At 41.7% G+C, this 72,089-nt stretch overlaps 1 protein-coding gene and 1 long non-coding RNA gene across 12 annotated transcripts; one reads left to right on the plus strand and one right to left on the minus strand.

Moving 5' to 3' along the window:
* The first annotated feature begins 10,209 nt into the window (after positions 1-10,209).
* On the plus strand, positions 10,210-50,239 carry LOC136677648 (uncharacterized). 11 transcript variants are annotated; one of them, XR_010796394.1, is made up of 8 exons: positions 10,210-10,473; positions 11,329-11,443; positions 22,789-22,866; positions 28,924-28,999; positions 29,645-29,801; positions 45,183-45,446; positions 46,004-46,184; positions 49,944-50,239. It is a non-coding gene; the product is annotated as an uncharacterized lncRNA (long non-coding RNA). The 11 variants fall into 11 exon arrangements; XR_010796392.1 differs by having other exon boundaries at positions 45,183-45,364; XR_010796393.1 differs by lacking the exon at positions 49,944-50,239 and adding an exon at positions 48,324-49,243 and having other exon boundaries at positions 45,183-45,364.
* Positions 50,240-62,946: 12,707 nt separating this feature from the next.
* On the minus strand, positions 62,947-66,297 carry LOC136677604 (probable E3 ubiquitin-protein ligase DTX3). The gene is given in 4 exon segments (XM_066655168.1): positions 62,947-63,084; positions 64,299-64,516; positions 65,715-65,865; positions 65,867-66,297. Coding segments are annotated over 4 exon segments (630 nt in total). The 5' UTR covers positions 66,058-66,297; the 3' UTR covers positions 62,947-63,014.
* Positions 66,298-72,089: the final 5,792 nt, after the last annotated feature.

The raw sequence follows: 72,089 nt of genomic DNA on the forward strand, positions 1-72,089 counted from the left end.
ACAGTGATTTCAAAGCTGTAATGTTAAGTTAAAAATATTATGTAATGTGCCTTTAAACGGTAGATTTGCTAAAATTACTGCAGAGTTTGGAATGGTTCACTTGTTCACTTGTACCCTATTCCCTGTATAGCATTAGATATACAGTGAACTGAGTAGGGGACGACTAAAAGTCTTTTCAGACACTGCGAACAGAATCACTGCTTCATAAAAAGTGAAGAACATGTTCATATTCTGTTGTAAACATTGCCACTCCACCCTGGAAATTCCAGCACACTTCGTCTGTACACTACATTATGGGTACGTGGTCGTGAACTCTACATGGAGTGAAATGTAGTGTTGATTTCGCACTTCAACACTACAAAACACATGATATAGTGCATAGAATGTACTTCCACAATTTGAAGTCCCCTGTTGCACCTTTGAGGGGACATTTACACTGTTTTCTAACTTCTAACTTTCTAACTTGTTTTCAGTGAGCAGAAACGGACCTGTGCTGGACCTTTGTTTCTGACCGCGTATAGAATAACATATTCGGAGAAGCCAGATGGTGGAATACTGGTGTGAGGATTTGATTGCATTTAGCCACAGGAACATTACAGATGTTGGATGATCTGTTCTAGATCCACTCCAACTCATCCCAAAGGTATTGGACGGTGCTCCATCGCCGTAGAGAATGCGGTTCCACGGCTCAGGCAGCTTTATACCCCTCTCGCTGACACTTGGCATTGAGCATGGTGACCTTAGGTGCATGCATGCTCATGTGCAGCTGCTGTTTCAGAGTGTCCCATTTCTGTGGAGGTTACACCATCTGCATGTGCCACCAACGAGGGCAGCTGATCTGACTCATGAGCAGAGGTGGACAGACACTTTTTTTTTTTTCCAGCAGCAGCCACTGTGTTTCCTGCTCTTTATTTATATCCAATATTCTCTCATTCTTTCTTTGATAATGTCGAAGCTCCTCTCGAGTAAAATTCAAGGGCAACTCAATTTGCTTATGAAAATGGAAAAAATACATAGCTGTTGAACTCCAATAAAAACCTCGCCTTCAGTTCCTGTATGGCACTTGACTACAGAACAATACACAATCAAGGGGATTATAATCATCTCCACAGAACTATATCTCCCACGGTCATGGGCTGGCTATAGAACAGAAAATGACACTTCAGGCATTTGCCAGAGAATGAAAATGATGGCAAATCTCGCTGATTTTTCCGTTCCACTCGCTGTAAATGGTAGATCTCGAGAGCTTGTTTAAGATTTAGGTGTGCGGTGTAGGATTAGGGCTGATTGAGTGAAGGGTACTGTCATTTTTTCACCCCATTCCGGATGAGAATGCTGGATTTAAGATTCCTCCCCATGCTGCCGTTTGGGCACTGTTCAGCCATAGGCTGTTTTTAAGGTCCATCGCTTTGTACTGGATCTGTACAAACAAATACAGGATGGTGCCAAAGGCAGAGGTCAGCCTTTATTGGTTTCACTCCCAGTTCATTTTCATCAGGATAAAAGCAGAAAACATCTCAACCTCTCATTATCGAAATAACCCTGAAAACCTGCCTCAGAACTTACACTGAAGCAGCTTGGTCTCAACTTTGTAATCGGTTCACACTTGATTACAATTCCATTAATTAAATAAATAAAAATATAATTTGAACTTGAGAATTATGATGAAATATCCTTGCACCTTCCGTCAACAAATAAAAACTAAAACCAGTGTGAAAGACTGACGAATGGCCTGTTATTACTGATTTGAAACGAAAAAAGTCACAAGGAAATAAAACAGGAAAAGCCTTCATCTGTTTGCTGTTGCCATGGCGATGGAGCAGAATAGCGTAGAGGAGTCGACTCCCAAAGAATCATTTATTTGAGCGTCTGGTCGTAAATCGTATCAACTGTTGGCCAATGAGTCATAGAGTTGAAATTATTGGAGTCGACTCTCAATGAATCATTTGTTTGAGCGTCAGGTAGTAACTCGAATCAACTGTTGGCCAATGAGACATAGAGTTGAAAATCCTGGAGTCGACTCAGACTCGGTTTGCAAGCGCCTTCTGAAGCACACTTTGAACTTACAATGTTAATGTGAATTAATAGGAAAATGTTTTAACATTACAGATAATGAATGAATGTTTTAACAAACTTAAATAGAGCTTATATAATGCTGTTAAAAATACCCTTATTGATATATAGCTATATATTGTATATCAATCTTCTTTTTAGTTTCTCTTTCTTATGAAGGTGAATGATCCCCTTTAGCTTCTTTGGAAACACATGAGAAAGAAGTGTGGAAGGCAGCTGAGGTGTGCTGTGGTAGTTCCTTGTGTGAATGGTAGTGTTTCGAAGACGGAGAACATAACATCAGTGATATTTTAGTGGTCCATGTTTGGTTCAGTGCACACAGCTGGAACTCACTCATTCTAAGTTTGAAAGGAGAGTTGAAAATACAAAAAGTGGCCAAATTAAACACATGTTGATTTGACGTGACACTCTATGGGAGCACCCATCCTTCTCCGCATCTACTCTCAGAAACATCACCTTAAAATAAACCCCTTTTGGCTGAAAACGAACCAAATGAAGAGCTGTCTGCACTGTTCTAAATGGTGTAAAAAGTCCGGATGTCTGATAACACATTCTGAATGCGTGGCGCGTGTTATGGCAGATGGGGAAATTAGACCCAAAACCTGAGCAAATATTCTAATGTGTCACAACAGCGCGTGTAATTTGCATGCATGCTATTGGTTAATCACCTCAGAATATTCAGCAATCATTCAGATCAATGGCTTGTCTATCAGCATCTGTTATCTGTGAGTCTGCATTTAAATAAATATGACATACTGTAGTCACCTTGCTGCTTCTGTTTTATTTTTTATTTCCTCTACAGCTGTCTGACATGTTGCATGCTTTGGAGGATGCGAGAAATATGACGGCATCAAATGGAAAGCAAATCTCCTTTCTTCATCAGATTAGCCGGGATTTGTGGGGACAGTAAATGGGGGGTTTGCTGTCCTCTGACGGACGGAGAGAAGCAGTGAAAGCTCAGCCGGCTGATGGATCAAGCTGAGGGAGTGCTATGTTTGTCTTCTGGCGCCAAGGGCTTCTCAAAGGCTTTCTGGGTTTGAGTGTCTGTCTAGGCAAAAGAGGAGGGGGGGAGAGAGAGAGAGAGAAAGAGTGTGTGTGTGTGTGTGTGTGTGTGTGTGTGTGTGTGTGTGTGTGTGAGAGAGAGAGAGAGAGATCCCTCCAGCAAGGTGATCGCTCTGTGTCATTTGTAAGACAATGAAGATAGCTCTCTCTCCCCCGACCAGGTGACTAGCTAATGCAGGCCCGGGACACCTTACATCATTCTTTATCACAGTTACGGATAATATGTTTATATGATGTGGGAATAATGAGTGTGTATGTTTTTACCTCTGAAACTACAAGGATCTGGATCATTCTGAGCGCTGCAGTGACACTGACGTGGTGGTGGTGTGTTAGTACGTGTTGTTCTAGTATTTGTGTGGATCAGACACAGCGGTGCTGCTGGAGTTTTAAACCTCTCAGTGTCTGGACTGAGAATAGTCCACAAAGCCAAGCGTCCCGTGTCCTCGGATGAAGGACTAGAGGACGAGCGACACACACTGTGCAGCAACAGATGAGCTACTGTCTCTGACTTTACATCTACAAGGTGGACCAACGACTTAGGAGTGTCGTAGTGAGTGGACACAGGGTTTAAAAACTCCAGCAGCACTGCTGTGTCTGATCCACTCTACACCAGCACAACACACACTAACACACCACCACCATGTTAGTGTCACTGCAGCGCTGAGAATCATCCACCACCACATCACACCTGCTCTGTGGGGGTTCCTGTGGTTACAGTCTGTAATTGAGGAGCTACAAAGTAAAGAGTAACAGGCCTGGAGTTAAAGGGGTTAGAATAACTTCATTACAGACTTTCAGGTAGAACGACTGTGTCTGAAAAGCCGTTTGTGTGTGTGTTACAAAAGGAAAGACCTGATTCTAATCAAGTAATTTGACACTACAGTGGTAATCACTGTTTGGGGACACAGTCATCAGGCCCAAGACTCCTGGGGTCCAATAACACAGTCTTCAAATTGTCTAAACCTGTACTCACACGTACTTCTGGGTACAACATTATCCCAAAAACACTGAACAAATGGATGCACAGCACTTTTTTCCTGATGGGCCTCAAAACTAATTCTTCTCACTTTCCAAATTCAAACTACTTCATTTCTAAGTCATTGTTTTTGAATAAAATGAAAACTGTCATTTTAAATACTACACAACTGTTACCATAAAATTACCCCACTACCATAGTTTTGTATGTATTGTACAGTCCATATCCTTTTGGTTGGATTATTGAACGTGGGAATCTCAAATTATTTAAAGAAAAGCATTTGCTGTGATGTTTAAAACCAGACTAGAAAATAAACTGAGACATTTATAGTGCTGTCTAGAGACTTTTCCAATATTTTTAATGATCCTGACCACCCTAAAATCCACTGAATTCCAAATACAATTTTAAGGCAAATTACAGAAGCTATTCATTGTGTGTATTTGTTTGAATCATGAGTTTTTTAGACCCTTTTTCTCATATAGAATCAGCAAGAAATGAATGACCCGCGTGCCACAGCTTCTGGAAATCTTTTATTAATAAGTGGAACCTCTACTTATGAACTTGATCCGTCCCGTGACCCGGTTCGTAAGTAGAAAAGTTCGTTCCTCGAGTCAGTTTTCCCCATTTAAAATAATGGAAAAGCAATTAATGCATTTTTTTCAGAAAGTCACCCTTTTTGCACTGAAATATGTTTACAACACTCTCAAATTAGTAAAAAAAATACATGTAGCGTTACTAAAAATAAAAGAGAAATACAGTGGTAACAGTAATAAAAAAGAAATAATAAAGTTTTAAGTGGTTACACATCGCTACCTTGAAGACGTGACGACTGGCTGGAGCAGTAACACAGGCACTGGCTGTATGACGGGAGGTGGGGGGGGGTGGAATAACGGAGAGTAGGCGGTGAATGTGGGGAGACGAAGCGTAGATACGGTTTAACTTAGCACAAATTTCGATGTCTGCTATTTACACTAATGCTAAATTGCTAAAACTACAATGTGCTAATCTTAAACGTTCACTCAAGTCTGGGCGCTGGGAGACTCGCCGATTGGGGTCAGTGGCCATTTCCAGATGCCGGCTCGGCGGAGGCTAGAGTTCGTTTCTAGAGTCGTGGTTTGTTGGTGAAAAATATTCGAATGCCCGGTTCGTATCTTGGAAAGTTTGTTAGTAGAGGTTCCACTGTATTTGCTTTTCTTATATATATATATATATATATATATATATATGTGTGTGTATGTGTGTGTGTGTGTGTGATATACCGACACCACACGTCTTGGCTGTGTTAGAGGATCTGTACCAAACTTTTAAACATGGCCGACCACGAGGGGCACCCACTCTATGAAGCATAAACTGATTCACTCAAGGACAACAAAGCAACATGATTCTTCATCCTCTGAGTTGCAGCATTGAAAATATAATAAATAATCACATGTGAACACAGCGAATACATCTTTTCTTGGTAGAGATGTCTGATTTCTCCTGATTTAAAATCCCACAGCTCAAATAAACTGTGCTTGAGGAGAAGCCTTGGAGAGTGTCGAGCTGTGCTCACTCAGAGAAAGTCTAATCAGATACACATCATAAACAAACACTGCCAGAGAGAGGATGGATCCAGAGAAGGAAGAATGAACGCAGTCTAATCTCAGTCACTGGCGGAATCCGCCCAACAAGCATCCAACACCATTTCGCACCTCCACGTCTAAGTGCTTCCAAGAGATTACTGTGCAATTCTCCACTGCGCCGGGGGTTATTTCTTCTCTTTCCCCCCGGAGTGTGAATGCCACTTTTTGAGAGGTCCTTGGAGAGATGGCAGCGAATTAGGCAGATTTTTGTGGAGTGCCTTATTTTTGGCTTTCATTCATTTCCCCACCTACCAAAGAGCCCAGAGCTGCAGGAGAACTGGAGGAACAGAGGAACAGTGGGCCGGCAGGGGACCCAGGAGAACCCTGGGTAGTCTGAGAAATGGAGTTTTTTTTTTATTTTTAAAGCTTTGTGACAGCCCCGAGCGATACACTGACACGGCAAGTCGCCTCATGTCAAGTGTCACAAGAAAGAAAAAAAGTCGCTCTCGCACCAGAGTCTTCATACAGGGAGGGAGACGCTGGAATGAGGGGAAAGATGGTTAAAGGGCAACCCCCTCCTCACCCACAACACACACACACAGCCTTCCCTCCCAGGGAACAAGAAGCCGCTTTCATGCTTCATGTAACTCCGGTGAAACTGACACCTTTTTTCCTCATAGTCGCCTCCCTGCCTCGGGGAGGAGCGGTGTCTTGTCGTCTTCTGCTTTGTTTCGGAGGCAACGGGAGGAAGCAGCCCGACAACATCAGACTTTAGAGCTCTGAAATGTTATATTTCAAGTTGCTTTTCAATTATTCTTTACTTCTGAGATGGAACCCCTAAGGCCACCGTACTCAGTGCATGTAGACCAGGGTAAAGCACTGCATACGGATCCTCTGAAGTGATGGAGCTCCACTGGACACTTCTGGGATGAGCTAGAGGGGTGTGATCCAGAACTAATCTCTCACCCTCAGCACCTGACCTCACTAATGTTCACATGGCTGGCATTAAATCCTCACAGAAAGGTTCCAACCTGAAGGTTAGGAGCTGGAACTGCAACAAAGAAGGATGTTGTTTGAGCTGGTAGAGGCCTTAGAACATATATACAGGTAGTTTCCCAGACCCGGCTTAAGCCTAGTCCTGGACTATATCCATCCTTTCAATGGAAAATCACAATTCTAATTTCTAGGTTTAAACCCTGTTTGGAAAACCAGCCCGTAGTGTAAGCCCATGGAAGTTCATTCATTCATTCATTCATTATCTGTAAGCGCTTATCCAGTTCAGGGTCACGGTCGGTCCAGAGCCTACCTGGAATCATTGGGCGCAAGGTGGGAATACACCCTGGAGGGGGCGCCAGTCTTGACTGGGCAACACACACACTCACACCTACGGACACTTTTGAGTCGCCAATCCACCTACCAACATGTGTTTTTGGACTGTGGGAGGAAACCGGAGCACCCGGAGGAAACCCACACAGACACAGGGAGAACACACCACACTCCTCACAGACAGTCACCCGGAGGAAACCCACGCAGACACAGGGAGAACACACTACACTTCTCACAGACAGTCACCCGGAGGAAACCCACGCAGACACAGGGAGAACACACCACACTCCTCACAGACCGTCACCCGGAGCGGGAATCGAACCCACAACCTCCAGGCTCCTGGAGCTGTGTGACTGCAACACTTCCTGCTGCACCACCATGCCGCCCTATGGAAGTTCAGTTCCACCTATTCATGCTGAAGTTATATGGAGTGTTTCAGCTTGTACCAAATGCTTCTCAGCCAATGGGAGTGAAGGCTATTTACATATATTTACTGAAAGGGACAGGAACAAATACAGCTAGGTATTTCTAAAGGATACAGGGGTTGGGAAATGGTCATGTGAAAAACATAAACCCATGCGAATATCAACTAATTAAATAAATAAAGCAATACAGGAAAAATACAGGATGATGGCCTATGTACATTTCATAAGAAATATCTTTTTATTGTGTTTGTTTAGAGTTTGCAAAGTTTTTAATGAATCAGAAAAGAACAATTCTATAACGAGTCTCATGTTACATGCAAAACACACGCCGAACAAGCCCTGCAACCCAATGGTTAGATTTGGACTCTCTCCCTGGCGTCAGCTAGCCCACAGCTCTTCACAAAAAAAGGCATAACTGGCATTCCTTCCTTGTCTTCACACTTAGTAAATGGATTGGAGACTACATTACCACAACACTGGCCCATTGTAACCAATGAGAGCCAACTCCTTGACAGACAATCCATGGGTGAAGTCAGCCTTGCGATGCCCAATTACCTTTCGTTTAAAAAAAAACCTCTCCACGATGCTGCTGCCGTAACCTCCGTCATGGTACAGTAGTGTTTTAAAGCTGAACCTCAGGGAAGATCCCAGCGTGTCGGAGATGACAGGAATATCGAGACAATCCTCCTCCTCCACGATCAGTCTATCTTTCCCTGAATGAAAGATGAGGCCAAAGATCAAGCAAAAGTGTTGGGAAGCTCAAAGCAATGAGACACATCCTCAGCTCCTTTAAAGAAAGGTGAACCTTAAAGGTATGTTGTTTATAAATGGAGCTAGTCTTAACCCTGATACCCTTCACTACAGCCGTGGCACCACTGCGCAACGTTCCATAAAGTATCAGAGACATTACTATTATTATTGTATTACTATTTCTCACGTGGATCTATTTCTAAGACATATTAGATATGTAATATAATTTAGTATATATCACATATAATAATTCGTAATATCTAATACATCAACCCTTTAATGGCATAGAAAGAAGTTACCCTTTAATGGGGAATTTAAAATGTAACAATATTTCGGCACATTTTCATCAATATGATATTGATTTTACCAAGTCATTCTTAATTTTTAAATCTGTAAAAGTTATGCTTCCTGACGTATCGTTGCTGTATCTCCAAAATAGTAACTTTAAAAAAAAACCTTTAGGAAGTCAACATAAAAAGGGTTTATTCCAAGTAATTTTGGAGCATTCCTATTGGTTCATTCATCATGAAATGTACACACAGTGTGAAGGACAGCTGCTGTGGTCAAAATCACGCAGTAAACTAAATATCCACATGTTTTTGTTTGGATAGTGACCAGTGTCAGCCATTGACAGACAGTTATTGGGTATTCTACTCAGGTCTGCTGCACTGAATCAGCAGTGTTGCCCAATACACTACGAAGCAGCTACAAAACCCATGGTTCTCAAGGCTGATGTTAGCTAAATACTTCATACTTAGTTTACTTTGATAAAATAATATCCAGTTTTATCTGATGGTTTATGTAAACCCCAGAGAAACAATCGAAGTGGCTAGTGGAGATAATGAAAGTCTACATATGAAAGTCTCAGTGCTGCTTGATAGCTATCGAATGTTATAGAATTATAAACAAAGTCATTTATAAAACTTTCAAGCGCCAGTGAAGTTGTTTATATACAAGAGTTTTACTCATTTCAGAAATGCTGCAAAACAATGGAAAAGAGAGAGTGTGTGAGAGAGAGACACATTTATTTCTGTTCTAAAGAGCGTGTTGAAATATGTCTCCTTTATGGCTTATTTATCTTCATACTGCTTTACTGCTTTTCTCAGATACTCACAGTGCACATGGTATAACTACGTACTACAGGCCGGAGTGGCTGTAGGTGTTCTTTTGAATCCAGCAGGAACTCACCAGGTTCTGCTTGTTTAATGTTAAAATTGGAGGATGAACAATGACATACATATGAATAAACAAATTCACAAATATATAAGGTACTGTGTAATAAATGAATAAATATCTTTTTGTCATTATAAAGTGCATAATTCTGCATAAAACAATTGTCTTTAATTGAGCCCTGTGTTTTTGTATTGTTTTTTTATTTTATTTTTTTTTATTATTCAGTTATGTATTTCTACATTTCTACCTTTAATTGTTTCTGTATTATTACATTTCTACAGTTAGATTTTTCTGTGTTTCCACATTAATAGAGTTCTGTGTGTATATGTTAAATGGGAGGGCGCTCCTGTCTTCCTCCTCATCATTAAACTGAATGAAACTAAAAAGTGTAACTGCATGATCTTAAGTGTGGCTACAGTTAATTAAATGTGAATCTTATTTTCAGAAACAGCCATGAAAAAAAAACCTGCAATATGTGTCATCAGTGGAGTGGAAATATTAAAAATAAATAAATATCAAAATGTGGAAATCATATAGAAATATGGAAATACAAAAATACATTCAAGACGTTTAAATAATTGTACATTTTTAATCACAAAAGAGCATTTATTTATTTATAAAATGTATTTTTATTTTACACAGCATCAATCTGCTTTAAAGTTATGAGTTAACTGAACATATAATAAACTGAAAAAGATTCTTCTTCTTTTATTTGTTAAATTTAGCCTTAATTGTCTCTTGCTTGCTGTGATTTAATTCTCTCTCTCGTTTAATATTTATATATATAAAACCTGTTTACAGTATTCCACTAGAGAATATTATTAGGTCGTTTAATATAAAAAAAACACTCTCCACACCCACACGCCCTCAGAGAGGACAATTCTGTCGTTTCTGTCGATAATAATTGTATATTAATATCTTGACAATGTTGTTGAATTTATTTATAAAATATTACGTGTATTAACTGAATAATAGTAGTATAAGCTTTTGGCTCAGATTCAATGAATTTCCTGTCAGTTTAGTTAAGAGTAGCTAACGCTAGCATAGTTTCAGTATCGAATTCATACTGAGATGAAACGGTTAAACGCCGTGGCCGTGTGGCGTGATATAAAGTAAACCTGGAGAGGTAAGTTGGCTACAAATCTCTATTTTGTCGTTAAATAACACTCAGCTTGTGGCGTTAGCTTGTATTTTGTGCTGTACGTTGTTTTTCCTTCGATGTGTTTATTTTATTTACCTTCTTTGCTAACGTTAATTTTGAGGGCGTTACCTTAGCTACAGTTTTTTGCTATTTCTCAACGTCCACAGACCTTTAGATACAGGGTCTTGGAACAGGCCTGGAATAGTAGAATCTGACTTAAAATATCCATAAAATATTAGTATGGATATTTATATAGCATAAATACTATAATTAATTGCCTTATTTTAGGATCAGGATATTTCCTGAGCAGTTCTAATGTGCACTGTGTGTCCTAAAGTTTAAGCACTGGTTCTAATTTGTGAATACATTTAATTTAAGGGACATCCATTGCTAACAAACCCCTTTTAACGGATTAATTAAATCCAGAACTTCTATCTTGATAATACAAGCTGTCACTAGAATACACTGTCGGTAGGACAGGACACTCTGGAGCAGCTACACATGCATCCAAGTGCTAAGAATGGGTTAGAAAGGTAATAACCACCCCATCTTTGGGCGGTAGAATTGGGGAACTGTATTCTCTGGTGTCATGGAGTTCAAACTCTGGGATGAGCTGGAGATCCAGAATTTACCATCCAACATCAGTAGATGAGCTCACTGATAATCTTAGGGTTTTTCATAAGCAAAATAACTTCTCTCTAAATTTCTATGTTGTCATATTTATAGCTGCATAACCGGCTCATATTCTTAGCTATAGGCTGTTTCAGGGATGTACTACTGAGATTCAAATAAAGAGCAGTGTTTGTTATTTTGATTGAGACGTTTTTGCCTGGTTTCCAGATTTCAGTTTAACCCGGCTGCCCTCGAATAACTGATTTTAAGCAATCCCTCCTGTCAGTGTGAAGAAGGAAAATCTTGGAAGTACCTCTTGAGAGTAAAAGCAGTCACTTTCTTGGTAAGTTGAATGACTCCATTCTGCTAGCCTAATGCTACTGTGTTTGACATTAACTAGACAGGACTGTTTTGTATTTTTGGGACTTGTTTACATGTCTAAACGCTGACATGAATGCTCATTTTTAACGCCTTTGAACACTGGTTAATGTCCAGAAACCTTTGAACGGGTAGGTTATATATTTTGTAACTTGATGGAGTTTCTCAAGTTTTATAGTTTTGGCCTTTTGCTGTGGTCTGACGGCCTATGTCTGCAATTCAGTGCATCATATATAATATTACAAGGGGTGCTTACATAAATATGCACAAAGTGTATCACAATATTTGTTTTTAGCCTGTAGTAGAAGAACCCTCATCCCAGAAACACATTATAAATAGCCCAGACTTATAGGGCCTGTATACACCTGCAATTAAGGTGTGTTTCTGTTGGTGGGATCACATTTAGATTTCACTTGTTCACGTAAAAAAACAAGTGTAAACACCCCAAGATGCACTGTGATTGGATAATGATTGGATCACTCAAACCACATTCGGAGGTGGTCAGAGACGGATCTCATCCACATTAAACCGAATGCGTTTTTCGTGTCTGGATAGATTTACACAAGCAGAACTCACGTCAGTCGAGAGGAGGTATAATGCAGGTGTTTTGTCGGTCTGCAGATCAGTGGCTGGACTTATTTCACAGATTAACTTGAATGCCCATGGTCATATTTGAAAGAATGCCAGGAATTCTGTGTCTATAAAACTAGACATAATTTTCTCCCACCAGTTTTACCTTCTCTGAGCTGTCCAAATATTCCTGTGGATGGACAGAGGCAGGAGACAGTATTGTCCTGGGCTGCTGCAGATGATCGTTATTTTAAACATTTACTCCCAAGGTTTTAGAGCGAATAATACACTGGGAGCAGCAGCAGGTGAGACAGCGTGTTTACATCCAGTTAGAGGAAGTGCACTCCGGGTGACTGTCTGTGAGGAGTGTGGTGTGTTCTCCCTGTGTCTGCGTGGGTTTCCTCCGGGTGACTGTCTGTGAGGAGTGTGGTGTGTTCTCCCTGTGTCCGCGTGGGTTTCCTTCGGGTGCTCCGGTTTCCTCCCACAGTCCAAAAACACACGTTGGTAGGTGGATTGGCGACTCAAAAAGTGTCCGTAGGTGTGAGTGAGTGTGTGTTGCCCTGTGAAGGACTGGCGCCCCCTCCAGGGTGTATTCCCACCTTGCACCCAATGATTCCAGGTAGGCTCTGGACCCACCGCGAACCTGAACTGGATAAGGATTACAGATAATGAATGAATAAATTATTTGATGCTGCGTTTAGAAGTAATACCATTTGCAGCAATAGTACTGTCTACTGTCTGAAGGCTTGATCTTTTGTGATGAAGCTGTGTGTTGAAGAGATTGAAGGCTTTGTGCCTTTGCAGTCTGTTACCTACACATACTGTACGTTTTAGAAACATTTTCTTTAAACCTATGTACTTTTTTGTATTAGGATTATATTAGTCCTTGACTTGTCCCTCCAATTACATGGCGTCATGACGATAAAGAACATTCGAGATGTGGAAATTGCTCTTATGAGCCCAAAGGTAGATATGTGCCCTGCAGAGCAGATCTTTTCTCTCTCTCTCTCTCTCTCTCTCTCTCTCTCTCTCTCTCTCTCTCTCTCTCTCTCTCTCTCCTTCATATGCCAGAATCATCCCCTGCAGCAATTATCATGGTGAATGGGGCCCGTGGAAGGTAATTGCTTTGTTTTTCAATTATTTGGTGAGGCTCTAGTAATTTACTTCATTCTATGAAATATGCCAATTAGACATTTTAATTACAGTTTTCACTGTATCACTTCTCTCTGTCTTTGAAAGGATGTAATACTGCTATTAGTTAGATGTAGGGAAAAAAGGCATGCGTTTCTCAAGCAGATTCAAATTGGCGAGATTGGCTTTTCGCTGCGCCCCGTACACTTAAAATCCTATCGCCTAATAACAGGCAAATGAATTCTGTTTGTACTTGGTCTGTAATAGTACAAGAGGCCTGGCTGCATCTGTGGGCCTAATGGTAGCACAGAAAATAACGGTAACAAACATACTCATTTGTTTGAACATTTTTCTGCATGTGATAAGGCGTTGTGCGCTGAGGCATTTGTTTTAGACACAGGTGGTCTACTATATGCCTGAGTTTTTATTGGGTTCTCTTTATTAAATCTTTCTTTGTGTTCACATTTCATTCTTTCTTTCTTTTTTTGTTACTTTGTGGCTCAATGAAAACAGAAAAAGGGTCAAAAAGGTTTCGGCTGCAAGTCCTTCATTTTCACCTCCATTCCAAGATAACCCAGGATTTGTCTCATTACCATATTTGTGCTTTTGGTGCTCCACTCTTGTTTGATTTAATTTCGCAGATAAGTCCTCGATTCTGCTGTGCACCCCCCCCACCACCACCACTATCAGACGGACTGTGTTTTCTTTTCTCTCTGGGAGCACTTAGGCGTCTAAAATACGGACATCTGTCTTGAATATGGCCATCTCTGCCAACCAGCAAGGGCATTGGAAAGCATCATACATCTCGAGGACAGTCTCCAGGGCCTTTTGTCTATACCTACTGTAACATGGGGCTGATGAATGATTCCAATCGCTGGCTCCCAGTAATATATAAAGTCATCCTACAATGTACCTTTGCACTAAATTACGCTCACTCAATAAGGCTTGACAGGTGCGGGTACTTCACCGGCTTCTTTTATTTCTCTCAAGCATCAGATGGTCTCCATTTATCAGTGGCCAACCAGCTACGCATTTCTTTTTTGTTCCCTGCCTCTCTCTATCTTTTCCTTTTGTGCATCCCCACTACCAAAAGAAGAAAGAGAGAAAGCCGGAGTCATGACATTGTTAGGGTTGTCGTCTCCGCCGAACGAAAATATCAAAGAGGATGCTCATTCAAGCAAAATAATAAAAATGGGGAGAAAAAGCGAACGCACTAGTCGTGCGGATCAACTCTTGATTCTTTATTAACGTGGCGCTGCTCACAGTGGGAACACATTTGTGTGCGTATTCACGGCCCCGTGGATTCACTTTGGCACAAAGCTGGGAAAGACTTGGCAGTGGGACACGGGGATGTTATTTTATTGTCAGTGATGCATTAGCGGAAACTCAGGATTAATGAATGTGTAAACATTTTGGTAATCTCTGGAACTAGGTGATGGCTTGGATAAACGCAGCCCTCACTGGGAACCTTTTTAGAGCATCGCTCACCAATTATACCTCCTTCGCCCAGAGTGGGGAAAGACGGCCCACGAGTTAAGCAGCGTCCATTTGCCGTAGGGGCTTGCGCTCACGAGTGTCCGTGTGTGTAAACACGTCTGACCCCGCGGTGCATTGTCTTCCATTTGATTTATACAGAGATGTTTATAACCAGACGTTTTGGGAAGGTGGATATCATTTGTCTTTTGGATCACTCCCTGGTTTTTAAACTGTCTGCGGAATATAAATGATCTCTTGTTCTTATAATCACATGAAAAAAAGCAGTGATACATTTCCATTTTGGTGAGTTTTTGGCACTCGTCTGCTCTGTACACACTGTGGGCCAAAGTAAAACAATCAGTACGTCGTCTGTTCTTTCCCTTAGAGGATAACACTGTGAATGTAAAACGTTTTTACATTTTAGTTACCGTTCTACATGTTTATTATTATTGTTATTATTCCACAGCGCTGTCAAGAAGTATTTAATGAGATTTGTAAAAAAAATAATGCTATTTATTGGAGCCATTGGAGTTTATTTGCTCCAAACCCCACCCCCAAAAACAAATAGCATTATTCCAGTGAGTGTAATATTGTGTGTCTGAATGTGTTGCTTTAACCCTTTCCGAATCTCCCCTTGTTGTAGCGGTGAATAAATACTTAATTATGTTAAATCACGTTTGCTTTCCACAAATCCACAAATCCCAAATAAACTTTGTTGAATGAATGTAGAATATAAAAATAGCTTTATTTATTTGTTTGCTTTTGTCCTTTCCATATTTGGGTTTTTTGGACAATGATTAACACAAACCCCCACCCCCCAACCCAAAAAAATCACCAGCAGCTTCCAGTGAACACTTTGACACGAGAGAATCTGCAGGTTGCAGACATGGCCCCCCTTGAGAAAAACTGTCCTCAGGGCTCCAATTAATCATTGCAGTCATTAGGTTCACTGTCAAGCTGTGAGGCCCTCTGCGCTCAGGCTCGGGGATTTGCTTTTAAGCTAAACAAATGTTAGCGTTATGTACGTTCAGCTAACAACCTGCCTGAGAAAATAAACGGAGCCGCAACTGACGTTACTGCATTTACTTAAGGCAGGCAAACCTTTCTGATGTGGTTCTGAAAGGGACGACTGTCAGCGGTGGATCAACACCTTTTTAGGCAGGAAGTGATATTTCTTTGTGCCGAGAGAGCTGTCGTATACTGGCATTGATTTTACACGACAAGTATAGAAAAATAATATTTTAAATTTATATATTTATTTGCCGTTTCTGACCAAGAAGCAAATAGAAAGTAACGTGTAATGGCTGTAAATAAAGTTACAAATGCAAATATAGAACTTATTATGTAACCAAGGTTGCGATTATGTTCAGAAAAACAGGCTGTAGTCCACCTGTTGCTCTGCATACTTTATCGGCTCCATTTCACCCTGCTCTTTGAGGGTCAGGATCCTCCTCACAGGGTCCCCACAGAGCAGGTATGATTTTGGTTCTCAACTTTGCAGTGATACTGATGTGTGGGTGTGTTAGTGTGTGCTGTGCTGGTGGATCAGACACAGCAGTGCTGCTAGAGTTCTATAACTTCATTGTTTTTCATGTCGTAGATAAAAGGATAGTTATTAAGAATATTTTAGTTCTAAAATGTAATCCTTTTTGACATTTGTATTTATTAACATTATATATTACAGCATAACAGTCTCACACAGGAGCATACTCTTCAGATCATTACTGCAGTGTATATGTCTGTGTAGGTTTGTGTATCGTAGCTGGGTTTAGGGGGGTGGCTGCCCTTTTTCTTTTTTCAGTCCGTGGAGACTTTTTAGACACTTGTGCGAGGTGAAGACCCTCATGTATCCTGTTGTTTTATCTGCCCTGAGTAGCACTTACTGCACTTTAGGGACCAGTGCCGCCACAGGTTGAAAAGGTCTCCGAATCCATCCTGTCCTTTCTTTTCCCTCTTTCTCTCCTCTCTGTATCCTCTCTCCACAAGCTTACTGTCTGCCTTTTATCACAGGAGGCTAAAAGCCCTGGAAACCAGAAACAGAGGATGTTAGCGTGGGTCAGGGGTCAGGTGTGAACCCTAAGACACACTTGGGGGAAGACCTCCAAACATTTTCGTGTAGATTACTCTTCTCAGAAATGTTCTAAATCAAGTTCAAGAGAGGCTTTGGGCCTTCAGGTTTATAATTAGCGAGGAATAATCTCATTATATAATGAAATTCGTTCAAATAATTAATCCTTCTTCGTCGCCTGTGGTGTATACGGCCTCGAGGTCTTTCTTCTCGCTGCTGCTCTGAGAAGTTCCATTAAAACCCGCGGACTCATACCTGTGGAATTAACATTACGTGGAAGTAGACCGGGGTATGGTTTATTAGGATTTAATTTAAATGAAAAGTTATTTTATGTAAGAAAGCAATTATCTTTACATTCGTGCCATGTTTTTGTACTTGTTCTGAACTCAGAACAAGTGGAAAAACAGAGGGCTTTCTCTCATTTATAGAAGATTAGTTGAATGCAAATACAATTCACTATGTAACATATTACTGTGTGGTTATATTTACAGTTTTATTGCATTTCACGTTGTTTGTGCGGCATGGTGGCGCTACAGATAGTGTCTCTGGCGTACAGCTCCAGGGGGCTCAATATCTACAGGTCAATCCCAGTCTCAGGTCATTGTCAGAGGAGTGTGGTGTGTTCTCCTTGTATCTGTGTGGGTTTCCTCCGGGTGCTCCAGGGAGAACACAGCACACTCCTCACAGACAGTCACACGGAGGAAACCCATGTGGACATAGGGAGAACACAGCACACTCCTCACAGACAGTCACCCGGAGGAAACCCACGCAGACACAGGGAAAACACACCACACTCCTCACAGACAGTCACCTGGAGGAAACCCACGCAAACACAAGGAGAACACACCACACTCCTCACAGACAGTCACCCGGAGGAAACCCACACAGACACAGGGAGAACACACCCCACTCCTCACAGACAGTCACCCGGAGGAAACCTACGCAGACACAGGGAGAACAAAAACTTGTTTTTTTAAAATAAACACCAAGAGCAGCAAGCTATCAAGTTGTTCCCAAACATGTGGTTGGTAAAGCATGGTGGGTAACGCCACTAATCTTCATACCTCAGGCTGCGTAAATGCTCTCAGTGTATTACATTTAAATGCAGCTATTAATGATATACTATATATATTTTAATTTAATGCAGTGATAGTAGTCATAACGTGGGCAAACATGCGCTCAGGCTTTGATAGTCATAATGTTAGGAAGTGTATGTTGTAATGTTTTTATGGTTTACAACATGGATGGGGGGGGGAGTACACCTCCCACCCACTCCCCTCACCAAACACCCCCTCCCCCGGTAGTCCCAGTTAGCCATGGTTAGCCTCTTGCCCCTCTCTACATTTGCCCATATGGCTGGCTGCTAATCAGATATGGCAGTCAAAAGTCAAAAAATGATGGAGGTTTTTTTTCTTCCCTCCCCTTTCCTTCCAAGCTGGAGAGATAGGCCTAGCCCCAGAAACTTACTATCCCTAACCCCCCCCCCCCCCCCCCCCTTTTTTTTTTTTTCATCCTTCCATCCCTCCCACCCAGCCGGCTCTAAGCAGATGACTGCAGGGGGAGGATGATCCCTCTTATTCACTGCCATTAGACCTCTGCCAAAGCAGTGTGTGTGTGAGAGAGACAGAGAGAGAAACTGAGAGAACCAGGTCAAACGGGTGGTGGCTTATTCAAATTGGGACACATTTTTGTTTTTAAACTACTGTTATGAAATGGCTGAGTCTCTGTAACACTCTGGATTGCTCACTCCTCACTATATTACTATAGAAGAACAAGTCAAATATGAGCACATGCCATTCCCATGCAGCAGCTCCTGGATATTTGATGCACTCTTTAAGCACAGACCTTTACTAAACAGACTCCAAGGATGCTTCTACTCTTAGTTTTAAAATGAAAGCTCTATTGTTTATGATGTGTTTGACCAGAGGAGTGAGTCTTGGTTCCTCCCATAGGTTTCTTCCTCCAGCCTCAAGGGAGTTTTTCCTTGTCACTGCTATCCAAGGCCAAGGGGTCCAAGCACAACTGGCGTCACTCCCTGAGAGGTTAGATGTGCTTCGTATTCCCATGTTCACAGTGCTAGACCGTGCAGATGTTCAGAGGCTGATGTGACAGATGTAGGCAGTTTGCATTCCCCTCAATTGTGAACTCTCTGGTGGTGTTACAGTAGTACAGACATGGCTGGCCTCACATGTCTTTGAGGAAGCACATGTTCAGGTTGTAACAAGGGTTATTCTAAAGGGTTATCTGCTATTTTTCATTTTGAAGTTTGCAAGGGCCTTTAATATTAGTGCATTTTTTGTATCAGGTTTTAAAATTAATTTACCATGACACTGATTGTATTCCAGCAGTGAATATATTATATATTAGAGGAGTGTATTGTTCCTGTTGGAACCTGAGTCCATGTCAACGTCCATCTGTGTGAGGTGGGGGGAAAGAGAGGAGACGGAGACAGAGAGAAGCCACAGCGAGCAGCTAAGTACCTTAAATTTTGTCTCGGGTTGTGGCCCTTATCTAATTGAATGCTGTAAAACAGAGTCCGGGTGTAGGCCGCAGGCAGAGACTGTGTAGCCAGGGCGCAGTCCTATAACTTACTGACTGGGAGGTACTTAATATATAATGCAATATTCCCGCGCTGCTGCGTGCCATTTGTCATTTGAAGCGGGATACAGATTATGGCTCAGGGCAGTGCATCTGTCCTGCGAGCGGCTAAAAGCTTCCCCAGCTGAGCCTGCTGATTCAGCCTGTGGAGCAGAGGTCAGTTAGTGTCTCTCTCTCTCTCTCTCTCTCTGTGTGTGTCTCTCTCTCTCACACACTCTTTTTCACAAACTCAGTCTGTCTTCCTGTAGTTTTTTCCTCTATTTTCTCTATGCTGGCTTTCTTTTCAGTCATCTTTCTTTCTCTGTGTCTCTCTCTCTCTTTCTCTGTGTCTCTCTCTCTCTCTCTTTCTCTGTGTCTCTCTCTCTCTCTCTTTCTCTGTGTCTCTCTCTCTCTCTCTTTCTCTGTGTCTCTCTCTCTCTCTTTCTGTGTCTCTCTCTCTCTCTCTTTGTGTCTCTCTCTCTCTCTCTTTCTCTGTCTCTCTCTCTTTCTCTGTCTCTCTCTCTCTCTCTTTCTCTGTGTCTCTCTCTCTCTTTCTCTCTCTGTCTCTCACACTCTTTCTCACAAACTCAGTCTGTCTTCCTGTTGTTTTTTCCTCCATTTTCTCTATGCTGGCTTTCTTTTCAGTCATCTTTCTTTCTCTCTCTCTCTCACAAGTCTATGGACATCCAAATAAACTAGTCAGTTTAGTTGTGGTTCCAAATTGTTCCATTGGCAGCTATAGACTACACTTTAAGTTGGTGCAGTGTCTCAACAATGTTGAGATTTAATACTAACTTCCTTTCACGTGATGTCATTTCATTGCCCTGAAACTCATGATTACCGCGGTCCCGGGTGCCTGTTGTTCATAGGATCCATTGACACTTGGAGGGGATGATACACCTAGGACAATACCTTTAGGATTTGTCTTGGAGATCCTCTTGCCTGGTTTGGACCGGCACCTTTCAATAACAACATATTATTGCACTCATAGAAAACCTCAGATATGAATGTCCTAATAAGGGCGCGACACTTGTCATAGAATGAGAATCTGCACCTTAGGTTCATGCCCGTTTAGCATAGCAGCCTCTCCCCTGTTCTTATAGCCCTTAGCGTCAGCCAGGCTTAGCGGGTGACTAAATGCAGCGTATTGACGTCCCACTGGGCTCGACCCCTGTTGTTTTGACAAACCCTCCTTGGGTGTTGATCAATCAGGGTTTCTGAGGGAGCGGAATGAGCCCAATATCTCGTTGCTTACCAAGGAGTGTGTGTGTGGGTGACTGTGTGTGTGTGTGTATGTGTGTTCATGCATGCGGGTGGGTTTGTTGCAGCCTGGTGAGCAAGTGTGTGTGTGCGCTTGCTATTCAATTTGGACTCGTAAGCGCTGCCCCCTTGGTCTGTCCCTGCAATTTGCCCGCCACACGCACACGCGCCTCAAATGAAAAGCTGAGGGATGTAGGCAGGGGGGGGTGAAAGTGTGTGTGTGTGTGTGTGTGTGCTATAGAGGGGGTGGTGGGGGGTGGATATGTCGAGGGGGATGATCGCCAGTTTCTTCTGACGCTGACATAAGTTACAAGCGAAAATTTTAATTAGCAGGGCGGTGCACAGCGATAATTCACTGCCTCTTTTGTCTGGCTGCTTGTTTGTCATTGCGAGGCTCTATTCATCGCGTTTGCCCTGGGAGGAGAGAGAGGTGGCAACACATCCAGCATTTACACTCGAGGGAATACAGAAACTTAGCCGTACACCCCTCATGGTGGTATTTAGAGACCCGGGCTGATTAGCGGTTGTTATAACATCAATTGTGCTCGAGTGTTCCTTATCCATAAATCTTTTAAAGAGTGTTTACATGCTCTATTTTACATGCTTTTTTCGACTGGGCTTCGGTTTCTTTAACTCTTCCTTATCTTTTATGTGCTTTTCTTTTTTAAATATATTTTTATTGACTTTGTACAACTCCAAAAAAATGATAGTAATAATAATAGTAGCAGTAATGGCACATCTTTTCTGTGCTATATTTTAAAAAATAGCATTCGATTATTAGGTTAAATAATTTTTTATATTTTCTTTCACATGGATTTTCATGAACCCTGCTTTCTGGACTAAATATGGAAGATAAATATAAATCTATAATTACTCATTGAAAATTGGAAAATTTTCTGAAACCAGTATCATATGATTCATTATATTTATATAATTCTTAAACATAATTCCTTGGCAATGGATATGTGAAAAGATTTGACCAATATTTTAAAACATTCTGTGCTCCAGAAGAGTAAAATATTACAATAATATTAGGCAACTCTGCTATTTATTTCTGTGTTTTCGGGTTAGTTCATTGGTAATTCCTGTTAAAGTAAACGTTATCTTTGTCTGAAAATGCTAAGCCAAATTGTCCATTGTCTAATTTATGTCTGTGATTCGGCTGATTCCCTGAAAGCCGTCTCTGTGTTATTTCAGTGCTCACATTCAGACACTCTCTGACTCGAAGGGAACCAACAGATATTTCTGGCCCAAATTGAGTTAAGTCTTATCAGCCGTGTGCCTGCCTACAAGCTGCAGCCCACCCAGCAGCGCAACAGACACCGAGAGCCTCAAGACCGAGCTCCAGAACACAACACAGCAGAACGTCCGCCTCACTCCCATAAATGCATTTCACTTTTCTGCATTTAAGGCGGTGGTTCATACCCCAGCACATCACGAGACTCTTCCTGCAGTCGCTGAACGTACACCCAGACGCTACTGTGTTACAGCATCAGCCGTAAAAGCCCACCCTGATCATGAAATACTCGCAGAAGCTGGTGTCACGCCGGCAGGAAGTAATCAAGCCTATAAATATTTCACCTCGTCAAGTGCATTATCCCCAGCCTTAGCCCCGAACACGGTGTGGATCTCTTGCCATTCATCTTTTATTTACCTCAGAGTCTGTTTGTGTAGACGCCATATTTCTCCAGAGCTGTTGTGTATGCAGTGGAATAATTAGTGAAACATTCTCCTCCCGTGAGCCTTTCAGGTCACATACACTTACACACATTTACAATTCAGCAGAAGTGGGACGCCAAGGGAACCTTAATGAAAAAAAATTGTTGCCGTTTTTGGGGGGTTTTATGGATTGTCACAAACCTCCTTTATGTAAATATTAAAGCAATACTAAAAAAAATAGGGCTGGACGATTACGGCCAAAATTTATATCGCGATATATTTCTTCGTTTCTGTCGATATATGATATAATTCTGATATTGATATGAACTTTTAAAAAGGCACAAAAATTGACAGCAAAACCTCTTGGCTTTGTCAATATTAATATTATCTTAACTAACTTTTAAAATCGAGCGCAGTGAACTGTAATTAATGTCAGTTAGCGACGGATGCTGTAAATGATGTATATTGAGATCATATTGTTATTGAAACCGTTTATATTGTGGTGTATATATTGATATTGAAACATTGTCCAACCCTCACTGAATATTGTCTTTATTATGATTTTACAGATTCCTGTAGTCTTAGGTGCAGTACTTGGCAGGAGCAGGAGTAAAGCAGATGAGGTTCACCAGTCGGATGCTAAAAGAGTACGTTTAACTGCACGTTTTCATGCAAGCTAAAGAGAAGCGCAACTGACCCCACACATTTAAACCTGTGGTACCTGTATAACACGGTGCTGTGATTTCAGAGACACAGTGAACACACAGTCATCAAAAGGAGGAATAGAAACAGAATTCAGATGTTCAGTTAAAAACATTTATCTCCAATCGACTAAAAGAGATGCTCCAAAATTAAGTCTATTTACATTCACTTCCACTGAAAGTCAAGGACGTATTTCTCTCTCCTGTAAATGTACTATTTTTGGAGATACATATTTTTAATTCGACATCAATGATATAAAGAAGGAAGCATGTGGAATTTGACAATCTAAACAACACACACACACACACACACACACAATCTGTTACCCTTAGTTTCGAGTGATGTGGCTGTATGCTCAGTGCGATTCACTGTTAGCCCCTGGGGCATGAAAACTGAATCTGGTTTGTTGCTTTCCCTGATTCATTCATTCATTATCTGTAACCCTTATCCAGTTCAGGGTCGCGGTGAGTCCAGAGTCTACCCAGAATCATTGGGCGCAAGGGAGGAACACATCCTGGAGGGGGCGCCAATCATTCAGCGGTCGGGTACATAAAACTCTCTCAGAAAATGCTCATCATTAAAACAATCATTAAAACAACAGACAATATGATGTAAGTGTCAGAAAATTGTCCCAGTGTTAAAACAGCATTTTAACAAACTCAACCCTTTTCTCAGAATGTGTGGGGATGTTGAACACTTTCAGAACTTACCTTAAACACCTTAATTTTATATTTCTTTACTCAACTAAAGTCTGAATCAGCATTAAAAATGTATCAGAAACTTGATGTGCACCTGTCAATGAAATGTTAGAACAGCTGCTGTGGAAAATATTTGTCGCAAACATGAAATTCAGACCGTTCTTTTGCAAAATTGTAGCAGCAAATTCAATAAATGAAAAATTGCCATTTTGCTGCTGTTTAATTCTTGTAATTTACTTAAAAAAAGCTGCAAAAACCTAAAAATCTGATTGCTGCAAAAATAAGTATTAAAAAAATAATAAAATCTATAATTGAGGGGAAAGAAATAACAGGAATTTATGCTTTTACATAAGATATTGCTTCGCTTCATTTAGTAATTCAGTATTTAATACATTTAAAGCACTTGGCAGAGAAACTGTAAACCACTTTCAAGAAAAAAAAACATATCTGTGCAATAGTTATTGTTTATCAAAGTGCAAACACAGTAAAGACCCAACAAAGGCTTTAATGGCGTTTTTGTACATTTTCATAAGAAATTTCAAGATGGAAAAACGCACGTTTACAATTCAAATCAAATTTATTTGTACAGCGCTTTTTATAACTGATGATGTCACAAAGCAGCTTCACAGAATTCCAGTAAAGGTAAAGTTTTAACATGAAATGTAAAAATTAAAAGCCGTTTTAAAGTCGATAAATAAACGCCAGGGCGGTGTCACTGATACACAGCCGCAGAGTCTTGTGTTTGTTTGTACAAGTGAGCTCCTGCTTTGTACCCTTTGATTATGGGTGGGCTGCAGACCCACTTTAGCCCTCATCAGGATGAAGCACTTACAGATGAAGGAATTAATGAATTAAAATGTATTGAATCATTCTGAAAATCCACAAGATTAAATCTGGTTGAATGAATAGCACTGATTATGTCAAGGGGGGTATATCCGGCAGCTAGTGAACAGTCAGTTCTTGAGTTTGATGTGTTGCTCAACACTGTGATATAGTTCTGGTCAGATCATCTCCAAAAAGGCAGGTCAGTGGTGGTGTCCAAGCCTCACTGATGCGGGAGGGGAGTAAAGGTGAGCCGGTCCAATCCCACAGAAAACTGTCTCTGATAGAAAGGTGGTCCAAACGTAGCGTATACTTTATTTTTATAAAAATATACAGTGTCAGAAATTAGAAATCAGAAATTAATAGTTTAACTGACAGACTGTGACTTAATCTGTTCAAGGGACATACCTCTACAATCTGCAGCTTTACCCTCATTAAAAACACAGCTGATTAAACTCATCAGGTCCAGCAAGGCCTTTCTGAACTGGATTCAGTGTTAGACGGGGGACAAAGCTGATACGGTTGGAGCTGTGGCCTGAAAGGTTGTTTGAAAAATTCAGCAGGCTCTAGAAAATCACTCCAACTCCATACTGTAGACCTGTGTGCGTGTGTGTGTGTGTGTGTGTGTACATATGAACACTGTGTAAATGATTTACAGCAGGGCCAAACAATTAGGGGAAAATTAGCTTATTGCATTGTTTCTGATCTATTTTGACATAATGAATTAAATTACATTTATTTGTCTATAATTTAAAGTCCAGCTATTATTTTAATCAAAAAAACACTTTTTGTAAAACTTAGAAAATGTTTCTTTCCCTTGCCATTTGCAGCTCTACAGGTGGATTGCGCTCAAATTAGGTGTTTACGAAGCCCCAGTGTCTGTCTCTCTCTCTCTCTCTGCTCATGTCAGAGGCATCTAGAGGCTTTTTAGACAACAGCAAGAACTTAAAACATTAAAAAGCACGAACTAAAATGGGGATATTGCTCTATTCTTGCTCTGTAGGTGGGTAATATCGCCTTGTTTTTACTGTTTCAGATCACTTAAAGTGGTAGCATCTCCAAACTCAGGAAACAGCTAACTGCATTAGCGACAGTGCTACAAAACTAAACAACACAAGTTACAAATGAGCTTCTGTGGTCATTCAAACGATGAATAAAAACGTACCGACAGGTTAAACTTCAGCAGGATGTTTGGTTGCCTCTGATTCATTATAGTTATATATAGTAAAACCAACCTAGATAACTTCATATAATAAAACATGAAGGTAAATGTCCCATTTAAAACTTAGCTAGCATTAAAATGGCAGCTCTTGTGATTTTAAAGTTTCACACATTCATATTGTCTACATAAAACCGATTACTCGTTTAGAGCTAGTGTGCGGTGTGTTCCACAAACCGAACATCCTTTAATCGACTTGACAACTTCACGTATTGTATTATGGGCTGTACATTAAAGATGTGCTGGTAACTATAAAAATGAGAAGCTCTTTCGAGTTGGAAATTGTGATTTTGGCCTAGCGTATATCTATTATTTATTATTCCTACAGTCCAGCATGTTAGCGCTCTCATTCTCCACCTCCCAATCTGGACAGAGGAGTCCAGAAGGCTGAGTGATAACGTGCCACATCCCAAAGTGCCCTGAAGGCCTAGGCCAGCCCACCCTCATTGTCATCCCCCGTGTACTTTCTGACATGCTAGCAGCCTTGTTAGCGACCCCACCGCTCCCCGAGCACAAACTGTTGCCATCTGGCCCCATTGCCTCTTAACCTTGGGCTGCTTTGTCTTGGGCCGAACTGCGGGTGTTCTGATTTATCGCCGTGTCCGCGGATATAGGCCCCCGCTGAGCTCTCGGTGGGACGTTCTTCAGGAAGATTATGACTAAGACAAGCCCAGAGGCCAACAGGGATTATTTATGGAGCTCGGAAAAGTTTGATTTCATGATCGGATCTCCTGAGCGCTTACAGCCAGCGAAGGCTTCCTTTATTATTAAAACCTCATACGTTACGTTTCTAATAATTACTGCTGGCACTGATTGCAAATAGTACTTACGAATTTGTACCGAACTGCTATTTTTGCAGCTTTTCCTCAGGAGCATTCCCTCCTGAGTTCAGATTCACATTAATGCCATGGAGCTTCTTGTTTTCATGACTAATATTGCTGCCTGAAGTTCACCAAAGACCCGGAACCGAAGGCATTTCCATAAATTTGCTTAATGCAACAATTTCCCGTTAACAAAAGACAATTTAGGGGCCACATTGTTACGTTTTGTGCCTTTCATCATGCTCGCCTGATTTTCATATAAAAGTCTTTTTTAAGGCACTCCGCGCTACACAGGGCATTATGCTAGTGGATGAGAGAGAGAGAGAAGGCTGTTAGTGGATATTCATTTATGGCTTGCTTTTTAGAAGGAAGCTTGGAAAACAATGAAATATTCATCATCGAAAGACAAATGGCACAGACAGAGAGAGGGCGCTAAATTATACAGGAAAGGTTAGGATCTAATTGAATTAGGATCCGTGGAGAGCACAAGCTAGCCAACTGTAGGGGTCCACACTTCTCCCCACAAGTCTCTCTCTCTCTCAAGCCCCACCCCCATCCTTTCTCTCTCTTAATAATACCAATTTACTAGCCACAAAATGTATGCATAGTAATAAATTGCCACCAAAATTATTCAGACATTTATTTGTTTGTTTTCAAATGGCAAAGTCCTAATAGCCAGCATGCGGTGCATGTTTTAATAGTCAAAAATGTATTTATTTTTTAATTATCCACAGTAAATTACTGCAATTGGCCAACGGCTAGGAATTTCTTCAGACAATAGATCGGATGTGAACTGTGTACAACGATGAACACCATTCAAGGCTACGTCTAACAACACACAGCTTGAAAGAACATGATTACGGGGTGTATTTACAATAAAAGGAGCAAATATAAAAAATAGAAACGAAAATATAAAGCTAGACTTGTTCTAGTGAATCGTTTTAATGTGTTAAACACATGGCAGCCCCAGACCCTGTCTTTCCTTCCGTACCCCAACCCTTACCGAAATAACCCTGTTAGAATTGAGGGAATCTGATTGTGTATTCCCCTGAGATTAACATTTTACAAGTTAATTTAATTTGTGCGTTCTGTGAAGAGAAAGGGATTGGGGGGTGGGGGGCTCAGCGACTGAGCATTACGCAGCCAAGGAGAGAAAAGAAAAAGAAAAGTGCATCTCTCTCTTTCTAACAGGTGGCCAGGCCGACCTCAGCTGGTGCAGTCTCGCCCTCTGACACTGACCTTGCCCACAACAAGCTTAGCTCTGTGTTCCCTCTTCTCTCTCGCTTCCTCCCTCTCTGTCTCTCTGTCTCTTTATCCCACTCTCTGTCTCTTCCACTAAACAAATAGTGCTCCTTTCTTCAAGAGGGGGACCGGAGAAAGACACCAAGAGGTAAATATGTTGCGGCGGCGGAAACCACTGGAGGGGAGAATAATTCCTGCCGGTCTCTGAGGGACCCCCCTCTTGTCTCTGTATTTCTTGTTCTTCTCTCTTTTTGTGGAGGAGGAGGAGGAGGTGGAGGGTGGATTTACATAAAAGGAGCAGCGGCCATGGCTGCTCTGAAAGAGGCCTCTAACTGGTGGGAGGATTAAGTGTATCATTGAATGGAATTATGTTGTAAATGATGGGGTGGGGTAGGGACTCCTCTTGTCCCCCTCCTTCTTGTCTCTACTCCCCCCATCCCCCTGTAAACCCCCACAACCACCACCACAATCCACCGTCCACCCCATACACCCCCCCTCAACATCTTACCCTCCACCCCTTCTCGATCTCGTGGTCCCATCTGGTCCTTTTAAAGAATACCTAGTGGTAATTACCCCCAGATGGCTCAGGGGGGCTGAAGCTGGGCCGTCCAACCAGGTGCCAGAGAGTCCTGCTGGGCCGCTGCTTTCACCGACGGACCGCAAAGTGGACCAGGGGTCACTCAACATAGCGTTTTTTTTTGTTGTTGTTGTTGTTTTTTCTTTCCTCCTTCTATTTATTTTTTAAATTTCTTTTTATTTCCACTCCCCTCCAAACACAAGCCAAACTCAGACTCGTGCTCTGGAGTGTTGCCATCCTCTCTTTGATAATTTTCTCTTTCCTTTTTTTTCCCCGCTTTGAGGGGTGGGTCGAGGTGGGGGTGAGTGTTTTTAAAGAGAGTCATAAACCAAATATACAGCCACATGTAAAAGTTTCAGTATCCCTTCCAGTGTTCATTTCTTTAATGAAAGCTCTGATATAAAAAACAAACAAACAAAAAAAAAAGGTTTTCACAATCAAAAATTAGACAAGGAATAAAGACAAGAACCATGAGGAAAGGGTTTGCACATTTTATCAACAATAAATAGCTAAAATGTGAGTGACTGATAAATGACCTGTGATTTCTGAATTGAAAACAAAAAATAGGAAGTAAAATAAAATATAAAGGAAATAAAACAGGAAAATGCTCTCTCTGTTTGCAGCTGTCAAGGCAAAGAAATCAACCTGGGGGAATTGTGAAGATGAGTCAACTCCCGAAGAAGAGTCTATTCTTCAAAGGTTTGGGAGTCCCTTGTACCAACTGTTGGTAAACAATTCATAGACTTGAAATTCTTGTAATTCTTGAGAGTGCCTTCTGCAGCGCACTTTGAACTTACAATGTCAATATTAAATTAACGCTAAATGGATTTGAATACATTTTGTACGTTAATGTTTTTATATGCAACAAACTTGAAGCTATTGTTGATGTAAATGTAGTAATAAATCATACCTCTAAAATAATGACACTTAAAAATACATTAAGAAAGTTAGGACAACTTTATTTTTTTTTGTTTGTTTTTTCAACGGTCTAAAACTAGACTAAAACGAATACACGTTTAAGTCAAAAGACAAAATTAATTCCTACTCATATCAAATTAATAAATACTCAGCTTCTACAAAAAAAACAAAAATCTGCTTATTTTTGAAAATTTTACATTTTGTAATTTTTGAATTTATTTTACAACATTTAGCATAAAAAAAACTACATTTGACTTATTTTTACAACAATTTCTAAATAATATCATCTGAAAATACATGCCCATACATTTTTGTAAAACCACATATGGCATATATAACCCCTGGCAGATTTTATTTCTTTGTGTTTTAAGGTTATTATCAGAGTTCCACGGTGAGAAAGCAGTTCGTATGTTTGTGTTTGTCCAGCAGGGAGGCTGCAGGTTGCGGTGTTGTAAACCAAGCTGCGTCTTCACAATGAAGACATGCCATATTGTATCGATCTGTTGTGACTGAACAAAGAGTAATCGAGAGAAAAACAGGAATATGGAAACCTGCGCAGAGCACCTCGCCTCTGGGTCCAGCGGTGTGTGGTTTGTTAGAAAGCAGAAAAACATCTTAGCACCAGTTTAGTGCCATTTTGTGCAAAATTATAGAGAACAAAAATAGCACACGATAGGCGCTCGTGCCACTCAGTCTTCTACACAAGGTGTGTGCGCTCCCATTGTACCATACATTCCACTGTTGTAGCAGCCATATTCACATGCTTGACACTAAACCTACATATTAGCATTGGACGCTAATCTACAGATCACTTCACTCTTCTCCGACACAAAACACTCCTTCGGTTTTGAGCACGGACTTGTGCAAGGAAATGAAACACTATAATCACAGCCTCTCCGCGCATACTCTGGGAAACACAATGAGCTCTCTGGTAATGGTTTAAGGAGAATCGTGTCACATGGTGGCTAACTCGTCTTATAGATCAGTATTGATCTCCTCCTAATTACGACAATGACGGCACACAATGGCTGGTTTTATCAGATCCCAGATAACGGATTTCTGAGTAAACGTTCCTGCATTATGTCGCGGAAAGCATCTTAACAGGCACAAAATAGTGGTTTGTGCAATTTTGCTCTCATTTTGCACAACATGCTCTCAGGACGCATAATGAGTCTAACACCACCATGGTTTTTTTTCTATTTATAAAATCAACTGTATTTTATTACATTATTCCTATTGACTTTATTATTGGGTCTTTGCTTGACTCCAAATTGGCTGTTTTTTTTTCTCTCCCTCTCCACGCTTGCAGCCCTGGAGGATTTTTCTTTTTTTAATGCAGGGTCCCTCCTCTAGCAGGGAGAGCTATTCAGCCGGCTGGTACGGGGTGAATGCAGTCGCTCTCTCTGTAAACAATAGACGCTTGACCCCTGGCACAGACGCACATAAAACTCCAGTGCCTCTCGTCAATGGACCGCTGCCTTTAACATTATTCATGGGGAGGAGAGCGCTACGACAAAGGTATGATGCAGGACCTCTTCCTCCATTAAATCCACAAGAGAGGCACGTGCGCCTCAGCGCTGGCCAATGGCGAGACGAGCGCTCTCGCCTTGCATTGGTATGGGCTGTATGTCTCTAATAGCTTTGACATTCACACTGTCTTTAATGGAAATGACAAATTGGACAACCTCGTCAGCGTGTAGCGTCCATTCCCCGAGAGGAAGAGGCTGGATCTGAGTATTTTTTTATTGGAGTACAGGAGCGTAGAAAAAGATCAAGACCTGCGAGGTTCAAACAAGATGTCTTACAAGAGATAGTCTGTAACCCTCCAAACTTCCACCAAGATCTTTAACCGAGCTTTGAATTCGCTCCTTTAGACTCATCTAAAAGCCTGCTATGGACCAAAACAACACTCCCCTCACCTCTTCCGCCTCATAAATGTTCCCGGCAGCTTGAATTTTAAATGTACTTCTGACTCCTGTCAAAGCTCGAACTGACACCTCTCGAGCATCGGGACTTTTCTGAGGTGCTCAGAAGGTGGAGTGAACTCCCAAACGTTGGAATGGTTGAATTGCTGTCTTCAGACTTAGATTGAAGACTCTCTTCCCTGAAAGAAACACTTCATTTCAGAAATCCTCTTGTAATCTCTCTAAAGTTCTAATACAGGCTTCAGCAAGACCACTAATACTGCCTTAGACAACCCCTGTAACATCTTTAAAACTAAGTTGTTCTGGATGGAAGTGTCTGCCAAACATCTGACTTCTGTTCGTGTGGGTGATAAACTCTGGAATTACTGGTGTTGATGATTTTAGGACCAGTTTCTGAATTATAGTTGATATTAATGGATTCAAAATACAAGAATAAAATGGTGGTACATTGCTATAAAATTTGATGCATATTTAGCAATGAACAAACATTTAATCTATTTAACGATTGCGGTAAAAATGCAAAAATTACCCCACACCTTCGTCTTGGACTCAGCTTTATTAGTTTGTTTGTTTAACACAAATAAATACAAAAATTCCAGTCTGTGTCATACCTTAAAATAAGCATTTCACATTAGCCATTTGTTGTGTTTGATTTATTGTCCCAGATATAATTGTAATAAATAATATTGTCATTTTAAAATTACTCAAAGCCACTTATCTAAAATAAAATAATCGGTTAATGCAGTTACACCCTTTAAAGGGCAGTGAAATTTGAGCAAACAATAATTACGTTTATTCAGACATTGGAATTGTAATATTAAAAAAGTGTAAATACACCAAATAAATCAAACAAACCGTGAACCTGAATTGAATGAATGTACAAACAAAATATAAATAAAATAAAACCACAAACAAATCAACACAATGGGCTCAGAACAAAGAGACCACAAAAAAAAAAAAAAAACAGACCAGAATAGAACGGTGGCTAAAATACTGGTGACATTTATTCTTGCGTAAACAAACACATCAGTAAACACAATGGGCCAACCCGAGGTCAGCCAGGTTTTGAGTTATTGATGATGTATTTGTTGTGACATGCCTGCCTTAAAACGGGAAACAGTTAAATCTCATGTTGTGCTATGTGTTGCACCAAATAAACAGTATTGGGCAACAGCCAGAAGTGGATGTGTTTTTAAACCAGAAAGGAAAATGCGTGTAAGCTTCTGGAAGTGGATTTTCTTTTTCACTGTGATGGATAGAGACTAACCAAAGGAGCTCCACAAGAAGAGCTGACAGTAGTAACCTGTTTACACTAAACAAGGTCCTGCAAAGTTTATTGGGTTCTGGTTCACTGAATGCTAAAAATGGCCGCTTAGGTACTGAAACATAATACTGAATAACCCAGAATAATGAATGCAAATAGAAAAATATAGGAATGCGTAATCAGAATGCTTAGATACTGAAATTTAGTGCTGAAAGGCGCAAAATTAGTAAGTAGTTTAAATGAGTAACGGACAAGTACTGAATTTAAGAACCCAGCCCCAAGCTAAACACAGTCCTATTTCCAAGTGGACGACAAATGCAATTCCTGTCCAAATACCTGTACCCAAAACACTAACCTTAATGTTGAGGTCATTTTATTTTAGGTACTGAAAATACTGAATTTCAGTATCCAGCTCTAATGTCCCATTTTCTAGTAGATGGCAAAAGAATGAACCAGAATGTGAGTCATTTTATTTTGTGGAGTATTGTACACATTAAAAGAATCTTGTCTTGAAGAGCCACACATGTATGACGTGTAACACACCTTACAAAAAATATAGGAAATATATATATGTAGGAAATTCCCAAACATAAATATTTAAGCACTGAAAATATTGAATTGCAAAGACTCAATAACAGACAATGTCCCTTTTCTAGCCTTTTCTAGGAGTGTGACATGTAACATGTAACTGAAAATATTTCCAACGCTCAAGAAAAAAATAATAAATAAAAGTTCAAAATACCCTTTGTCCACTGGATCGTCCTGACCGGGACCAGGCGGACAGTCGTTATCCATTTGCTCCAGGAGCATAAAGAGCGCTTTGCTAAAGCAGGTCAGCTGAGATGATACTGAGACATCTTTTACTCAGACTCTCTCCAGCGGGGCCTGGGGAGCCTGCAGGCGTCCGGACTCCATCATTGGCCTGGAGTGCTATTGATTCTTTATTAAGCCACTGAGCAGTTCAGGGAGCATCCTTGAGAAAAAGGTGGCATTTATCTGTTGTGACAAAGTGGCGCTCAGGCTTCGCATGAAGATTTCTGCCTTTAAGGCCCCCCCCTTAAATCTTCACTGTTGTGATTCATACACACGGGTGTTTTAATAGTTTTATTCTATACTGAAAAATCCCTGTTAAATAATGCACTGTAATCTTTCATGTACGGTGTAGGAAAAAAAAACGAGTGTGGTAGAGAATAAAATAATGTTATTTACATATAAATTATCAAACATATAACTGCATCAGTGTCATGAGGATTTATGAATTAAAAGAAAGGAGTAACTCCTCTATTCTGTGTAATTAATTTATTAATAATCTGTTAGAAGGATTTGATTGTGTTTAAAGTGTGTTAAAATATTTAACGACGGGTTCTTTCTAAGACGTATATCGCCATATTGCCAAGTCATGGAGGCCTTGGTGTGGTGTCATCTGGAGCAGTGTAGTCCACTCTGTTCTGTCCTCATTTCCCTCTAGTGGCCTCCCTGTAGCAGAGAGAGGAATGTGGTGATGAACATATGCCCGTCTGGACGTCAGCTCCTTGATTATTGGATATAAGAGCCCTTTTCCCTGCTTTACAACAATGGTCGAAGTGTGGGGAGGGCCGATGTGTCATAAAACACGAGTGACCTTTGCCTACATGTAATTGTCATTCTGGAACATCCCATCAATGTTTAATGACAGCTTGTCAGTTCTCCTGGTGTTGGTCATTTTATCCACTGCTTGATTTTCCTGCTCAATATTCATCCATATGATTTATTGATCCATCGGTGGCCGTTTATTCACTGAGCACTTTCCTAAGATGCAGTTTGAAAGAGTGCAATTTCCTTGTGGAATAATATTCTGCATTATTTAAGGTGGTTTTCCGTTTGAAAGGGGGGTGTCATCTGAAAACACAGCGCTTGTGGAACTAGCAGTCAGTGGACATCAGGATGACTCTTTAGGGGTTTTTGCATTCATGAGCATATCCTTCGTGTTAAGTCAGTGCTTAAAGAACACAGACCTACTACAGTGCTTGGAGTTTGTCCTGTTTCATTGGATTTGGGTCGGAGTTTAAATGGAATGAGGGTTTGATGGCAGGTTTTAACTGGTTCAACTCTGATTTCTCATCGAGTCGATAAGTCAACACGCTTAAAAGTTGTTGGAGAAGATAAATGCCAGGAATAATGAATATCACTTTGTCCTTTCTGAGTCTACTTCCGAATAAAAATGGCTCTGGTTCAGGTGAAATCCACCAGTGGAACTTTTTTCGCAGGCGTCGGTGTGGCGGCGGCGGCGCTTTAAATGAGGGTTAATTAACGCTGAAATGTTCTCTCTGCAGCCACAGCTGTGGCATAATTGATAGAGTGCTATTTACCTTGCAAAGTAAAATTATGCATGCAATACACTTAAAAATATACAATTACAGCCAGCTAGTAATGTTGAAAAGGTTGTGTCGGTTACATTTGCGTGATGTAATTAATGTTACTCAGAACAGGGAAGGGGGGGGCAGAATTGGCAAGTACATGGCACAAATGGGTGAGGTTAGAAATTTTAAAAAGAGGGGGTGACAATTAGTGTGGGTTATTACATTTTTGGGTTGTTCTGCTTATAAAAATGTAGTTTGAGGAGCGTCTGTTCCTAAAGCTTTCTGTGTACAGCTCCAAATATTGGTTTGGGGATTATTTTATTTCTTTTGGCTTTCGCCGGCTTCAAATGTAGTGCTCAAGTCTTTCAAATAAAAAGGCATTCCACTTCAATTTTGCAAAAAAAAAAAAAAAAAAGAAATATTTTAATTCTACTGGTTTGAACCTCCAATAGAACCGTTTACAAACACTCCTCAGAATCAAGATGTGCACAAATCCCACGCCTGGCTGATTTGAACATGAATAATGTTGAGGCAAGTGTGGGGTGAATAATTTTACCAGGCCCCTTTCCACTTGCTTAATCATTGATTTTATATGTAGCAACTATGTATTTCCATTTAGGTAGGCTTTATTTTCAGACAAAAAAACTCCCCCCTCCAGTAACAAGTCATGGTCAGGCCATCTTTTGTTATTCGCAACTGGTCTTCCTCACCTCTACAACAGTTTCCTTTTTTTTTTTTTTAACACCAGCCCCCTCAACCCCCCACTCCCCCAGTCTTGAATCCAGGGGAGGTGAGCTTGAGGTGGAAGTCTCGCAGAACGCAGGGAGCTGGGGCGAGCGAAAGGGACTACACACGCCATCCATTGGCCTTTGTATTGATTCGCAGGGGTGTTGAAAAGGGCTTTGGTCATGCCCTTACCAAAGCATACTAATTTGCTCGATCAAGTCTGTCAGAATATCGACTGGGAGGAGGTACGGCTCGCGGCATTGTGCTCCCTTCAGCGGGGGAGCAGCGCCATGAAACAGGATTACCAGAGGTCACGCCGGCAGTGAAAGGATGTCCATCACTTTCTGTCTGCGAACACAAAGGGGCGGGAACTGGGACGTGATTGAGATGTAGAAGACGAGAGGAATGGCGGTTACGGGAAAAAAAAAAATGAAACAAGGAGGAAAACACTTCTTGCATGCAAATGATTGGCCTGTTAATGTATTCATGGCCCTCTCGCAGATTTTTAATCATGAGGCGTGCTCACCAGTCCTCCAAAGTCTGGGCTTTGAAATGTGTGTGTATAGGTTTCTTATTTAAAAAATAATAATAATTTGGGGTGTGATGCTGATTGCTGCTATAACTAAGTGAGGGAGTGAGAAAAAAACAAGAAAATGACCTGAGTGCATTCCAAAATTTTTTTTTGTCTTCTCCTGTAAAGTTATTTTGGAGATGCGTTTTTCATTGGACTTATGTACTTTGCTGACCCACCCGTCGAATACAGAATTTGATCCACTGCTGGGAATAAAATATTTAACATTAATGTGCGTGGCTCTCCTCCTCCGTAACGCTGTGATGGCACTGAACTTGCTCTTGAATGCCATAGTGCCGTTTTTAAGATCGTATTCTCGGAGCACTGGAATATTACATGCTCCTCAGTTTGAGGAGGGGGTGGGGTGGGGTTGAAGAATCTGGCAACCATGCTTGGAACTCTCTGGCATGCTTTATTTTTTTGCTCTTTGCCTCATTCCTGCACAGTGCTGACATCAGGGTTTGCCTCAATGCTCAAGATTAGGGCTGGACGATAATTCGATATATATCGCAATATAAAATGGTTCCATAACAGCGATATGATTTTTTTCAATATACGTTGTTTACAGCATCTGTCACTGACTTCATATCGATATCGGAATTATATCGTATCGACCACAATTAAGAAATATATCGTGATATAAATTATGGCCGTATCGTCCAGCTCTACTCAACATAAACCACCCAAGTCTGTCGTGGTTCTGAGACTGTGTGGTTTGAATCAATATATTAATTACATGAAGGAAAGCTGGTATATCTGAAATTATGCCCCCAAAAAACATCTATTTTGTCCTGACAGCTCGGAGTACTCTTCTCTGAGCACATTGTTTATAATGTCAGTACTTAGAAGAATGAAAAAGCATAAAAATTTGTTTGGATTTCTTTGGCCCTAATGTCATTTCCATATAAATATTCCCCGTGTGTGTGTGTGTGTGTGTGTGTGTGTGTGTGTGTGTATTATACATATGAAGTCACACTGCTCTATTGGAGACCACAATAAAGATCCTCTCCACCTACCTCCATACCTTCCTTGTATTAGAGTGTATAAATGGCCTATTATGTTGGTGTATTGTTGCCAGACCATGTAACTCCAGCTGGTAAACATCCAGCACGTCTCTTTGTTGAACAGATTTCCCTTTTTTTTCCCAGCCCTGTGACTCAAACAAATACCCAGTTAGTCATTATCTGGCAGGGTCCTGATTGTGCGGCTCTTTATGGCGATGAGGTCAAATACTCTTACCTCTAAAGGTGAGACATCTGCCGACGCTTCCTGGCTCATGGCGAGGGCTCGGGGCTAGCTCACCCTCTCTAACCCTCTCTAACCTGATCACATAGGTATTTCCCTTTCAGCTCGCCCTCCTGCTTTGTTTGTTTGATTTGCTGAGCAGGTGTTTTATCACCATTAAAGACTCCACCTCCACCCGGCTCCGAGCTCCTAGCAAATACAGCGAGCGGACAGTCAAGTCATGCAAGTGATTATTTTTTTCTTTCTCTCTCTCTCTCCACTCTCTCAATGGAACCATCTGGTGACTGAACGACAAACGAGAAAAAGAGGAGGGGAAACACAAAGTGCGTCTCTCTGTTTACCTTCGCCTGCATTATTGTGTTTTGGGGGAAGGCATTTTCTCTTTCCCTGGAGAGACCTCTGTGTTTGTTTTCTTTTTTTTTATAGACAGGGTCACACTGGACAGTCGCACATTTAGAAGCGAACACCTGTCGTGTGTCATCTGCGTCTAATCTGACCTTATAAAGGTGAGGTTAAGAGTTAATGTGAAGCTTGAAATGACTAAGATGAGTCTTGATTATTTTAATGGATGTGTGTATGTGGTGTTTTTAATGTTATGGACAGGTCTAGGGTCTGAGTGCAGAAGAAAAGAGAGGTGAGACCTGTATTATTTGACTCTGGTTACACACACACACACACACACAGAGCAGACAAATAAACCAAACGAGAACATAACAATAACCACTGAGATGTTTAAAATGATCTAAGGACAACTTCATAAATAATCACCTTATGGTTTCACATGCAATATTTAATTTAATGGTAATATCCCCTCATTTTTATTTAATCCTCATTTCTTTTCTATAAACAATAACTAAAATAATACGTACATTTACCTAAAACATGCACAGATTTAGAAAATATTAATAATAACCTACAAATTCATATAAAATAACTGTTTGACTGTGTTTTACATTTTTAAAACAGGAATATTGATATTATTTACTCACCCTACTCTTTAATTCTGTGTAATATGATCTGAAAAATGTATTTAAGAGCTTTATTATGTAAGATGTATAATTAAAATCGCTGATCATATGTTTAAAATTATGCATACATTTTATACATAGGTTTAAGAGGATGCCAATTAATACAGTGGAATAATTCTATAATTAATGTTAACACACACTTTCAGAAAACAGATACCAGCCTGTCATGGGTACGACGTCATTATAAAACAAAAAATTACCTTATTTTGATACGTCTTTGCGTTTTTATTCGTACATTTTACAAAACGTTAATTGCGTATGAAAAAGGTAAAACTATGTGAATAGAGATTTGGTTTGAATTTTAAGGCCATTGTTGTATCTTTGGGACACATTTACGCTGTTTGTACCATCGTCATATCCTGAGGTTTTCATGAATTCGTTTTTTTTCCCCCTGAGAGTCCTCCCAGTTGTTGGGACTCACTTTTGTATCAGAGGCAGCCTCAGGCTCTTAGCCTTGACGTGTTTAAGGCTGTGTTTGTTTTGGATTTTTCCAGCGGTGTCAATGAATGGACATTTATCCCAGCGCTTATTAAACCGAGCGTTATTCTACACCACTACATATAATTATGAAATTGATGATAATTACTGTGCGACTCATTAATGACTCATTAGGCTATTATGTTTAAGCTCAATGGCATGCAAATCAGTTTGAATGAACGCAGGAGAAGGAGATAAATACTGAAAACATAATCGCAAAGAACAACTGATTAATTGTGATAGCGGCTGTAATTAAATCTTAGCGAGAGCTAAAACCAATAAGTGATTTTTCCCGAGGAGTTGAGGGACGTGGAACGTGGCCTGGTTGTGGACGATTGTCTTTTTTTTATATTCCAATATTTACTGTTTTTAAAATATACTTTACTGTTGCTTTTTTTATATACAATTTAATTATCATACATTGCTCAGAAACACAGGAGGAGCTTAAGAGGCACACACACATGACTTAGCTATGCATTCTAATAATAGTAACAAGATCACTGTTAATAATAATAATAATAATAATAATAATAATGGTTAAACAATGGTAGACACAAAAGTGAATATAAATTAATTACCAAATATAATACGAAATAGTATCTTAATGCCTTTTGTAACGAATAGTTGTTTTTTCTCGCTTGTGAACTATCTACATTTTTCAGTTTTGAAGAATAAAACCAGCTACATTCTCTCAGCGATGTTCATAATTGTAGATGAGCATCCCTCTGTACACGCTTCGGCAGCCAGAGCTATGATCATTCTAAAAAAAGCATGAACCTCGTGGTCTGAATGATTTATTTACAATGACTCGGTCCAAGTGGGAAGCCCCTTTCATGTTGATTGATCACAGTAACATGCTGCAGATTTAATACCACAACAGAGCTCTTTGTACTAATAACCCGGGGACATTAAAGCTCTCGCCGATGTTTCCTTTCACTCCAAAGTGTGCAGTTGTAGCTCAAGTGCGCAAGGGGACTTGCTTTATGTCTTTCTCAAGAAGCCGTCCACAAACTGTTTCTTCTAATGGCAAATTATCCCTGTTTCTATTTCCTGAAGCAGAGCCTCCTGCAAACTGATGTATCTGTCCTCCGAGGGTTTACAGCCGCATTATGGCATTTTAAAATATTAATATGAGAGTGCATTTAGCTCAGAGTAGCAGGGCTGGGTATTCTCTCGTGGCTTTCATTTAGGTCACAAGAGACGGCCTGGCTCTCCCCCCCCCCTCTCTCTCTCTTTCTCTCTCTTTCCATATCTCTTTCCCTTTTTCTCTCTCTCTCTCTCTCCATACCCCCCCCCTCTCTCTCTCTCTCTCTTTCTCTCCATATCCCCCCTCTTTCCCTTTCTCTCTCTCTCCATATCCCCCTCTCTCTTTCTTTCTCCCTCTCGTTCTCTCTCTCTCTCTCTCTCTCTTTCCATATCTCTCCCTTTCTCTCTCCATACCCCCCCCCCCTCTCTCTCTCTCTCTTTCTCTCAATATCCCCCTCTCTTTCTTTCTCTCTCTCTGGTCCTTGTTTTCCTGATTGAATTGAACATGAAGAGATCACTCCTTCCATTGTATTCTATCTTTCTTTATCTTCCCAGTTGGTGACAGGTTTTGGATGTGGGGGAGATTTTGATAAATGTATTTATTTCTATGTTTTTATATTATTTATATAGGGGGCGGTGTCCCACACTCTTCCACAGTCGTCAGGAACTGAGCGACAGTTTCGGAGAGTTGCCCTCAGCAGCTCAAACGCTGATCAAAACAGACTGCGTGTCACATCCTGTTACAATACTGGCCGCATCGTGGCATCCTGGGACATGTGAATAGGAAACACATACGAGGATCCTCTCATCCAATCGCAAGTCTCAGGGCGAGGAGCTTAGCTGCTAATGTTAGCCCATGGCTTTGTAATGGGAACTGGGGCACTAGCAACTTGTGAATTGTTTTGGCATAAAGACAGATGAAGTGATATTGAACTCCTGCGTTCTCATGCTAAACACGTGTCAGGACCAGGCTGTTAATGTCGTAACCGCCTTTGAGGCAGTGTAGGTTCAGTTGTCACTGATTGTAACGGAGCGTGAGGAGTACATTAGCGTTGTATGTACAGCTGGCAGAAGTTGTGTATCAGTCAGATGTGAATCATCAGGATCAACAACCATTTTCTCTTCCATTAGACTGCTCTTTAAAACTGCCAAGTTCAGATTCACAGCCAAAGCACATTTGCATGTAGATGTTGTTGGAAAAATCTCAAAAATTCTTCAGAAAAGCAACTTCACCGTTCACAGCGGGAGAAGGGGGAAAAAAACCCTTCTTTGCTTACTAAGTACGTTACTAAAGCGGGGTTTTATCGTCAGTCGTTTTGGAGCATTTCTATTGGTCTCTTTGTTGTAAACAGCACCTGTCATGACAGTCACTCACTTTCTGAGCTCAGGTAACTTCTAACGAAAAGGATGGCAGCACACTTTTATTTATGTCATGAGTCTAACTTCTGCCTGTTGCTGTAAAACCTAGAGGGCATTGAGGAGTATCCATTCATTCATTAATTCATTGTCTGTAACTGTCTTATGGTGGGTCCAGAGCTGAGCTGGAATGACCGGAAGCAAGACAGGAACACACCCTGGACGGGGCGAAAGTCCATCACACACCTCGGGTCACTGCCTGAGATGTTTGTAGTGTTTGTTTGTTACTTGAAATTGAGCTGTGGGTTTCATCGGTTGAACTCAGTGAGTTTTGACAGGAATAAAAATATCCAGTCAAAGGACAAAACACGATGATTCAGTAATTTTAGAACAATTAGTAGATGGGAATAAACCTACAAATCATGTACAATTGAAAAGCTTTAAAGGCTAAGTACCAGCGATATGAAAGTGTCAAACAAATAAATACAGTGGAGTTTGAGTTCCTAACTTGTGTTTATTGATCGTCAGAAAACATGTTATTTCTTACTAATTCAAGGAATAAGGTTTAAAAGACCGTTGGTCCCCCCCCCCCAAACGGTGTTGGGAAACTCTAATAGGCGTCTTGCCTGTGACATAGATGGTGGATAACAACTCTAGAAGCTGCACTTAATTTAATGTAAAATAAGGAAAAGGTGTGTTGTTTGTGGCTGCAATAATTCAATGTACAGTGGGACATCTGTGCACAAATGGCCCAAAGATCCCAAAATATCCAGAAAATGGACTAAATTTGTCCACTTTAAACGGGCACTTTGGAAAGGACCATCCGCTCACTCCGTTATCTGTAGCTCATTTCACTGGCGCTTTTCCAACAATATGGGCATGTAAGGACACCAACGAAAGGTGTTCAAGAGCCTCTGTAACATGGAGGTAAACAGGGTAAGGACACTTACTTCACCTGTTTTAGTTGGTGTTAGTTAACGTTAGCTTGACTTGCTAAACTCGGTGGCTCAGATTATACTCGGCTACGTAGCTGCATTACGGAGGTTTATAGTGTCGGATGAATTCGAGTTCGACTTCGATCACATTTACAAGAATAACGGTACCTCTAAATTTGAGTTTAGCTTATTGCTAGGCTATTGTCATGAATAATGTTGGTTATTTAGCTAGCTAGATACTGTCATAACAGTCAGTCATAACGGTGCTTTACCGCGGCGTTGTTCAGCTGTTGTCCACCAGTGACGTCACGGTCGCGTTCAAGAATTTCCGTAGCGAGCTCGGGTTTTTCCGTCAATTTAATAAAATTGTCAGTTTTAAAGCAAAATAAGCTGCTATTTTCATTTTAATTCATACTTATATATGTCAGTAACTACAATAATGTGAAATATTCATGGAGGTCCATTAAGTGGTGCTTAGCCTTTAAAAAAACTAGATTCAAAAAGTGAAACGATTTAAATAATTAGCTATCAGTCATCAGTACTTCTGAGAATAAAATAAATGTGGACGACCGTGAGACACAGGACTACTGTGTAATTTGATGATACTTTGAAGAGGGTGGTGTCCATTAAACTTCATTGACTCCTCCTCCATCATGTCATCGTCTTCTTCATTTGGCGAATATTTGGAGGGTGAATATATTGTAATATTCTTGGAGCCAATGCGACAGTTGTTGTGGTTTGCTTTGAGTCTTTGCTGACGGAATAGACAGAGAGATGTGTTTAAAAATGGATCGGGTAACATCCACCTTCTCTCTGCCTCTTAGGCAACTCTCATTCCACACCAGTGTTTCTCTACAAAATCACATTAAATGAAGGAGAGTGCAGCAGGCGAAGGACAAGCATCAGTGCCCAGTACAGCGCAGCATTCACTTCGGTTCTGTTCTATTCACTGGTGATAAATATTAATAAAAACTCATAAGAATGTTTGACATTTTCCAGCAGTCCATCGTTATGTGTTGAATATGTAAATGTACCTGTGGTCCATCAGTGTTTACAATTGTGTGTGTGTGTGTGTTTACCACAGGAAAACAATCATTAGCCAGGACCAAAAAGCCAGGAAAACACATGGCGTACCTCCAAAAAAATATTTAAAAGAGAATATATATATATCTTAATTAATATTCATCTAAAATAAGGAAACTAAATGTTGATGGTTGATCCTCTCATTATTATATTGTTATACAATGTAAAGCAGTAGTGCAATTTATAAAAATAGAAATGGTAAAAAAAAATGTAGCTCCACTTCAGTATTAACATTTATTTAAAAAAAAAAAAAAAATACCTGAATGAATGAGTTCATTGTTTGAGCTCACGTCTGGACGAAAAGCCCAGATCCATAATGCATTAATATTAAAGATGTCAGTTCTGCTGAAAGTTGCTTTAATGTTTCTTTTAAATCATGTTTAAATCATGAAATACCTGTAAATTGATCTGTGAAGAATCAAGCTACTTTTATTTAAAGGATATTTTTATTCACACAGAAAAATATGAGAAATATGACCATATTTGACCATGGATTTGTTTTCTAAATATTATTAAAAGCTGTGCATTTTGCAAATGGACCCAGATCATTTTCCTTGCAAAACCTCAAAGAGGAAAACGTGGGTATCTTTTACGCGGCACTTAAATCTGCTGCTTTGATGGCGCTTACAAAAATAAGAATATGTACTGTACCTGTGCTGATCATGTTGCAGGTCATAACATCCGATAGCTTCCCCATTCAGCTCCATTCAATAAGGATTGCATTATTGTGATTCAGAGCTGTACACAACTGTCCTTTTGTGCAAAACGTGTGAACCTACTTTTTTTGTCTGTGTGTGTGTTTGCTTTTATGAGATGGAAATCACAAAGTGTATGCAAACATAACAGTGCAGTATGTTAATCCAATTAGCACAAACACATCAAAAGGTCCTGGCTTTTACTGTGCTGTTTTCAGATCACAATTCATGACAGCGAGAGGCAATACAATAAAGAACTTGGCAGCTGAGGCCGTTATTCTCTTGGCAGAGAACCTGAAAGAGAAAACAGTAAATAAGCTAAGACTACGCTTTGTCACGGTGGAAACATATCTGCTCCGCTATTGATCATCAGCTGTGTGCCGTTTGTTTTTAGAGAATACCCTGGAAAGCGACGGATAGCAGGGTTTTTTTCATTAATACGTTTTCTTTCTTTAAGTTCGGTCCACGTTCTGATCCACATTAATCCCAGAACAGTCTGGAGTCTGTACAGTCCTCGACTCTTGGTTAAATCACAAGTCCTGCTTTTGTAGATCAGCCCTCGGAAGGGTTCAGTGTTTGTAAACACACCTATACACTAACACCTTATGTATGTATTTTTCTTCACAGTTTAGAAACGGTCCAATGCTGTTACGTCAACATTGAAAATGACCTGCTAGAAATAGAGAGCTGTATCACCATAATCTTATGAGCCAATCGGATGCAGTACGTTTCCAGCAACAACCTTTATTTGACTGGTTCTATCAGTGATTGTTGCTGAATGGACTTTATTTTGTCGAGGGCCAATGACAAGATGTTCATTACATGCTTTCGGACGCCACCCCACAGTACGCTACAGGCAGTCAGTACAGTTTCTTTGTGCAAATTAAATATTGGTGATACTCAACAGCAGAAATGGCACCAAACAGGAGATTACATTAATAAGGCGGCGTGTGATTCAGTGTGTTATTTCTAAAGGCACAGCCCCTTTATTCTGACACAAGCAGCCGCTAACCCCAGCTCTTGGTCCTAAATAATTGAGTGTGCACTCAGCTGTCTGGGCACTGTTATTAACAGGGGAGTGGAAGCAGACGCTCCCCAACTTGTCATGTGGCAAAACAATAATAGGACAAATGCCAGAAATTAGCTCCCGCGCTCATTACCAGGCTCCTGCACCTCCCCCAGCGTTCCTGCCGTGTTCACGACAACACACACAGGAGTTAGGATTACTGTCCGCGTCGCAGTGGTATTCCCTGTTCACATCTGGATCGCCTCTCTCTTCATGTCTCCATTAAAGTTTCAGGCTTGGCGCTGCAGAGACGGTTGTTCCAGCTCCTGTTCTACACACGGCTCTCCCTGAAGAAGCACAGCTGGAAGGCAGCCATGGGCAACAGCATGTCACACAAACATCGCACGGTCTCCAGGTGCTGCAGCGGCAAAGACACTTGTCCATTAGAACCTCAGGGGCTTCGCCGAACGGTACCTTACCTTCAAACTACACTTGTGTCTGTGTTAGAGGCTTTGCTTGGGTATAAGACCAAGTACCAACGTGTTACAGAAGGTGAATAGATGGGTAGAGTAACGTAGATCTGTACTCAGGTGAATGTACTTGTTAGTTGGGTAAAATAATGCTTGCAGTGTGAGGGAGAGTAACAAAGCTAAAGCCAAATTGAGAAGTGACTACCAAACTCTTTCTGAACTCTTTGGATTATTTTGGTCAAAATATAACCACAATGTTCCAGATTTTGAGCAACAAACAATTTAGATCAAGTTAAGAACGTAAAAGGTTGACTCCTTTTTAAATTAAATTATTGAATTAGTATTAAATGCCTTACTCAACATTCCTTTTAATGATATTGTGTTTACTATAAGTACAAACAGCACCTGAACCAGCCTTATGTCTGAAAAATATAAACATGCTGATCTTTTTAAAAAGGGAAAATGGGCTGACGCTTACTTTATAGAAAAACAATTGCATATACATCATAATATTGTTTCCCAATAAACCGCAGTTGGATCATCTTCCATTAATAATTCAGCCCGACCTACACTACGCTCTGCTAATGTGATGCATTGCACCAAACAGCGAATTTGAACACAGCCCACTTTCGTTTTCAGTGTGATTCTCCTCTTCACAAGATGCCAGAGAGTCCAAAAAGAGAACACAAGCCCTGCCGGTATGAGGAAGGAGCTGCCAACAGAGCCTACTTTCCTGCTTCCATTAGTCGTGTTTGCAATGTACTCATCGCGTGGCCCAAACCCATCCACGGTGGTGCTCATGGAAATATCTGAATGTGAGGTGAATATAATATCTCTTAATTAAAGAATAATTTCAAATGCACAGAGCTCTGCCTTTCATGAAGGCTGGAAATGGCTACTCCAGTCCCGAGAGATCTGAAGTGGTGTTTTCATCCGATCCTGGCAAAAGTGAATGTGCGCGTTCATTATGTAGTGGGCCACAGGGTTGCTAATGGATTTTGAATTAAGGGAAACATTTTTTTTTTCATGGACACAAATACAGGTGTATGCCTTTTTTGTCCCAGCCGTTTAAAAGCATGATTTTATTTGCTTCAAGTCAGTTGTGTGTGACTTTGGAGTCGGGGGCTCGAAAACGACCACCTGTGCAGAGATCATGGGTCAGAGATTGTCATTGTCTTCTAATCCAGATTCTTTGAATATTTCTGTATATTTTGATGTATGAGAAACCAGGCTGATGTATTGACGTCACATTAAAAGAACAGACACAAAGGCTCATTAATAATTTATCACACTAATACAGCACCAACACTGGGCTAACCTTGCAGCTTTACTAGAAAATCCAGTCAAGAGGTGATTTGAAGGTTTCAAAAATGTTATTTTACAATCAAATGACTGCAATTTAAATGAAGGACATGAGACTACTTTGCACTGCCAAGTGAAAAACTCAATCACAGTTTATTCGGCATGGCACTTTGTTTTATCTTTCCCAAAACTGATCGTGTACAAAGTCGATTATATATATCTCTTCTCGGCACCAGAGAATATACCAGGCCTTTACTTGTTAGGCATTTCCGTCGCTTCTTTATCTGCTAAGCCTTTTTAACTCAAGCTTGAAGGCTGTAATCTTCATGAGGGTTAGTCTTGTACAGTAAATAACACACATCTGGACAACGAGGCTTAAGGCACATTAGTGCCTCAGTCCAGATGAAAGGTATCGGCCAAATAAAGAAGACCCTACTTAGCCGGCTTTTTTTTCTTACACTTTTATACTCTCAGAAAAACTCCCAAACTAAAACTATTCAGTACTTTTAGTTAGGGATCATAATTATACCGTTACATCTTCAGGAATTTCTTTGTTTCTTTCTTTATTCGTTTATTTATTTATCAATCGATCAGTCAGTTCCATAATGAAAGCTTACAAATATTTACCTCTCCTTCTGGAGAAGAGGATGTAATGTACATTTTGGGAACATAGCTGGGCTTTAAAAGCAGTGTTGTACCTTTTAAAAGGTGCATTTAAACTGTTTGTGTCAATAATGTAACTTTACAGAACCAAATTTTTTGGGAGGGTATAATATCAAAGCCTGTGACACAATAGCTATCATGCTTTAAATTACTTCTGCCATTTAAAAATGTTACACTGCTCCATAAACACCCACTATGTGCAAAGTCTGACTTTGTACATAATACTCATTAATTTTCTGATCAGCTGAAGTTGTATTCGCCAACATTGTATTTGAAATGACCCTAAATGATGCAGTCAAAATATAACCAGTCAAAAATATAACGAGTCAAAATGTATCCAGTCAAAAATGTATCCAGTCAAAAGTATAACGAGTCAAAAGTATAACGAGTCAAAAGTATAACGAGTCAAAATATATCCAGTCAGAAATATATCCAGTCAAAAATATAACGAGTCAAAATATATCTAGTCAAAAATATATCCAGTCTAAAATATAGCGAGTCAAAAGTATATCCAGTCAAAAATATATCCAGTCAAAAATATAACGAGTCAAAAATATAACGAGTCAAGAATATATCCAGTCCAAAATATATCCAGTCAAAAATATAACTAATCAAAAATATACAACATTAAACTGTAATTTTTGAGCCTTTTTATTTTTGGGAAATATTGTAAAGTAACTCCAGAATGAGCAGCTGTGGGAAAACTGTGGCCCGTGTTAACATCATATTTGCCATTCATCCAGTATGAAATATTATTACAGAGCAGTGCTGATGCCAATGCCTAAGTATTGTGAAATTGATATAGTTTGGTGTAGCATAATGAATATAACACCACTGCTCCATAAATGGCAGAGCAGCTCAGGTAGGAAGACTCAGTGCCAATAATGGTCCTTGGTCAAGCCTCCTAACACTGCTTTAGCCTGTGGCTGTAACATGATTACAATTGTACGCTGCTTGGAACAGCTGCTTTAAATATAATATGTTTGTGTACCAGCAGCTCCCTCAGGACTGGAGAACCCTACGGTAGCAATAAAGAGGTCATCCTTTTAAAAGCTGCGTGCCCTACCTGTTCCAGTGTGTGCTCCCAGTGGGCGGAGGTCCTCCACAACACCACCGGCACCGTTCTTGACGGAGGAGAAGGATTGTAGAGTCCTCTTTTCCCCCGATGCTTGGCAACTCCGTGGCCAATCGAGCCGCTGCTTGGTCATGTGGAAGTGCCGGGCACTTAGCCTCCTTCTCCGAGTGTGTTAAGGTGCTCAAGCATGCTGAGCATCCAGCAGCTGCCTGAGCACCAGGCGTTGGTGCTTTTAGAGAGCCAGCAGGATCATATAAGTATATAATGTTCGTCCTGTGCAGAAGTTTGGGGGCCCCATATGATGTTTTTGGTGATTTTCTGAGTGGAAATAATTCAGTTCTGTTCAGAAGAAACACTGCTCCACACAGAGAGGGACCGATAGATAATGCTTTATTAATCCAAAAAGAAAATGCAGTTTTACAGCAGCACAACATATTATCGCATGCGCAACATTAATAAAAGTGTACGTAAGGTCTTTTAATAAAGCTGAAATTACAGGAGTGACGTGGTATAACATTTACATGAGAATCAGTGTCATTACTGCACTAACAAAAGGCCTGAGGTGGTTTTAAGGTGAGATAAGGTATGATAACACTTTATTGATCCCGAAGAAAAGATCTGGTATATCTGGATATCAACGTACCATTTACTTTATTTATTTTCTTACTTTAACACACACTTCTGTGTGGAGAAATGCGGGATGTTTAATATGTATTTTATTCAATAAACGTAAACGGTATAATATTATACTTGTTTAGTTCCTTTTTTATACTTTGTTAATTTTATAAAAAGGAGCTGGGCTCTTAAAATACGTTCATTTCTTATCATTTAGAAAATCAGAAAACGTGTATTTTTATCCAAATCTAATAATGTGCTTGAGGTTTATGTGTAGAGAGCTCCTTGTGCCATTAGGAAAAATACACAGGCATTCAGTATCTCATGATTAGGACATTATATTAACATGTTATGAATTGACCTTATGTAAAAATGTTAAATAAATCATTTAATAATAATAATAATAATATGAAAGTACTACCTTAGCTTTTTAATGTAGATTATGATCTTTCTGACTTCAAAACACAACTACACAATAAAGTTAAAGCTTCTCCTGTGGAACTCTTCAGCTTTTGTCTGCGGCGACTGCAGTAACATTGGTCTTTTCGGTTTCTGATGAGCTACAGTAACAATGACAAGGACACTGCAGCTGAGCCAAGAGTCAAGCTGCTTCCTCCACACTTCACGGCCATGGTCTGGTTCTCATGAGAGAAAAATATCACATCTCAAACCTGTGGAAAAAAAATCATAAGAGGCCCTGGAGAATGTGCACTGTATCCATACTATAATAATAATAATAATAATAATAATAATATTACACGCAGTGAACATAGCACAACATATTGCATTTTTCATTGATGTGAATTATATGATACAAAAATGTTGAGTCATTTTCTGTGGGATATGTATGTGCTCTATAATCAGAAAATAACACTTATATATTTATCAATTAAAGCACTTATGTCATAATTTCTTCATTTTCAGGAGATAAGACATATCCCTGTTCCACGAGGAAAGGTTAAATATGCCGAGAACATGGGACTGCTAACAACCACCCAAACCCTGCTGGACAACAGGACGTTTATCTCTCCACTGTGGAAACTGGGTAGGACACCATGGGTCTGAAAGAACGTGGATCTGACAAGAAACCTTTACTGAGAAAAGTTAATAGACGCCAAAGGAGAAGTCGGTCCAAGAGAACTCTGCATCCTGAGCACAGGCCACAGCGGGAAATGGGGGTGTGTTAAAATGTGCATTTACAAAAAAAGGTAGAGAACACTGGGGGGAAAAATAAAAAAATATATATAATTGAAAAGTATTTTTTTCCCATATGACACTAAAATAATTGAGAATGTCAAGGTCAATCAATAATTTATTGCCACATCAACCATCAGAGATTCATTCTACTCAAGACTTTAAAGGAATTCACAAATTCAAACACAAACAAGTCAATGCAACTTTAAAAAATTTAAAAAATTACCAACAAATGCAAATACGTTCTGAAGTGAGCGAAAATGCATGGACTCCTTCAAAATAGCGTGGTTGTCCATCTTCAAATTTTAGATTGTAAAAATAGACCCCTGGGGAGACAATTTTAAAAAGAAAGGTAATGGGACTCATGAACTCTTCAGTTTATAGTAACTAAAAAAAATTTTTCTTAAATAAGACAAGCGCCTACATTTTTATTGTGGTTTTCATAAGTTTTGACCACTTCATATATATTTCAGGACCTGTAAATTGTTTCTTTTACAAATTTGAAGGGTTTAGGGATAGCCTCTAGATTTGGGAATGTAACTTCAGACGGAAAATCAAAAAAAGGCCTGGATTTAAAAGTGGTTAAATTAATTTATTAGGATTTCTAGTGGTCCATTCGTCATTAAATATTCAGATCTGTGTTTTTCTTTAAAACTACTCAACTACTTTTTATCCTCCAAGCCCTAGATCATATAAATCGCCATCTTTTTCCTGAAGCTATTCAAACGGTCTTTACAATGTTTCATCTCATGATTGCAGACATTTCAGACACAGACTCTTGCTGCATTCAAAGTTTTCTTGAAGTTGTGCACACAACTTTGTCCACGTGCAAAACCACAAACAAAAGAACGGTGGTCTCTGACTAATGCACGGCGCTGTATAATATAAAATGTAATGAGTAAATATATAAACATTGCTGTCCTCTCTTTACTCTAATTCCCAACCCCAAAGCATTTTGTCTTCCGACATCTTTATAACAAATGATTGAACTAGAAAATGTCAGGAGTTTCCCAAGAAGTTACTTCCTGCGATCCATCATTAAACTCGCTGTCCTCATGGCGGAGGGAAAAGTGGACCGAGTCGTTTTTCCATCCTTTTTGGGGTGTTTAATTTATGACGGTTTCTATAGCGACTATCTTGTTTAAACACGACCCTTTAAACTTAAAAACCGTCCTCGGCGCTGAGTCCATTTGTAAATTCAGCTCCTCGTTTTGGTCTCGGTGCTCAGCTCCTCTTTGGGCCTGGGTCTTAACAGTTAGTCTAAACAAAGCATTCGTCAGCGTGTCATTTCAGCACCTCAAAATGATCGCTTCAAGTTTTTCTAGCATGAAGTCGAATGGCTCCTTTTTTTTTTTTTTTTTATCCCCGAGAGTAGGATGTCTGGTCTTTATCAAGCTGCACATGAGCAGAAAAAGCACTCTGTGAGAGTGTGTCAGGTGTGGTCTCAGCATAAACTCTGATAAACGTAGAGTCTACTCGGTTATAACCCAAATAATCTGACAAAAAACAAGTTAGCAGTAAACAAGCTGACGTTTGGGGGTTTTTTGGGCCTAAGTACTGGCCGTGTTTGTTGTGAGATTAAAGATTTTATCGGTTTTCAATCAATCAATAATGAAATAAACGGAGAAATTAATTTCACTGTTCAAATATTATAGCAGACCCAAAAAACGTTCATTCATTCATTCATTCATTCATTCATTATCTGTAACGGCTTATCCAAGTCAGGGTCGCGGTGGGTCCAGAGCCTAACTGGAATCATTGGGCGCAAGGCGGGAATACACCCTGGAGGGGGCGCCAGTCCTTCACAGGGCAACACAGACACACACACATTCACTCACACACACACGGACACTTTTGAGTCGCCAATCCACCTACCAACATGTGTTTTTGAACTGTGGGAGGAAACCGGAGCACCCAGAGGAAACCCACGCAGACACAAGGAGAACACTCCACACTCCTCACAGACAGTCACCCGGAGGAAACTCACACAGACACAGGGAGAACACACCACACTCCTCACAGACAGTCACCCGGAGGAAACCCACGCAGACACAGGGAGAACACACCACACTCCTCACAGACAGTCACCCGGAGGAAACCCACGCAGACACAGGGAGAACACACCACACTTCTCGCAGACAGTCACCCGGAGGAAACCCACGCAGACACAGAGAGAACACACCACACTTCTCACAGACAGTCGAACACACCAGGTCCCTGGAGCTGTGTGACTGCTTCACTACCTGCTGCGCCTCTGTGCCGCCCCCAAATAAACATGCTTTATATAAAAATATATAAATATATTAGCATTAATATGTAACCAAAGAAAACTGTCAGGTCAGCGACTGTAGTTCAGAAAGGGTTCAGTCTCAAATCCAGCTGTTCACATACGGCTAATGTCTGTGTGTTTGTGACATGGTTACGTAAATACGAAGGAGCTTACACATGAGTTCTGACACAAAACCCTTTCACTTTAACGAGTGATGAGCTGAACACGTAGCTACATCCTGTACCTTAAGCTTTGTTATTGCGATCCTTAACGCCATAAAATCTACTGTAATAACGTACACCTCTTTAAAAACATATATTGAATGTTGTTAACATGCTTTTGTAACTCACTTTTAAATGAATAATCTGTAAACCATTTAACAGGGAAGTATCCATCTCTCACTCCGTACAGTCACATGATTCGTAATGGTACCAATTGAGCCACAGCTACAGACTGAGTGTACACAGTTGTACAGAAAATGGGTCAAAGATAAGCATCCGTCCTAAGCCTCATTTGACATTTCACATTCAGACCTATTGACATGCGCATGCATAATTAGCGAAGAAAGCAACAGCAGACACTGTCAGTAAACACTACAACACAGTTCTCCTCCAGTCCTCAGTGTTTATTCACGTCACTCAATTATATCTGTGTTAGACTGGCATTATTTGGCAAATATCTTTAATATTCAATACATTCATTAATGAAAAAAGCATCCTAGAGCATAGGGCAACATTAATCATGGTTATTTTCCTTCGTAAGTCCTTTATTGTGGAGAAACCTGTATCTCCAACATGACGGTGTTTTATAGAACACAAGAAACTAACATTTAAGGCCAAGTTTATGTAAAAAGATTTGTTCCTAATCATTTCTGTAATTCTATAATAAACCAATAGCTGGTGCCTTTAATAAGAGTGAAATGTGCTTTTATGAATGTTAATTGGTGTCAAGGATTATATATAAACATGCTTATAGCATGCTATATTTGTGAGTCACACACACACACACACACCATTTTTAATCCTCGACTGGACTGTGATCATTTTAACTCATGACTCTTTGGTTCTAATATGAATTGGTTTTCCCTGACTAGTAGGGAACAGTAAATAGAAGGCCTCTGAGATGTCGTCCAGTCAGTTCTGTTCTCTGAGAGGGTCATAACATTAATCCTAATTATAAAGCCACAGAGCAATAGAGAAGTTCCCGGTGGTGACCTGACCTTGCTCTAAAGTAAACACTAAGTCACGAGGCCCAGGCTGTTTGTTTAGGCTGAGGCTCAAATGCAATCAATTAGCATGTATGAATAACAATGGCGTCAACTCATTAGCCTCACACTTAGCCTCCTCTCCTGACACTTACAGACTCGGCCCTCAGGCCTTTGGTGTCTGTCTTCATAAATATGCTGCGTCTCCTCAGATAAATTCAGCCCGAGCCACTATCCGTCATCCCTTCTGTGTGGCGCCTGACAGATGCGTCATTTTTTTTTTAGACGAGAAGGAGATAAGGGTGCGTTTGTAAGCCACTAATCCGTGGAGCAGTCAGTAATGCCCAATAAAGAGCAGCTACACTTGACAAGCAAAGGCCAGGCTTTCGAACAACACCAGAGTGTACACACTCCCCTCCTCCTTCCTCCTAATGGAGATTTTTCAGAAGGTAAAAATATCCTTAACTCAAAATGGAAGTGTATGTAGAAGCTTTTCTGATCCAGGGCAGCACGGTGACACCTGGGTTCCAGGTGCTAACACTGTCCTCGGGTGACTGTGAGGAGTGTGGTGTGTTCTCCCTGTGTCTGCGTGGGTTTCCTCCGAGTGACTGTTTGTGAGGGGTGTGGTGTGTTCTCCCTGTGTCTGCGTGGGTTTCCTCCGGGTGACTGTCTGTGAGGAGTGTGGTGTGTTCTCTCTGTGTCTGCGTGGGTTTCCTCTGGGTGACTGTCTGTGAGGAGTTTGGTGTGTTCTCTCTGTGTCTGCGTGGGTTTCCTCCGGGTGACTGTCTGTGAGGAGTGTGGTGTGTTCTCCCTGTGTCTGCGTGGGTTTCCTCCGAGTGACTGTTTGTGAGGAGTGTGGTGTGTTCTCCCTGTGTCTGCGTGGGTTTCCTCCAGGTGCTGTGGTGAAACTGCATTTCTAGGTGGATGGGCTGTGTGAAATAGTCCACAGGTGTGTGTGTGTGTGTGTGTGTGTGTGAGAGAGAGAGATGTCCTGTGATGCTCTGCTTAAGGTGCGCTCATGCATTGTGTCCAATGATTCTGAGTTGTCTCCTGACACTGAGACCCTGATCCGGAATTTCTGATTAATTTCTAGTTCCGTTCATGAACGCTAAACACAGAAAGCACAACTGTTATTTTGAAAACGTACAAAAATGGAGGGGTTCTGTGTTGGCGCCAGATCCTCACCACAGCTCTGTACAGGATGAAGTCGTTACAGAAAATGAACATAGTTTGGTTCCAACAGCAATGATATGTATTTATCAAAATGATCTATTTTAAAAACAGAATGATTGTATTACTCTGAGTGGGGATTCCTTTAATCTGAGAGCATTTTGGAGATCTTTCTCAACTGCTGAGTTTAAGAGATCCCACAGTGATCTGGCTTCACTACTTCTGTCTGTCTCTCAAAACGTTGGGCCAAGTCCAAAAAGCCTTTTTTTTAAGACTCCGTTTACATCCCCGGACATTTGTAAACACTTGCATCATGCAGTAAATCACAAATATCAGTTTGTTATAGACCTCTATTCAACCTCTTTAAGAGGTCACGTGTATTATGACAAAAATATGAAAACAAAACGACGTCCAGGAGAAGTTCACAGAAGCCAGCTGTCCACGTTCTGCAGTGACAGTGATCATGGCTCTGAGTGTAAAGAGCAGAACCTTCCCACAGTCTCTCTCCAGGCATGGCTTTGAGTATTCAGACCCACGGGCCCTCGCCTCATCTTTTGTTCCCTACATCGGAGTAAAGCAATGAGGCGACTGTCACAGGCAGATACTTAAGTCGGCGCATAAACGTGTTGCTTTTGTTGTGTGTTTAAAGTAGCGAAATGAGAGAGGAACACGGCGTCTCGAATTGAGGGCCAAATTATATAGGCTTTATTCAGCAGAACGCTCGGCAATGCACAGCTCCTGACAGAGAAAGTTAAGCCCTGACAGGTGAAATGATGAGATTCCTTCCCTGTCACATTTCTTCTGTCGGAAAGCAACGTCTCAATCTAGGCTTAGGCTCAAGGTAACAATCATAAAGCTGGATTTGCCTGAAATCGTCGGTAATCCTCTTGATAGCTGACCACAGACCCTCGCTCCATTTGTTTACTGTTAGCTCTCAGAGAACGAGCTTGATCCAAGGTTGTAGAAACAACAGTGCTTGGTCTTGTTTTGCTGATAGTGCTTTGTAAAGCAGCTTTTAAAGTGCTCTGAACAGTTGTAACCTTCACCGGCTTAAAAATGTCCAGCAGATCTCGTGCCGTGTGATCTAATAAAGAACGTAAACATATGGCACATCTAAAGAAGCTGGGCATTACATGTTAGAAGTGGGCAGTTTCACAACACACTACTGTCACAGTCAGGAAAAGGTCACCACAATCTTAGCTTTACAGTAGAAGGACAATACTTTTCCAACTTTTAATAAGACTTAATGGAACCAGACCCGGCTCCTTGGGTCATGTTGGATCATTCCTGTTGGTCCTCTTTGTCTGCTCCGTGTCAGATTCCAAATATTCCTAATTGTGAGCCGCTGAACGCAACATAAGCACTGATAATATCCATGGTTTGTGCAGGAAAGCTAGGCTTGACATAATATGAAATACTTTATTATATTCCCTACAGGGCGGCACGGTGGTGCAGCAGGTTAGTGTCGCAGTTACACAGCTGCAGGGTCCTGGAGGTTGTGGGTTCGTGTCCTGTTCTGGGTGGCTGTCTGTGAGGAGTGTGGTGTGTTCTCCCTGTGTCTGCGTGGGTTTCCTCCAGGTGCTCTGGTTTCCTTCCACCGTCCAAAAACACACGTTGGTAGGTGGATTGGTGACTCAAAACTGTCTGTAGGTGTGTGTGTGTGTGTGTGAGTGTGCCCAATGATTCCAGGTAGGCTCTGGACCCACCGCGACCCTGAACTGGATAAGGGTTACAGACAATGAATAAATGAATGAATGAATATTCCCTACACCTCCTGTATATACCGATCAGCCGTAACATTGAAAGCACTTGCCTGAGTACTTGCTCTGACTTATCAGTACATGGATTCCACTCCACAAGTTCTCAGAAGGGTTCAGGAATACTGACCGGCCTGCGTCTGCACAGCTCAATGCACAGCAAGCCGCAGAACACTGCGTGTTCTGACCTCTTTCTGTCAGAGCCAGCATTAACACGTGCTGCACTGGTGTCAGACCCGATGGCCTCAGGCACCCATGACCCTGACGTTAGTTAGTTAGTTGGTTCCAGTTAGTTCGCTGGTTGTCATCCTGCCAGCGGTTTTAATCTTGTGGCCGATTGGTGTAGACAGTGTATGATGTAAGCCAACGTTAATCACGGGAGAAGTGTGATGTACAGTAGCAGTGTTGATGATGACAGTGACGAGTCATAAATATTGCGTAGGTTATTTTTTTGTGGAAAAACTGGCCATGGTTAGGACATGAAATAAGACGAGGTACCAGCACAAGCCAATAATCCATTGCCTATTAGCAGTACACTGTGTGGACAAAGGTTTGGAGATCCACTTGTATTCATCTCCAATAAGGTTCACCTGTTGGACACTGTTGTCCTGTGTCTCAATAGCAGCTGGTGTAAACTCCACAGAAAGCCACGAAACCCAGTGGGAGTGGCCTAGAGCGCCCGCACATGACTGTAGCTCACCATGCTCAATATTAAACGGGCTGGATGGGATGCCTGTGGAGGAGTAGAACCACATTCACTGGGGTGATACGGGTCTATCCAACACCTTTGGGGAAAGCTGGAGTAGTGTTTGTGATCCAGAACCAATCACGCAACATCACCACCTGACCTCACTTATGCTCTCTGGGATGCCACCAAAATTATACAGCAATGTTCTAACCTCCAGTGTAAAGCTTCAGGAAACTGGCCACCCTCGATTTCAAAGGAAACGTTGGACAAGGAGGCCCTAGTTGAACATAACTATGTTTGTGATCATTGATCAGACCCTGGAACTGACCCTGAAGTTTGGCAGGAAACAAGGTCCTTAAAACAACAGCCCAGACGCAGCGCTCCATCAAAGCCAAAAATCCATAAATATTTATAATAGCTTCTTTGTCTGCAGCATTTTCTGTTCATTTTTTTCACCACAATAGAAAGATATTTTGGAAAACAAAAGCCAAACAAGGCATAACAACAACATAACGACCCCTCCTCCCCGCACTCCTCTCAGCCCGGTCCCTATTTAGATCAGATTAGCCGCGGCTCTTCGCTGGCTGCTGTCTATCCCTCTTATACACTCTATTGTCTGACACCAATATTTGGTTCAGTGATGGAGCTCCACCATTCGCTCCAGTGACACCCCTTTTTTCTTCTGTGCCTTAAGCTTGGCTTAGAGCTGCTCCAGCGTCTGCCACAGCCCCTGCTTTTGTTCGGGGGGTGATTTGTTTATATTCGCAGGCATTATAAACAACCTAAGCCCAACTTACTCTGCCTTTGAATAAAGCCTCTAGCCCACGATATCACTGTCGCTTTAGGAATCCGACGCTAAATACATTAGGAATCCGAGTCATCCCTCGGTCTGAGTGAATTCATGCGTTCGTATGCAAAGCTTTGAGCACCTTTTGGAGGAAAAAGGGGTCACTTCTTCTGGTGATTTTCCATTTTACCACACAATTTTAAAAGTTTGGGCACACAACGTTCCGTCACTCCTACAAACAACACACACATCATCGACAGAGAAAACATCTGGAAGCACAGCTGCACTGTATGTTGAATTACACAAAACAGAATAATAATCATGTGAAATATATCTTTAAAAACCATATATTTATTATATTTTACTCTTTATTTCCTCACGTTATTCAGGGTTTTTTTTGTTGTTGTTGTTGTTAAACAGATGAACAGAAATAATGCACTGAACCTAGTTCTCTGTTGAAGTATTTATTTTCACTCATAAAACCAACGAAAAAAAAAAAAGTCATGTGACCTGACTTGGGTGCACAGGGACAGCACGGAGAACAGGTGAAAGTGCCACTCTTAAAGGAGAGGTGTTTAAAATCACACTGTCCTTCACTGAACACAGCAGCACGTGTCCTGTACTTCACCTCCTCTGTGTCCAGTGATGCATCACACACACAGTCTGATAAATGCTGGGTTATAATGAGCAACACAGGTGTGTGTGTGTGTGTGTTAATTAACACATCGCTTTGCAGTGAGGCGGGTTTTAAGGTGTGCTCTCTGAGGCCGAGGACAGCCGCGAGCCCCGGGCCTGCTGCTAGTGTTCCTGGTGGTCTTTTTTTGTTGTTGTTGTTGTTGTTTTTTTATTTTTTTATCCAGCAGTGATCAGCTTATGATTCCAGCTTTAATCTCTCCCTCCATTCAATATTCACTAATGTACCTGCCATTGGCTGCGGTGGACAGATGTCCAGATCTGGAAATCTGCAGTAATACTGCTTTCACTGGCCTGGAAAATGTGTGTGTGTGTGTGTGTGTGTGTGTGTGTGTGTGTGTGTGTTATGGAGGTAGTACATAAATCTGCCAATATGTCAAAGGGAATCTAAATAATGGTTCTCAGAGTCTTTAGGTTCTCTCTGTTTCTTTGGCTTCAGAGGACGACTTCAAAGAGCTACTCAGACAATAATAATAATAATTATAATAAATAATAATAATTTAAAGTGTGTTTACACTTTGAAGTCACAGCATTAACTGGAATACAATATGTTTTGTACAATATTATAATATAAGGCTATGTTTAATATGTAAATAATAATAATAATATATAAATAACAGCAATAAATATGTTTACTATTATTATTATTATTAGGTGTAGTATTAATTATAGAAAACTCATTAATGCTATCATTTGAATGCTTTTGTCATTATTGTTGGTGTTTATCAAATAAAGTTAATCATTAAATACAGATACTAGGATTATTATTAATCATTAATAATAATAATAATAATAATAATAATAATAATAATAATAGTGATGTTAATATGTTTTATAAAAACGCCTACCTGTGTTATTGTTAGAGTTAAATAGTAATAATATTAATTTCACAGATGTAAAAGCACGTGTTGTTGTTATGACTTTTCTAATGAATGTTATTATTAATGTAAGGTTGTTATTATGATTACAGCATTAATAATAATATCAGTCTGAGCGAGGGGCAGTGAGTGAAGCGCTCTTCAAAAAAAAAAAAAAAAAAAAGAATTTTATAAAATTAGCGACGCGCAAAGTTCATTTTTACTTTCAGCGTGGGTTTAGTTTTAAAGTGTGTTCAACACAAACATCCAACACACTGTCACTGAACTAACACTAATGCTGTTATTACTACCGCCACTGTTACTGATCATAATAATAATAATAATAATAACAATAATTTTAGGCGAACAATTTTTTGGATTTTTGTACAACGCCTCAAAAGTAACCCTGTAATCAGAAAACGCACAGTCTGTATTTATTTGTTTGTTTATTTATTTATTGTAGAGTTGCGATATTACGCCATAAATAAGGGCTGTGGGGAAATGGACGCAGGTCCAGTGTAAAGTTAAATGGACTGTATATATGTGTTACGTATTTAAAACGTTATTATATAATGTGTGTAAACAGTTATTGTTTTACAGTTATTTGTTTCTTTATTATTATACCAATGTATAATAAAGCCCTAAATCTCAGAGAATATAAACAGAAGAGGGATAAATAAAATAAGAGCGTATATCAATAAAAGAGCCGAGTCGGTACTGACCGTGGACCGAGCCCTGCTCTGGATCCTTGGCTCCGTTCCGCTCCACTCGCAGGTGGTCGATTGTACGCGTGTCCGAGAGCCATGTGTCAGTGGAGAGTCCTCTTCAGTCCAGAGCTCCCAGAAACAAGCCCAGCCCGGTACGATCCCATAAACCAGCTACAAAACGGACCGGACCCGAGCCCAGAGACAGAGGCACGGTTGGGCTCGGTTCTGCTGGGTTTTAGATGATGAGCTGCTGTGGTTCTGGAGGCTGGGAGAAAGCTGGTCTCCTCCAGCGCCTCGGAACTGAAACTTTAAGAGCAGGTGTTGTGAAAGGGGGAAATCGATTAGGCTTGAATTTGCGCGTGTTGCTGAAACGAAACTCTGGCGCTAACATAATTATAAGACTAAGTACAGGAGGAATATTTCATCAGCAGCGCTCGGTTTCAGAGCTGGGACACGCTGCCATCTAGTGGTCTACAATTTCTTTTAAAAGGCAACGTCGTTGTTCCTGAAGAGCTCTACTGCCCCCATGTGGAGCAACGGCAAAACAACAGCAGAAGAAGTTGAAGTCCTGACAGTCCTTATCAGCGACTTTGTTGTTGCACAATTACAGACTGTAGTCCATCTGTTGCTCTGCATACCTTGTTTACCCCCTTTCACCTCAGGACCCCCACAGAGCAGGTGTGATGTGGTGGTGGATCATTCTCAGCGCTGCAGTGACACTGACGTGGTGGTGGTGTGTTAGTGTGTGTTGTGCTGGTGTAGAGTGGATCAGACACAGCAGTGCTGCTGGAGTTTTTAAACCCTGTGTCCACTCTCTGTTCACTCTGTGAGACACTCCTCCCTCGTTGGTCCACCTTGTAGATGTAGAGTCAGAGACAGTAGCTCATCTGTCGCTGCACAGTGTGTGTCGCTCGTCCTCTAGTCCTTCATCAGTGACACAGGACGCTGTCGTCAGGACTGTTCTCAATGCAGCAGTGACACTGAAGGGTTAAAAATATTTTCTGTATCCTTTCCCCCCATCCACACCTTTTCTCCTCTTTTCCATGCCCAGTGTCCAAGGGGTTAAAGCCCCTCTGCATTGGCCTGTTGACAGTGGACCTGTTTTCTGTGACTGTCTGTGAGGAGTGTGGTGTGTTCTCTCTGTGTGTGCGTGGGTTTCCTCCGGGTGCTCTGGTTTCCTCCCACGCTCCAAAAACACTAGATGGATTGGTGACTCAAAAGTGTCCGTAGGTGTGTGTGTGTGAGTGTGTGTCACTCTGTGAAGGACTGGCGCCCCCTCCAGGGTGTGTTCCTGCCTTGTGTCCAATGATTCCAGGTAGGCTCCGGACCCACTGTGATTCAGAACTGGATAAGGGTTACAGACAATGAATGAAGTAATGTTCACATTTGTGCCTCCCAGTGAAGACTGTAGGGCACCTCTCTTCAATAATTTGTTCATTAATTTCTGTAACCACTTCACTCTGTTTAGGGTCATGGTGGGTCCAGAGCCTACCTGGAATCATTGGGTGCAATATGTGTGGTCACGAGGACAGTCCTTCATAGAATATAGTTCCACCCACCAACATGCGCTTTTGGACTGTGGGAGGGAACTGTATCACGTGGAGGAAACCCACACAGACACAGGGACAACACACTGACAGTGGCCTGATGTGAGGATAGATCCAGAACCTTAGAGCCCTGGAGCTGTGACAGTGACACACAATTTGCAAATCAGTGGGTGCTCACTAGCGCCATCTATGTTACCTTACGGCACCAGGCTCTGAACTCACCTTTTTTTCAGAGCAGTGTGTCTTCAATTAGGAGTCCTACACTAGAATCATCACACACTCATCCTCAGATCATGTTTCAGTCAGGTGCTGCGTCCTTAACTGCTCTGTTTTATAGTGTCCATGGATCAACAAACTGAATTTGCATCAGTTTTACCTCAAATATTTTCACTTATTTTAAAATCCTGCTCTTTATGTAATAATATTCATTCATTCATTCATTGTCTGTAACCCTTATCCTGTTCAGTGTCGCGGTGGTTCCAGAGCCTACCTGGAATCATTGGGCGCAAGGCGGGAATAGACCCTGGAGGGGGCGCCAATCCTTCACAGGGCAACACACACTCACACATTCACTCACACACACACCTACAGACACTTTTGAGTTGCCAATCCACCTACCAACGTGTGTTTTTGGACTGTGGGAGGAAACCGATGCACCCGGAGGAAACCCACGCAGACACAGGGAGGTAGGTCTTTAGCTGGATTTAAAGGCAGAAAATGAGGGGCAGAGACAAAGACTTTGTGGTAAAGAGTTCCAGAGCTTGGGTGCCATCACTGAATGATCTATGTGACATTCTGCATTTCTTGCAATGGTTGCACAAGGCTTCCTCAAGGCAACACACGTTTATTTATAGAGTACCTTTCCTACCAGAGCAGTTCAAAGTGCTTTACAGAACAAAACAGTTAAATTAAAAGCAAGTATAAAAATCATAAATTTCTATTAAAACAAAGTAGTGCAATAAAAGGAAATACATAAAAAGAGTAAAAGAAAACATGATAAAAATTATTAAAACAACTTAAAATGATACAATAAAGAAAAGAACTCAAGGCAACAGCCCCACAAGTGTTTCTGGGAGTGTTACTATCAGTTACAGTCTGGAGAAGATACTGGTCTGTGGATGGTCAGTAGATCCCTTTGTCCTTCAGCTCCTGTTGCACCCGTTTGAGATAGTCCGAATCAGGGTAACCGTAGCTAAGGAAGATAAAGAAAGACCCACTGTTAAAAACGACAGTGATGTAAACAACACGTGTAATGTTAGGTGTAGAAATAATTAATATATAATTAATTATAATATACAGGGGGTCTTCGACTTACGACGTTGATCCGTTCCTACGTCGCGTCATAAACCGATTTTCGGTGTAAGTCGGAACATACATACGTACTGTACGTAAATAACATACTGTAAGCACTGATCCTTTCCTAACACCTATCCTCCTCGTCCCGAGCCGCGTAACCGTGTATTCTTCCGCCGCGCCACGCACACCAAACACGAAGTTCACGTTACGACGTTTGCAACGCAAAACCACTTAAGTCCAAACAAGGCTTTATACGGTAAATGGGAGATGTGTCGTAGCCATCGTAACTCGGGACTGACGTAACCCGAGGACCTCCTGTACTCTTTTATCGTTTTATGGTGACTGTTGTTAAATTGTTGGTTTATCCAACAAAAAATAACCTAAAAAAAAAACGGTGAGTGAAGAACTTTTCGTTATGAGCTCCATCAGTAAAAACACTGCAGAAGCATGTGATGGGTTTGTTCTGTTCCTGGGATAATATCGTATCCAGAAGCTCTGGTGAGTTTGGGTTAAAGATGGGCTTGTTGATGTTAGCGATCATAAACCTAGCGCATTATTACTTCCTAATTAAAGCCTGTGTACTGAGGGAAGAAGGTGCTGAGTCATGTCTTGAGTGTTTGTATACAATGCTGTTGTCAGATGATTGAAGGCAGGGTAGATGTGTCCTTCACTGCCTTATGCTTCCTACAAACCTGTGTGTCATCACCGCCAGCAGCACAGTCTAAAGTTAGATTTATGTTAATTCTGACCAAAAATAGTCGAGTTATTTTGTATCTTTTGCTCTGTTACTTCCCAAAGCAGCGATCATTCTGTCTATTGAACGTTAGCTTGTTGTTATCATGGCAAGTACGTGATGTGATTTGGTTAGAGGTACATGTTGATATACTGCCTTTTAAGGCACGGACTTGGGGCAGCGTGGGCAGCAATGCATTTAGGACACAGCCCCTGCTGAGCATTACACATTTTCCTGTTTATTATTTAAGCGGTGACTTGTCTCCTCCTTTATAACAGATGAACAGATTTAGATATTTCCAGAGAGAGAAGCACAGTGATTAGTTTACTGTCCCCACCTCTGACAGCAGCACAGTGACTCTCTCATTAAACACTTACGCAGTAGGTCCTCCACTTCGAGATGTTTTGTGATGGATGTCGTTCCAGGTGACCACGTTGCTCCGGCCGGTGGTGGACGAGCTCCCGATGGTGAAGATCAGCCTTTGATCAAAGGCTTGTGTGAGGAGTTTAAGAACTTTGTTCCCCTCGGTGGAGTCTGGAAGGTAAGCCACGCGAGACGCCCCCTGATACGGCTGGCCGGGACTCGGGTGCTCCTCCTGCACAAGGAAAATGGAACGACATTCCTGAAAAACCTGAATCTACGGGCTACACGAATCTGGAGGCGTTGTAGGGTCCTTTCTAGGATGTTGATCCTCCATTTCATGAGCTGAATCAAATGTAGTAGAATTAAATACAAACTGTGGGGGTCACTGTTGCAATAAAAGACCACTAATTATTTGTTTTTGTTTTTACTTTTAGGCTGGAGATGTTGGAACCTTGCTGTGAGGATCTGATGGCATTCAACCACAAGACCATTAGTAAGGTCAAGTACTGATGCTGGTGACAGATTAGTAGCTCTGCAACACCAAAGCCAATCCAATTTAAACCCAAAGGTATTGGATGGTGCACCATTACTCAGAAAATGCTGTTTCCATAAAGCTGGGGGCTTGGTGATTCACTGCATTGTTCTTGGTGACCTTCCCCTTCTCGGTCTTATCTGGTGCAAATTTAGCCGAGATGGACATTGTTTTCGGACCTCATAAGTTAATTAGTTCATTCATTGTCTGTAACCTTATCCATTTCAGGGTCACGGTGGGTCCAGAGCCTACCTGGAATCATTGGGCGCAAGGCAGGAATACACCCTGGAGGGGGCGCCAGTCCTTCACAGGGCAACACACACACATTCACTCACACACTCACACCTACGGACACTTTTGAGTCGCCAATCCACCTACCAATGTGTGTTTTTGGACCGTGGGAGGAAACCGGAGCACCCGGAGGAAACCCACGCAGACACGGGGAGAACACACCACACTCCTCACAGACAGTCACCTGGAGCGGGGCTCGAACCACAACCTCCAGGTCCCTGGAGCTGTGTGACTGTGACACTAACCTGCTGCACCACCGTGCTGCCCTACTGTCTTTTTCAAAATTTCTGAAAAATATTTTTTTGTTGAGTTGTTAGGCTTATGTGCAACTTTCATCTCATGCTTTTCCATGGATATTATAAAACTGAATAGTGTGTGTCCACAGTGTAAAGCTCTCAGCAGCTGAGTTACTTAACTAACTATAGCAGGGGCTACAGTCGCTGTCCAAAGAAAAACATGTATCTTCATTTTTGTGGCTATTTAGTTTACTACAGTGTGAACATTTCAGACCAAAATAAATGCTCCAAAATGTACTTGGCATTAAATCTTTTTACACTGCCTTCCATTGAAATTTAAAAAGGATTTTGTATTACCACAGCATTCTCACCTTCTGTGTCCCGCTCGGAATGTAATAACGAATAACGATCGTCCCGTAGCGCTCATACCCCGGCAAACCCAACGATTCCCTGGCGGTCGACATCGTTCCACCTTCAGGTTGTGTCCCGGTCACAGCGCCATATAACACTCCACACGTGGACACACGGTTTAACTTCGAACGCCCTCTTTAGACAGTCTCTGCAGAAGGAGTGCTTACATTTCTCCAGGGTCTTACTCTTGGACTTCACCAGCGTTTCCAAACAAATACAGCAGATCTCCTCTTTGTCCTTCGGCTGAGTTCGCGATGGGGGAGACGAGGCCGGGCTGGACACTGCGGCCGGGACGTCGTCCATGTGACTGTTCTGTTTTGAGAAGATCGTTTAGAAGGTCTGTAAAATAATCGCTCGAACCTTTGGAGATGAAGGTAGCTCCCGGTCAGTGTTACTGCACGTTTACCTTCGTCCTTTAGCAGCAGCTCTGGGCAGTGTGTGGACACCGTCTGCTTTTGGCGGGAGGTTAAGGGATAGTCCTGGCTTCGCAGACTCGTGGCGATCTTCTGGTAGAGCGTAATAAAGCGCTCTCTGGCGAACTGAGCCTGGACCTCCTCCTGGTTGGTGTGGCCTGCAGGAAATGTCATGTATTTCCACACAGCTTCATACCAACCCCGGTCTGTCGTATTTTCTGCAGCTCTGCAGAGTGTTTCTCTTCAATGAAGTGCATCACAGCAGCATCGATCTCCACAGGTTCCACTGGAGTTACTGGTGACCCGGGAGCTGACAGTAACCTTGGGGAGATGCGGTGATTCTCATGGATTCTCTCCTTGTGTCCTCCACTTTTAGACTTCCTCCTCTCCAACCGTGACAAGTTTGTGTAAACGTCCTCAACCATTTTTAAAAGATCCTTTGACCACTACAGTGGAGTCTCTGGCTTGGTGCTCACTTACGCCCATCTTTTTCAGCTCTTTTCTCATTTTTCTCCGGCTCCACAAAAGTTTGCGGATCAATATTAAGCGTCACATCAGAGAAGATCTGAAATGAGAGAGAAGTTAAGTTGGAAATGGGCAACATCATCCACAGTGGCCGTGAGCCCTGTGTAAAAATGAACCAAGGTCAGATTCACGGATGACGTACAGAAATATTGAAAGAAGTATCACTGTTAATAATTAGCACATTCTCTTCACAGGGACTTTCAGCTTGTGTAGAGTTAAAGGAACACTCCCCCTACAGATGACCTCCTAGAGATGACTAGAGAGAGAGAGAGAGAGAGAGAGATGACTAGAGAGAGAGAGAGACGACTAGAGAGAGAGAGAGACGACTAGAGAGAGAGAGAGACGACTAGAGAGAGAGAGAGAGAGACGACTAGAGAGAGAGAGAGAGAGATGACTAAAGAAAGAGAGAGAGAGAGAGATGACTAAAGAAAGAGAGAGAGAGAGAGATGACTAGAGAAAGAGAGAGAGAGAGAGATGACTAGAGAGAGAGAGACGACTAGAGAGAGAGAGAGACGACTAGAGAGAGAGAGACGACTAGAGAGAGAGAGAGAGATGACTAGAGAGAGAGAGAGAGACGACTAGAGAGAGATAGAGAGATGACTAGAGAGAGATAGAGAGATGACTAGAGAGAGAGAGATGACTAGAGAGAGAGAGAGAGACGACTAGAGAGAGAGAGAGAGAGATGACTAGAGAGAGAGAGAGAGAGACGACTAGAGAGAGAGAGAGAGATGACTAGAGGAGAGAGAGAGAGAGACGACTAAGAGAGAGAGAGAGAGACGACTAGAGAGAGAGAGAGAGAGACGACTAGAGAGAGAGAGAGAGAGACGACTAGAGAGAGAGAGAGAGAGAGACGACTAGAGAGAGAGAGAGAGAGACGACTAGAGAGAGAGAGAGAGAGACGACTAGAGAGAGAGAGAGAGATGACTAGAGAGAGAGAGAGAGAGACGACTAGAGAGAGAGAGAGAGATGACTAGAGAGAGAGAGAGAGACGACTAGAGAGAGAGAGAGAGAGATGACTAGAGAGAGAGAGAGAGACGACTAGAGAGAGAGAGAGAGACGACTAGAGAGAGAGAGAGAGACGACTAGAGAGAGAGAGAGAGAGACGACTAGAGAGAGAGAGAGAGAGAGACGACTAGAGAGAGAGAGAGAGAGACGACTAGAGAGAGAGAGAGAGACGACTAGAGAGAGAGAGAGAGAGACGACTAGAGAGAGAGAGAGAGACGACTAGAGAGAGAGAGAGAGACGACTAGAGAGAGAGAGAGAGACGACTAGAGAGAGAGAGAGAGAGACGACTAGAGAGAGAGAGAGAGAGACGACTAGAGAGAGAGAGAGAGAGAGAGAGATGACTAGAGAGAGAGAGAGAGAGAGATGACTAGAGAGAGAGAGAGAGAGAGATGACTAGAGAGAGAGAGAGAGAGAGAGACGACTAGAGAGAGAGAGAGAGAGAGAGGAGACTAGAGAGAGAGAGAGAGAGACGACTAGAGAGAGAGAGAGAGACGACTAGAGAGAGAGAGAGAGACGACTAGAGAGAGAGAGAGAGAGACGACTAGAGAGAGAGAGAGAGACGACTAGAGAGAGAGAGAGAGAGAGACCGACTAGAGAGAGAGAGAGAGAGACGACTAGAGAGAGAGAGAGAGACGACTAGAGAGAGAGAGAGAGAGACGACTAGAGAGAGAGAGAGACGACTAGAGAGAGAGAGAGACGACTAGAGAGAGAGAGAGACGACTAGAGAGAGAGAGAGAGAGAGACGACTAGAGAGAGAGAGAGAGAGATGACTAAAGAAAGAGAGAGAGAGAGAGATGACTAAAGAAAGAGAGAGAGAGAGAGATGACTAGAGAGAGAGAGACGACTAGAGAGAGAGAGAGACGACTAGAAACTAGAGAGAGAGAGAGAGATGACTAGAGAGAGAGAGAGAGACGACTAGAGAGAGATAGAGAGATGACTAGAGAGAGATAGAGAGATGACTAGAGAGAGAGAGATGACGAGAGAGAGAGAGAGACGACTAGAGAGAGAGAGAGAGATGACTAGAGAGAGAGAGAGAGAGACGACTAGAGAGAGAGAGAGAGATGACTAGAGAGAGAGAGAGAGACGACTAGAGAGAGAGAGAGAGATGACTAGAGAGAGAGAGAGAGAGACGACTAGAGAGAGAGAGAGAGAGATGACTAGAGAGAGAGAGAGAGAGACGACTAGAGAGAGAGAGAGAGAGACGACTAGAGAGAGAGAGAGAGAGAGACGACTAGAGAGAGAGAGAGAGAGACGACTAGAGAGAGAGAGAGAGAGACGACTAGAGAGAGAGAGAGAGAGACGACTAGAGAGAGAGAGAGAGACGACTAGAGAGAGAGAGAGAGAGACGACTAGAGAGAGAGAGAGAGATGACTAGAGAGAGAGAGAGAGAGACGACTAGAGAGAGAGAGAGAGATGACTAGAGAGAGAGAGAGAGAGACGACTAGAGAGAGAGAGAGAGAGATGACTAGAGAGAGAGAGAGAGACGACTAGAGAGGAGAGAGACGACTGAGAGAGAGAGAGAGACGACTAGAGAGAGAGAGAGAGAGACGACACTAGAGAGAGAGAGAGAGAGACGACTAGAGAGAGAGAGAGAGAGACGACTAGAGAGAGAGAGAGACGACTAGAGAGAGAGAGAGAGACGACTAGAGAGAGAGAGAGAGAGACGACTAGAGAGAGAGAGACGACTAGAGAGAGAGAGAGAGACGACTAGAGAGAGAGAGAGAGAGACGATAGAGAGAGAGAGAGAGAGACGACTAGAGAGAGAGAGAGACGACTAGAGAGAGAGAGAGAGAGAGATGACTAGAGAGAGAGAGAGAGAGAGAGCTAGAGAGAGAGAGAGAGAGAGAGATGACTAGAGAGAGAGAGAGAGAGAGACGACTAGAGAAGAGAGAGAGAAGAGACGGACTAGAGAGAGAGAGAGAGAGAGAGACGACTAGAGAGAGAGAGAGAGAGACGACTAGAGAGAGAGAGAGAGACGACTAGAGAGAGAGAGAGAGACGACTAGAGAGAGAGAGAGATTCTACTACATTCTACTACAGTCATGTCTGTGTAAGCTCCCAGACTTTTTTCGTGTTGTTTTCTGGTTTTAAATGAGAGAAATTCTGAAATAGTCTCAAGAAACACTGCAGAAGGATTCACTAAGATCAGAATTACAAAAAACGAGACTAAAATCAGCAGAATCTGTGAGATATTTGAGGTTTTCTGATTGTAACTGTAAGGAGAACACACCCAGACAGAGCAGCTAACAGCAGAACTGAGGTCAGAGGAAAGAGAAGAAAACTCATCTCCCCCAGCGTCACCCACATCACCAGCAGCTAATCTGTGAGTGACACCTCCTTTACACACAGTGGAGGAAAAATAAGAGTTTATTCATTTAATGTTTTGCTGATATTTAATAGATTTTAAGAACAAAACTAAAGCTAAGCTAAGGGCTAAAGCTAAAGTGTCAGTTGACAATTGAGAATAAACATTCCGTCGGTGACATTTGAACGAGCTCTCGGAATGAGCCAATCAGAAGAAGCCCTGCTCCTCTCCTGCTGTCCTGAAGACAGTGAGGCCTCACTCTGTGCTCCTGCACAGTTCCACACAGTCACATACCCTCCCGAGGTGAAGAGTGACGTCGCCCGAAAGCAGTTCAAACACAAGCTGCTGAAGGAGAAGCCAGAGACTCTGTTTGCAGATCTTTATAAGACCGGGGAAGTCAGCAACCTCATCTTCTACTCTGACCACCCCAGCTCATGGCACAAAGCTCTGACCTCCCACTACCCCTCTGTGAAGAAGGAGGGCATCTGTAACGGGTGGAAGGTAAAGATCAAAGACCCCAACGACTCAGAGACGGTGTTGATCACAGTCAACATCTACAAGAACGGAACACTCATGGTTCAGGGGAACCTCGGTGAGTTTCAGGAGGCCTTTAATGAACTTAAGGAGACTGCAGAGAAAGAAAGACCCATTACAGTGATGAAGGAGCACTTCACTTGCCTGGAGGTGGAGTTAGTGCACCTTCGGGAGATGGTCCTGGAACAGAAACCAGACAAAGAGCTGACAAAAGACAGAGAGACCTACAGAAAAGAGCTGGCTGAACTTAAAGCACAGGTGAGAGGACTACAGAAGGACAGGGAGAGGGACAGGGACAACCACAGAAAGGAGATGACTGCTCTGAGAGAGGAGCTGAGACAGAGAGACGACATCGTACAGAGTCTGAGAGACCAGCTCCACTCCCTAAATCAGCAACAGGCTCCTGTAACAGCAGAGAAACCCACCCAGGACCTGTTCACCCACCCGCAAGATTCAACCTCCACCAGCCCACAGCAGCCTCTACAACCACCTCCTCTTTTAACCCCGGCTGACTCACAACAGCCTCTTCCCTCAACCTCCACCAGCCTCCAAACACATCTGGAACCCAGCGGCCAGAACACCACATTAAATGTGAGGAGGACTATACACCATCTGAACATTGCACTGCTCATGGACTCCAATGGGAAGTTTATTGATGAGAAAAAACTCTTCCCTAAACATAGAGTCACTAAACTCCGGTGTCCAACTACAAAAAGAGCATTGGAGCTACTCTCTGAGGCAAATCTGGGCTCACCCACCCACATAATAATCCACACAGGAACAAACGACCTGAGAGCTCAGCAAGAGAGAGTGGCTGTGTCCCTGAGAGCAGTTATAGAGAAGGCCTGCAACACCTTCCCTAATGCCAAAATCATCATCTCCACCCTGCTGCCCCGCAAAGATTTCCACCCGGATACGATCCAGAAAATCAACGCCAGGACCTCCAGAGAGTGTGCCCTCCGACCCAACACCCACCTCGCCCACCACCCGACTCTGGACACAGCCTGCCTCTTCGACCACGTCCATCTGTTCAAAGAGGTAGTTCCTGTGTTTGCAAAGACACTAAAAAATGTGGCATTGGCCCGGAACATCACTACACACCAACACACCACTGGACGAGGACCTCGATACACACAGCCTGAGTGGAGGTCTGAGACCTCAGCAACATGGCCATCATTATCCACCACCTCCAGACAGGAGGAGGAGGAGCCATCATGAACACCCTGCTCCCTCACCAGCTCCATCACCTAGCACAGGTACACACACTGCACCACTGAACCAGGGCCCAACACCAGCTCCTCAACTCCAGATCAGACCAGGAACACTGAGCTACACCCAGGCGGTCGGCAGAGCAGCAAACACCAACGCCTCTGAGCTGAGAGACATTCAGCAGATGCTCAGCCACATCTGCACACATCTGATGGGACACTGCCCGTGGTAAGAGGCATGTTACCAGAGAGGTAAAGGACATTAATTCTTACACAGTGTACATTATTTCCTCTCTGTACAGTGATTAACACAGAAATGGAAATTTGATCTTTTTAATTAATATTA

This window comes from Hoplias malabaricus, chromosome Y (assembly GCF_029633855.1).
Source record: "Hoplias malabaricus isolate fHopMal1 chromosome Y, fHopMal1.hap1, whole genome shotgun sequence".
Classification (NCBI taxonomy): domain Eukaryota; kingdom Metazoa; phylum Chordata; class Actinopteri; order Characiformes; family Erythrinidae; genus Hoplias; species Hoplias malabaricus.